General features: G+C 36.2%; 2 protein-coding genes across 2 annotated transcripts; both read left to right on the top strand.

The window, feature by feature from the left end:
• Window positions 1–22,010: 22,010 nt before the first annotated feature.
• On the top strand, window positions 22,011–22,808 carry LOC149216596 (uncharacterized). The gene has a single exon (XM_089390021.1). The coding sequence runs from the start codon at window positions 22,011–22,013 to the stop codon at window positions 22,806–22,808; it is 798 nt and encodes a 265-aa protein (XP_089246147.1).
• Window positions 22,809–23,772: 964 nt separating this feature from the next.
• Window positions 23,773–24,372, top strand: LOC149216595 (uncharacterized). The gene has a single exon (XM_089390020.1). It carries the CDS (start codon window positions 23,773–23,775, stop codon window positions 24,370–24,372), a length of 600 nt encoding a protein of 199 aa, XP_089246146.1.
• Window positions 24,373–72,089: the final 47,717 nt, after the last annotated feature.

The following is a 72,089-nucleotide window of genomic DNA, read 5'->3' as shown; positions in this document are numbered from 1 at the left end:
TCTTGGAGAAAAGGAAAATGACGGCGTAGGAAGAACAAAGATATTAAGAAACCTAAAGCAGGAAGGTTCCCGATATGTCAGATAGGTTGTAAGAAGGCAACATGACAAAGGCAACATTCAAATTTAGAAAGATCAAGAATTCAAAACCTGTATGTTAAAGCCAGATCGTCTAGTCGGAAAAGTACCCGGAAGCACAAAAAAGGCACCGGAATAACCAGAGGGATCATCTGATTTTGAATGCCTAGAGATCATGAGGATGTATCCAGGCATACTATGCAACAGCAACAGAATTCATATATGCACCACCATTGTCCAATTTTAATACGAAAATCCGCACAAGGTTTGGTAATAATAAAAAATCTTCTGAAATTTTTTATGGAAACACAGAACCATTCAAAGGAAACAACCCCAAACATTGGTGATCAAAAGGATACACCAGTATCAACTATAGCAAAAGCCAGATATCAATCTCACTAGGAATTAAACAGTTAAGTATCATGTGGATAATCCCTTTATCATATTAGGCCATTAAAACCAGTAGGAGATAGGGACACGTTCCAGATAATTGCAAAAACAAGTTCAAGTCAAAATACTAAAGCAGTATTTTGAAGTTCTTATGAAATTCAGGAGTGTTGTTAAAACATAGAGATAAATATAGAATTCAACGAAAAAGCAGAAACACTGACCTAAACCGTGTGCGTGCCGAGTGAAGAGTGTTGAAAGGTTCGCCAGCATACCATAACCAGACAGTTGAGGCTGGTACTAATGAAGGCGAAACAAAACTCCGGAATAAAATGAAACAGGGGTAGGGAACGCCTTTCCAAAACCAGAATGGTCGAGTGAAAAATGCAGTAGACCCACCCCTGCGCCTGAACGCGTAGGGAAAAGAAAGAGGAGCCAAAAACCTTCCCGCTTAAGACAGTGATGGTTATATAGATTAAGATGGAGGACCAGTAAAAGATTAGAAAGTGGAGTGAACGTGTCGCAGGATGAACTAGCAGTGCAAGCCAGATGTCAGTAGTGGTAGCGGGAAGAAAAACATGAAGAGAAAATCAGGCATGCATGGGAACCGCTCCAGACAAGTAATCAGTAGCCGGCATGAGGGAACGTGGTACAAATATAGCATGAGCGGCATGCATTGGTTCTATATCTTCTCATTTAAGAAATACGCACCTGTAGATTGATTATAGGATGGAGACCATCAAGTCGCAGGGAAAAGCACCTGGTTGGATGCTTTCGGTAGCACTCCTGGCTTCCATGGCTACTTTATACTTGTCATTGAAAACTCTTTTAATTCTTAGAATAGCAAATTGTAGCCTTGTCCACTTTGCCAATTACAAATTGCCATGTTAAATTTTAATAGGTGAGTTGTGTCAAAAATGACCACGTTAAATACATATTCATATCAATCCTATACATTCTCTCATATCCTTTTGATTTACGAGAGAACATATTATTCTTAATCATTATAACCACATGTGTGTATATGTGTTTAAGTATGGCTAAATTTTCTATTTACTCGTGAATTTAATTATTTTAAAAAATAATTGGATGCTAATAATAATTTGTAAATTTTAAAAATACAAATATTTAATAAAGAAAAACAAAAAAATATTTATGAAATTTAATTATTAATAAAATTATTTTTAATAGATTTAATTGGTATTAATTTGTAATATACATGTTATTTTGATGGTATAAAATATATATAATTTTAGTTCATAACATTGTATGATATTTATTATTAATATAAATTAAATGAGTAGGTATCAATCTATAATAAACATCAAAACACTTTTTTATACATCTCTAAAATGAAAAAAAGTCATAAAATCTAATTACATTATAAATTTATTTTAAATTATTATTATTAATTATAAAAATAAATAATATATAAGTTAAACATATATATTTTAAAAAAACATGGAACAATATTCTTAACCATGTAGATTTACCCCTACATTACTATGGAGATTCTTAATATATAAATTGACTTTCTTACAATAACATGGACCAATACTGTGGTTTACCAATACCACATGCTCAAAAAAACCTTAACTCACTTCAAATGACAGTTGTTCATATGTCATTTTTTTAATTAATCAATTTAGTTTAAAGGGAAAAAAGAGCATAACTACTTTGAAGATAAATATCAAACTTTTATTTGTGTATACTATTGTGAATATCTTAGAATATTCCATAGAGGTCAATTCACTGCTATCTACCTAAAATTATTGATAATTAAATTAAAATTTTAAACCCATATTCTAAAATAGACATGACTATAAACTTAAATTAAAGCTTGAATATATGATATATCTTCAACTAAATTATTTATCATCCACAAGCTTATATTAAAATCAATAAACATGCATTATGTGTTTTTCATCCAACATCATTTCACCTCCTCAATTATTAATAATAAGCAATATCTTTTGCTTTTTGGTCTTATGGATTTGTTTCCCTCTTTGGGTTTAATTGTTTCGGGGGACATGTTTTTCCTCTGGGCTAATTCCAAGCATCCCTCTCTTTTTTCCTTTATTTTTCCTTCACTTTCCTATCACTTTGTCTCTCTCGGTGTTCTTGTGGTTTTTATCTACATCTCTAGGCTCACCCTCTTTCACTCCTCTCTCCTCCTCATTTCTCTGTTTCTTCCCTCCCCTGCTCCTCCTTTTCTCTCCCACCTTCTAAGCCTATTTTCCCTCCTTGACCTATCTCTCTTTGTCCTCCATCCACTTTACGTACTTTTCTCTTTCCTTTTGGTTATGTCTGATTGAGAGGCTTTCATGTATACCCATGACCCCCTTTCTTATCCCCTTCATTATGGTTAGACATATATTTATTGGACTACATTGTAGTGGCAGGTGGGGACACCTTGGTCTCACCCCACTTCTGATCTCAATACACCCTCTACTCATGGCACTCGATTCCAAGTAGCTTTCAAAGTAGCAATAAAAAGATATAGGGACATAATATGTGCAATTGTTTAAAGGGTTATCTCTAACATGGAGGAACAAGTCAAGAAATCTTGAAGATTCATTCCTAACAAACATGTAGATAAGGAGACAAGAGACTAGATACCGAATATTAGGAATTATACCAGGGCCAGAACAACCTCCTACATGCAAGCTATTAACCTGTATTGTCATATAAAAACATTAATGGGAAGATTTCTCATAGACGGGAAAGACACATAACAAGAGTTAATCATATGCATGGAAGGGTTGTTTGATAAGGTGGATAAACTTTAAAAAAAAGTGTCACACTTCTAGCCAAGAACCTAACAAACATGGGCCTTTCCTCATTTGACTCCAACAAAGATCCAGAACCATCAGGCCCTAAGGACACCCCTACAAAATGAATGTCAAGAAGGCAATGTTGTGCAACAACACTTTAACTTCATGTTGTTTTTTATGTTATTAAGTTTAGTTCTAGTTTTCTATGCTATAAACTATTACAATTTTTTGTTATCAGACTCTCAAGTAGAGAATAATATGAAAAATAAAATAAAATAATTGTGTTTATGTTACTAGTATGGTTTCCTAAGTGGCAAAACAATCGAAACAAATATCAATGTATACCTATATTCTTAAAAGTGGTGGAGGCTCCAAAAGGACCTCTCCCCTCAAACCCGACAATGATTGCCAAAACTTTTTCCTTGAACAAATAAGCAATATCCCTCAAAGTCTAGAAATTCCCGTAATGGCTCAAGTCATTGCATCATGGAACCATCTTACTTTTCTCTGATCCACCTTTGATCTCTCTGACTGAACCAACTCCCACCTTTGTAGGGATTCCAACCAAAACAAAAGTTAAAGAAACTACAATGCCCCCATAAGCACTACAAAGAAAATCTAGAAGAAAATCCAATAAAGAGGTGTGAGATGAAGCAACACAAAAAGTTATAGCAATGGGAATCCAACAACCTATGGATTCATTCCCAGGGAGAGGGAAAGCACTGATAGAACCTCAGACCCAGGCAAGGGGAGTGTAACAGCCCCTCCTCCCAGGTCCACCCAAGCATCCAACCATCCAGGAAAACATGTGATGAGAGAGGTTACTATAAGGGATTCAATCTCCTTGGTGACCTTAAGGAAATGGAATCAATGGAACATCACACATAGTCATCCAACATCATCAACAAAACCCTCATGAGATAATTCATCCACTCAGATAGCCTGTCCCTGGGTACCATTATTGTTCTGGATCTCTTAGGCCATACTCGCTCTCATGCTATGGGAAAGGGAGCGACCAACAACCTAAAGTCGCTCTCATAGGCCTTTGTGCCAGCAACTGTGGACTTTTCTCAACAAACCTATGCTAGCGACCCCGAGATTTGAGCCACTTTTCTAGCCCAAAATCACGGCCTCTGCCCAAAAATTGCTACAACCTTCAGAATCCATCAAAGACATGATAACAATGATGATAAATCAAAAATCAACCTCAGGCCTAGGAGCATCCCCAATTGGGACTGACATTATATCAAACACTTGGCATCAATGCAACTTATAGGTCTAGGATACAAGACATAACATAAATGACTGAAAGAACTTATGAAACATAACCAGAAGGATCACCTCCTTCTCCATTGGAATATTATAGCATCAATTAGGTATTGAATCCATCCATTTAACAATTACAAGTAAATACATGAAATAACCATGACATGAACCAGTCACATAACCATGCTTATAACAAGCGTTAAATCATATAAATATCAGATATATGACAACCATTAAATCCAAATATAAACAAGTACAAAAGTAAGAGAAATTAGCTCTTATTAATCATAGGCAAATCCAACTAGGTTTGGAATTTCCACGTACCACTTGACCATAGACATGGCTGAACCAAATCTCTCTTTCAGCAAGTCACCCTCGTGCCATATTCCAAGCATGAATGTGGGATCTCATAGAACAAACAATCCAAGAACAACCAATGGAATCCAGATGTTAAACCACCTCCACCCTCACCAAACCGTTATCACACCAAAATCGGTGCTCTGATCACAACCGAATCGAACTTGGAATGCCATCCAGAATCCATCACTATCCTTGAGGAATTTTTTGTCTCCTTATCTCTCAGGCTTTACCACAATCCAATCCCGAATCACTGGGCCCTAAACCGAGACCAGTCTCTCAGGCTTTACCATAATCCAAACCCAGATAACTAGGCCCTAAACCGAGACTTCTCCCTTGGGCTTTACCATGTATCCTGCCAAATCTGGTCAAGGGATTCCTAGGCCTTTGGGAATGAACCTTGAGACCACCTTCACCCTGGATTCTGAAATCCATCCAGCAAACCAAAGCTCAAAACCGAAATAAACATCCCAACACCATGGCATCCAAAAAAAGGCAAGGCTAGACTGAAAACCACTGTCATGACCGGGAAAACCATACCACCAACAACAAGAGAACCATACACCAACATGCAAAGCCATGCATGTCCAAACCAGTTAGAAAATCACACATGCAAAAGCTTACCTGCAAGTATTCCTACTGAAGCTGCTTGATCCTGCTTTCCTTCCTTTCCCTTTGCTTGTTTTTCCTTCCTTGATCCAAAGCTAGAGTGCTCCAAGAAAACTCTAAGTGACCAAGAGTGAGAGAGACAGAGAATAATGAGAGAGCTCCAAACTTCAATTGACCAAGAGCTTACACTGACTAAGATTGAGCCAAGAACTTACACTGGCTAAGAGCTTCACTAACCAAGCCCGAGCCAAGAACTTACACTAACTAAGAGCTTCACTAACCAAGCTTGAGCCAAGAACTTCACTAACCAAGCCTGCCAACTGATCCTCATAAGCCTTTTTATTAATGAGGCTTCTATTTTCTTCATTTTCCATTATTTTCCTTCAATTTCCTCCTCACATGCAACATGTGACCTTTCACCTTCATTTTCTCCTATTTTCCTTTAATTTCATAAATAAATGTTCCAAAAATGTATTTTTTCCTTTTAATGCCTTTGCCAATTTCCTTAGCCAAAAATACACATCCACTGATGCCCACTAGGATATCTTCACCCAACATTCAACTTGGAATAAGTGTCCCTTACCAGTGGTCTTATTTTTGCATTTATTTACATTATTACATAGAATTTTCACCAGGGATGTTACTGAGAGTCAAGGGCTCTACCACCCCTTCTCAAGGTAAATAATGATCTTGGTCTCCTGGAACTGTAGAGGCCTTATGAACACTTCAAAAATAAGTGCAACGAAAGATCTAGTAAGATAAAAAAAAAACCCACATCTATATTAATAATCCAAGAGACCAAATCAAGTAAGGAAGAAATGACATCCATAATCAAGAAAATATGAAAAGGTTTTAAAGGGATAATAATCAACATGAGAGGAACTTCAGGAGGTATATGCACAGTATAGAACCATATGATTTTGGAAATTCAAGATACTTATCGGGAGAAACATTGGATAAAGATAGTTTTTCATAATAAATAAAATGGGAATACCTTCTCAGTTTGCAACATTTACACCCTAGGATACTACAGAGATAAAGAGAAATGTTGGAGCTCTTTAGCACCTAAGCTAGATTTAGATGGTGGTCAGTCAACTATTCTTTGAGTCAACCTTAATATAGTAATGAATAATGAAGAAAAAAAGAGGAGGTCTCTATCTCCCCGACCCAAGTAGAGACAAACTATAAAATATAATGGTTGATCACAGTCTTATGGACATCAAACTAAGGGATGGAAAGTTCAGATGGAGTAATAGATGCCTCAGACCTAGAAACATCAAAGAATGGTTGGATCGGTTCATAGTTCACACAGATCTCATATTTGAACTCATTACAACCTATTCTAAGATATTAGCAACAACAATATCAGACCAAAAACCTATAAGCATAACTTTTGAAGAAAGAGAAAACTTCAATCCTCTCCCCTTCTGCTATAACCCCCTCTAGTCCAAAAACAAGGAAGTGACAATGTTGGTTGAACATGCATGTCACACAAGAATTGATGGCTCACCAAGCTTTGTTTGGGAGTCGAAACTCAAGCTTGTCAAGATTGCTCTCAATATTTGGGCAAAAAATAACTACAGAGAGCCACTTCAGGAAAAGCGTGTTATTCAATGGGAGTTGGAAAAAGTGGAATGAAGACTAGAAAATGAAGCAGTGACAAAATAACTCTATGCGCAAAAAAGGAGCTCTATTATAAAATCTATCGAATAAATACAATAGAGGAGGAGGAGGATTAGATAATTAAATTAAGAACCCTATGGATTCAGGAAGGAGACAAAAGCACGACCTTTTTTGACAACCAAACAAAGGCTCAAAAAGACGAAAATAGTGTCAACACTATCCACAAAGAAGGGAACATATTAGTTGAAGGGGCAGAGGAGGTTAAACAAGAATCCTATCATAGCCTTATACCTTATAGTCATTTGAAAAGTACTCATATTAATGAGAGATTCTCTATTTAACTGGTATGTAGTCATAATCCAACTTTTGAAGATGATCAAATTTATCCATGCAGAAATTGATTAATTCAAGATACATTTTTCCATATCTACCTCCACATAAATTAAGGAACAAGTAAATAAGGGATACCTAGGCTCTTATTTATCTATGTATCTTCCCAAAGTGTCTCTTATGGATACCATAGATCCATCATTCCAACAATAGAATGATAGATGGGGGTTATTTCCAAGGTCCCATAAAATAAATTTCAATTTCATAATTGAGATATATATGTTCCTTTAGCCAAAAAAGGAATGTGTAATAGCCTTTCCACAAAAATAATAGGAGATCGTTCCTTTGATTAGGGCCATACAATTATTTTGCATCCAAATTCCCATGGTGTTTAGGGATTGTCAAATATTTATAATTAATTTTATTTTTATTTAAAAAATATATAATAACTAATTTTATTCCTCAAAATTGTGATTAATTTGATCTTTATACCTAAATAAAAATATATGATATGTTTTTTCCTAAACTAATACTTTTTTGAAAGAAGATTATTATAAAATAATTAAAATAGAGTTTAAATAGATATTTAAATAATTGTGATGGACAAATAAAAGACACACAAATTCACTATAGGAAATCTATGGGAAACCTACTCCTGCCACGTGTGAGGGAGTAGGCCCAGACCAACTCGAATACCAAAATAACTTTGTTGAGAACACTATGATTTAATCAAATAATGTTATAAATATTAACACAAGAAGGTTTGTCTCAAGTTATGAGAACTATCTTGGACCCAATTATTCTATTGAAACAATATCTCAAACACACTCCAAACTAGGAGGCTAACTAGTTGGAGAGAATATCTCAACCAGACCTCAACAACCTCCTAACTAATAGGAACATACTCCTAGAACTCTACCAATAATGACCAATATATTCAACAATATTGATCACACATTCAACCTAGCACTCACACTTTATAACTCAATCATGTAGACATCATCAAATTGTCAACGTCTATATAAAGGAACAATCATCTACCATAATGCATGGGTACCCAACCGTTGCAACCATTTGTCTAATAGGATGTATTTCATGTACATGGTTTATTCAACTTCTTGATGAACTCCCCTTGAATATAAAATATCACCTCATTGAGTCTATTAGCAATATGGTCCACCCAAGTGTATCCATCCAATGCATGAAACACTCTTTAGAGTGTTAAAGAACTGTCTAATATATAAACTAGACAAGAAACATAATGTCACTAGGGAAAACATGACAAAGGGGTATGCATATCTATCCAAGTCTTAGATTGATATGCCCTTTTCATGTTACATAGATCTGGGTACAATACATTCCAAATTCTGAGGTTTCTAGGTACATCAAACATTTCTAGGACCACTACAAAATATCATATCAACACATGACATGTAGTTGTTATGACTATCATGTGAGACTCATAGTCACCATTCTACTTTATTTCACACAACTTTACCTACATCTGTCCATCATCCAATACCAGTAAGAGATAAATGACAAACATGGTATTCCTTCGCATTCACTCACACACTAGGAATCTTTGGCATATTTATTAATTGTTTTCTTGGATCTCTTTACTCCACCTGTAATTTGTTAAAGATGTTAATTTTAACCAAATAAATATACTTATATTTAGTTAGCAGGCTCAATAAGGTTCAATACATTCAAGATTTCGAAGATATCAAAGAATTCTCACCATATTTTCTACATAATGCCACAACTCCAGTAGGCTGGCCATTACCTAGTGACAAGCTATCTCATCAACATGGACCAAATCACCTTAGTTCATACCTTTAAACTACCATCAATATGATTCTTATGTTTGTATTATGGGATTACCCACCTTCCTTCACCTTCTTGGTGAAGCCAAGAGACCTCTGTGGGAGTCCCCACCTCCCTTCACCTACTTGGTGTTGTACTTGCTAATGCAATAGACCTTTGTGGGAGTCCCAACCTTCCTTCACCTACACGGTGATGCCAACAGACCAATTTGGGAGTCCCCACCTTTCGTCACTTACACATTGATGCCAATAGACCTTTGTGGGATTCCCCACATTCATTCATCTACATAGTGATTCGAACAGAACTTTGTGGGAGTCCCTACCTTCCTTCACCTACTTGTTGATGCCAACAAACCTCCGTGGGATCCCCACCTTCCTTCACCTCCATGGTGATGCCAACAAACCTTCATAGGAGTACTCACCTTCACCTACTCACTGATGCCAATAGACCTTTGTGGGAGTCCCCACCTTCCTTCACCTACTCGGTGATGCCAAAATACTTTCATGGGAGTCCCCACCTTTGTTCACTTGATGATAAAAACAAGCCTTCATGGGGCTCCCCACCTTCCTTCACCTATTCAATTTTAATGGACTAATGTAGCAACAACTTAGTAGTATAGTCACAGCTCCTTCAACAACACACACACAACTCAACATGTCTTGGATACAATGTTTTCACTTTTTCATGCTAACTTACAACAACTCCATACGCACAAGTTATTCCATAGTCCACACAACTCCAAAATAGCTCACATGGCTCCATAACTTCACTAAATTCCATAGAAATGCTTGCCATAGATAGGGATTTCTCGAACCAACAGTTTCTATAAATTGCAGTTGTAGGCTTCCAAATTGATATAATTCAAACATACAAAAAATCACAACAATGATCATGAGTGAAAGAAGTTGAAACAACTTTATATGTGAGAAGAATCCAATAGCATAATCTTGGAATAGTCTCATGCCTCATACTGGACATTACTACTGTCAAATCCTGATTCCATACAACCACAAAATAATTTTATCAGCTGAGTCTAGGTCTTTGAGATCCTACCTAATCATTGATAACATTATTGGTCACTAAGAATACTACAAATAAAAATAAAAACATGGCTTCATGGCTAACTCTACTAAAATTTTAACAAAGACCACATATTTAATGAATCCCAAAAATTATAGTGGTGTTTCTCAAAGCGAGCTTGTTCTAGAAGTGCTTCCACATTCAGCTTCAAATTTTGGTTCAACATCGAAAAGCCATATGTTAGCACTCTATAATTTCCTTTAGGCTGAAAAAAGGATTAAAAAGGTAACCAAATACCACTTTTAGGCTAGAATGTATCCCTTTTAGCCTTGGAGAGGGCTCTCTCACTAAGGTTTTCTCAGTGAATTAGATGAGTGAATGATTTCTGATCTTAGGCTGGTGATGAGGATCAAAAGAGAAGGTTTATTTCAATGTTTTGCAGGTAGGTGGGAGAAGACACATTCATTGGGCATGGAGTCACACTATGCTAATGGTTTCAAGTGAATAAGGGATGATGAGGTGATTTAGGTAGGGGAAAGATAGGCAGTTTGCTGGTATTTTAACCTGATTTGTTGTAGATAGGGCGAATGAAGCGTTGTGATGATGACACTAGAGCATCAGATTACAAGATGAATTCTAAATTTCATAAGAAGAAAACATATAATGTTCAACTAACATACAACAGAGCACAACAAGTAGTGAATTCTGACATATTTTCTTGTTAAACCAAACATGAAGACATGTATTAAAGCATGAACTGACAATAAATGATTAACAATATATAAAAACAAATTACCAACAGGGTCTGACACATGAATCCTTGTTAAACCACTCCAACCTTATTCTATTCACTTGAAAAATTGATTGAGAGTACAAAATAGCAGTGTTCTTTCATGTTAAAGGCTGTAGCTTTCATGTGGCTACTTGGGATCAAGTGCCATGAGTAGAGGGTGTATTGAGATCAGAAGGGGGGTGAGACCAAGGTATCCCCACCTGCCACTGCAATGCAATCAAATATATCTACGTCTAACCATAATGAAGTGGATAAGATAGGGGGTCAAGGCTATACATGAAAGCCTCTCAATCAGATAGAACTGAAAGGAAAGAGAAAAGTAGGTAAAATGGATGAAGTACAAAGAGAGATAGGCCAAGGAGGGAAAATAGGCTTAGAAGGTATGAGAGAAGAGGAGGAGCAGGGGAGGGAAGAGACATAGAAATGGGGAGGAGAGAGGAGTGAAAGTGGGTGAGCCTAGAGAGGTAGATAAAAACCAGGGAAACACTGAGAGATCCAAAGTGATAGGAAAGTAAAGGAGAAATAAAGGAGAAAAGAGAGAGATGATTGGAATTATCCTAGAGGAAAAACATGTCCCCCAAAACAATTAAACCCAAAGAGGGAAAGAAATCCATAAGCCCACAAAGCCAAAGATACTACTTATTATTAATAATTGAGGAGGTGAAATGATTTTGGATGAAAAACACATAATGTATATTTATTGATTTTGATATAAGCTTGTGGACGATAAATAATTTAGTTGAAGATATATCCTCCATTCAAGCTTTAATTTAAGTTTATATTCATGTCTATTTTAGAATATGGTTTTTAAAATTTTAATTTAATTATCAATAATTTTAGGTAGATAGCAGTGAATTAACCTCCATGGAATATTCTAAGATATTCATAATAGTATACACAAATAAAAGTTTGATATTTATCTTCAAAGTAGTTACACTCTTTTTCCCTTTTAACTAAATTGATTAATTAAAAAAATATCATATGAACAAGTGTCATTTGAAGTGAGTTATTGATAAACCATAGTATTGGCCCATATTATGTAGGGGTAAATCTACATGGTTAACAATATTGCTCCATGTTTTTTTAAAGGTATATATGTTTAGCTTATATATTATTTATTTTTATAATTAATAATAATAATTTAAAATAAATTTATAATTTAATTAGTTTTTATGATTTTTTTCATTTTAGATATGTATAATGAAGTGCTTTGATGTTTAATATGGCTTGATTCTTGCCTCTTTAATTCATATGACAGCGCTAGTAATAGGGATCATACAATGTTATGAGCCAAAATTGTATATATTTTGTACAATCAAAGTAACATGGATATTACAAGTTGAAACTAGTTAAAAATAATTTTATTAGTAGTTAAATTTCATGAATATTTTTTTTTTCCTTATTAAATATTGGTAATTTTAAAATTTACAAGTTATTATTTGCATCCAATTATTTTTTAGAATAATTAAATTCATAAATAAATAGAAAATTTACATGTACCTATATATAAACACATACACATGTGGTTCTAATGATTAAGAATAATATGTTCTCTCGTCAATCAAGTCGATATGAGAGAAGGTATATGATTGATATGACTAGCATTTGCACCGAGAGGTGCAAAGGAAGGTCGATAGGAGGAGCTGGGAATGTAGAAGGAAATATTGAAGAAAAATATATGGGCAATGAAATACAATCAAAATTTTCATTTTTATATGTCTTCTAAGGAATGTAGCAAGAGGTTAAATTTAAGAAGAAAGTTACAGTTACGTAAATGTCCAAGAATAATAGAAACCCTTGCAAACAGAAGGTACATGAGATTACAAGAGGTTACAAAATTCAAAATACAAATGTAATTTTGGTCTAAGATACACTACCTAGAAGTATTTATATTATAAGATGATTATAACATCAACATGAGTTAACTATGCTAAGGGATTTGAATCCAAGACTACAATTTGTATGTGTTCTTTTGAGCCTTCCGGAGTTGTTCATGCCATAGGGGATATGCCAAGGTGTTGCTCTATTATGTCAAATATGAGGTCCAAGTCTATCAAATGGTGATGAAGGTCCTCTAAAGAAAGGACACCCTCTAGTTGTTGTTGTCGATTCACTATCTTGGGTCCCAATAAGAATTTCATTTGCCAATAAAGGTCAATAGTTTTCATTTATTGTTTGAAAAGACCCCTATTCTTCCTTGTGTTTGGGATTCAATCACCCATTCTACCATTACATTTGTATTTGAGAGAGTAGTTCTATGCATGGAAGCTTCTCCCTTAGCTCGCGCAATATCTTCTTCGACAGGGCCTAGCATTAGGTCCCAATATCATCCAACACCTTCAAACGATAATGCATTCATGTGTGCCCTCTTTGGGCTATTTCTTGATAACAAGTTGTCCCCCTCCAAACCTACACCCACTAATATTATTTTTACACGAAATTACATATCCTCTTTATCTTTAAAAAATATATATATATATCTATTTTTTACTTTTAATTATTTTATGTCTTTATGTAAATTTAATGTAAAATTAAAATGAAAAATTAAAATATAATTACAAAATATTTAATATATACAAATCATTAAAATAATAAAAAGAATTTAAATAATAGATCTAATAATGATACACAATAATAGATTTAATAAGGACAACGTCAAAGCATATGAAATAATGACGACTCTAAATAATAGATTTAATAAGGACAACCTCGAAGCATATATTCTCTATGGTTTATCTTTATATGATATTTATCAATTGCATGTGATACTAAACTAAAAGAGATTCTGAGACATCATGTTTAATCTAAAATTATTATTTATTTATACATAAAAATATTCATCTCTAAAATTATTGTTTATTTATTTTTACATTATAAAAAATTCGTCAATTGTTAAATTTAAATTAATAGTGTAGATAACCATTACTCATTACCAATTGTTTTTTTATTATTTATTAAAATTACACCATTATATACCCTCTAATAATCGATAATGAATAGCGTGCAAAGACACACCCAAGGAATAGAAGTTTCGAAAATTAATCTTAAAAACCTAAATCACTAAATATAAAAACTTTGATTTCTAATAGAATAAATATTATATATGTAGGTTTTAACCCTGTACAGAAATTATCTGCAAACAAATTCATAAAACAGAAAGATATACAATGGCTAGAACATAAAATAATGTTAGGATATTTCGACACATTGGAAATAGTTAAGTATAACTTGGTCTAGTGTATAGTTAGGTAAAGTCTGTTTCTTTAGGTGTACTTTTTGTAACTTACAATCCGACAGTCACGATATGTTCTAGACATGAAGTGATCCGACGGTTCATTCTCTCCTTGGTATTACCGACACTTGATCCGTGGCTTAACACTCGATTGGTCCATGATCTCTATTTGAAGAGCATGGAGTGTCATTTGTAAGGTGACCATTCATGAGAAAAGCTTATGTAAATTTTCTTTCTTTTACATTAATAAATTGCCTAAAGTGGCCGCGTTGGTTTACGTCATGGACAATTTCCCTCTTTGAGGGTTTTAACCACGTCAAGAATATTGGTGTACTGATTTGTGATATGTTTGTAAGCAGTGTCCTTTAGTGTTCTATCTAAGGAACTTACCCTGTAAATTCCTACATGGTATCAGATCTATTTGAGGGCCGCATCCGTTGGTGATCCAAATCTGAAGCCTGTACAACTACACTAGATTGTCATTTCCTAGATCTACTGTTTTTGACCACATTCGGGTTGATAGGAATGTTCTATTGTGTTAGGAGTATCTGTTCCAGTGAGGAACCCCTTTCATTTCACGCGAAAAGGTTTCTAGTAGCCCTAGCTACGTCATTTTTAAGATCTAGAGGTATACAGTCTTTATTTATAGTTTTATTTATTTATCTCTCTGTTTATTTCGGTTTATTTATCTCTTTGTTTTTTTATTACCAGATCTATATCTTTCATTTCTGCGTATGCTTTTTGCCTCGCTACTCTGTGCAATCTGGAAAAATCAGAAACATAAAGAAATGATTTTTCTCATGCGTATGCTCTTTTCTAGCACGCCTTAGTGTGATCTCGGAAAACCAGAAACACTGAGGAAAATGTATAGTTTCCGGCCAAATCTAACTTTAAGCCATAAGACTTAGATTACTTTTACATGTTGGTTTTGGTTTGTGTGGTTTTTTTTGTGTTGTAGGCAAAAAGTCATTTTTCAAGTAAGCGTGCACTCCAAAACTTCTGTAAAAAAAAATAAAAATAAAAATAAATAAATAAATAAATCCTTCCTCTTTTCAAAAAATTACAAACCTTTTAAACTAGCTCACTTGGTCCAAAGTTACTTTATTTGAATAAAGGTCTTGGGTTTCAAAAAGCACATGTAACTTATGTTTTAAAGTTACTTTATGTAAAAGTGTTCTCACCCATTATAAAAATGAGTCACTTATAATTCTAAAGTCACTTTATCTTTTATTTAGGTTACAATTTAGTGGATAGTTCATAAAAAACCATTGTAAAAGTGATTTTAACTTATTTATAAAAGTGGGTCACATAAAGTAATTTTTTTTTTAAAAGTGAGCTAATTAGATTAAGTTTGGAAAAGGAGGGGGGTTGAGATATAACATTATCTTCCCAACTTTCACATGGTTCGTCGGTATCTTCAACAAATTTTCTTCAAAAAGTCATAACTTCTTCATCTAGAAGCTATTTCAGAGTCGTTTTTTTTAATCAGCCTAATTTTTTGAGATCTTTCCATTGGATCACTTAGTTTCAGTATCTTTAGCTTCAGTTTCTTTTAAAATGGAAATTTCATGCCTAGTTATTCTTGACATCACCAACTACTTCCAATGATTATCCTACATTGTGGATTTACTTAGAAGTAAAGGTCTTTATAGAACATCCTCAGGCCAAGAATCTAAACCTAAAGATGAATATAAACTAGCCAAATGGGAAAATAAATAATATCAAACACGTGGGTTGATAGGGATGTTTATTTCTCCAAGCCTTAGATTCCATATTGCAGAACTTGATACCCCTGATGAAGCAATGAAACAACTCAACAAAGTTTTGGAATTAAAAATAAAATTAGAGCCCATCAACTCGAAAATGAGTTGCTTACGTTGGACCCCAATAATTTTTCTTCCATTGAAGATTTTTTGTCCAAGTTCAAGACCCTTAGACTTCTCTTGGAAGGTGTTAAGGTTAAGAAAGAAGATGGTAGCCTTATCTATTCCATTCTTACTAAGTTAGGACCAACCTACTCTGTGTTTGTTTCCACCTTCCATTCTACTAGAGAAGCCTTTATTTCTTAAGGACAAGCCTACAAGTCCCCCTCTTTTGATGCCTTTTGTGATTCTTTAATAAGAGAACAAGAAAGACTCTTACATCTTGGTCTTCTTAATATTGGAAACTATTCTAAGAAAGCCTTAGCAGCCTAGTAGCAACCAAATTCAAAGAATCCTAAGAAACAACATCCTAAAAAGAATGGTCCTAAATGAAACAAGGGTCCTAAGCAATTTCAGTCTCAAAATGAAAAATCAATTCAACAAAATGATAAGGAAAATAAAAACAAATGGAAGAAGACTGATAAACATTGAAACTTTTGTAATCATGATGGCCATTTAGAATCCAAATGCTTTAAGAAGATGGAAGCCTTAGAAGCAGCAATGAAGAAGCATAACATCCATTTGGAGCACTTTTCAACTTCAACTTCATCTTCATGAATATCACTTTTTGCATATGGTTGTCAAGCATCTCAGTCTGGTTATGCACTAAATGTATCTTCTTCTTCTCATTCTCATGAGTGACTCATTGATTCCGGAGCTTCTTATCACATGGCAAAAAACAAAGCCATGTTTTCTTCTTTAAATGATTGTAACATCAAAAATTTATATTTTTGTGATGATAGATCTCTTAGAGTTGTAGGGACTGGAACTATTCATCTAGACAATGGTCAATTTAATGATGTATTATGTTTTCCTACCTTATCCTACAACCTTCTATCTGTATATTAGATAACTCATTCAGGTGAAGGTAAAATCGTTGAATTTTCACCTCATGATTTTGTAATTAAGGACCTAAGAGATCCTAGACAGATTTTAGCTACTGACATTGCTGATGATTCTACAAGGTTGTATAAGTTTAACAAATTTTGGTCATCAACTCTTTCCTTGGTATTTTTTCTCATAATGATGAAGTGAGAAAACTTTGGCATGAGCGATTTGTTCACTTAAATTATCGCTCCCTTCAAAATATATGTAAAGAAAATATGGTGACAAGTCTTCCTATTGTATCTTGCAGAGATGGTGTTTGTTCGGGATGTGTACTCAGAAAACATCATCGGGATAGTTTTGAAAAACGTGCCTCTAGGCATGCCTCGGCCCCTTTACAAATTGTGCATAGTGATTTATGTGGTCAACTTCCAGTTGTTTCATTCTCTGGCTACAAGTATTTCTTAACTTTCATTGATGATTCCTCCAGATGCACTTGGGTATACTTCTTAAAACTCAAGAGTGAAGTATTTCTTGGCCTTTAAGGCCTTTGTTGAGAAACAATCTGGACATCAAATTCTTAATCTAAGATCTAAAAATGGAGGAGAATATGTTAACAACAAATTCATCAAATTTTTCCCTGAGCATGGAATTCAATTGCAACATACTGTTCCATATACTCCACAACAAAATGGTGTAGTCGAAAGGAAGAATCAGACCTTAAAGGAAATGGCTAATTGTATGCTTCAATCTAAAGGACTTAGTCTTAATTTTTGGGCAAAAGCAATTAGCTGTGAAAATTACATAGTAAATCACACTCCTACTAAGGTTTTAAATAATATCACTCCAAAAGAAGCATGGAGATCAATTAAACTAGATGTAAGTCACTTTCGTGTTTTTGGAAGTGAAGCGTAGGTCCATATTCCAGATGAGAAACATAAAGCCTTAGAACCTAAGAGTGAAAAATGTATTTTTGTTGGATATTCTGAAGATGTCAAAGGATAGAATTCTTCAACCTAAATCCAAAAATTTTATCATTAGAAGAGATGTAAAGTTTGTTGAAAATATATCAACCTACGAGCCTAGTTCGGCGAATGTGCCACCTCTCTCTATCCCTTCTACTTCTGAAAATATTTCTTCTTTAGATGATGACAATGAGGATGAAAATCCTCCCCCACCTTCTCGGGATCCTCTTTCATCTCCTCATATTCAAAAATGGGTCCACGCTACTCGGGATGCAGCAGGTTCTCTTGCAGGTGATACTACAGATCAGCATCATACACATTCTTAGTTTGATAGAGCCTCTTCTTTACTGGCTCAAGCTTCAACGAATTATGATTCTGATATCTTTGCATAAGCTTCTGTCCATCCAGATTGGGATATAGCTATGAATGAAGAATATAGTTCATTATTGGAAAATGATATATGGGACCTTGTTGCTCTTCCAAAGGGACGAAAACTTTCTAGATGCAAATGGGTTTACAGAACCAAGTTTCGAAAAAATGGAAAAGTTGATAAACATAAAGCTCGTCTTATTGCTAAGGGTTTTTCACAAGTTGAAGGCATTGACTATACTGAAACCTTCTCCCCTATTGCCAGAATGAACTCTATCTGCCTTGTTCTTTCCCTTGCTGCCTCTTTCAAATGGAAAGTCCATCAGATGGATGTTAAATCCACCTTCTTGCATGGGGACTTGCATGAAGAAATCTATAAGGAACAACCTCCTGGATTTATACAAACAGACTCTAGCCTTGTGTGTTAGCTTAAGAAATCACTTTATGGTCTCAAGCAAGCCCCTCGAGATTGGTATGCCAAAATGGATAACTTTCTTTTTGGATACTGGATTTTCTAGGCGTCATTGTGGCAATATTGTCTACACCAAGAAAGTGGGTAAGTCTCTTATAATTCTTGTTCTTTATGTTGATGATCTTATCCTTATTGGTAGTGATCCCAACCTTATAAACCATGTGAAGTCTAGCCTTAAAAAGCAGTTTGAAATGACAGACTTAGGACAATTGCATTATTTTTTTGGTCTACAAGTCTTGCAATCCAAAGTAGGTATTTCCCTTTCCTAGTCCAAGTATGCATGTGATATTCTATGCCACTTTCACATGGAAGACTGTAAGTCAGCCCGTTCTCCCTTTCAGTCTGGAGCCAAAATTTCAGTCACTTGTACTTCCCTTGAAGTTGATGCTACCTTATATCTTCATCTTGTTGGAAAACTTTTTTATCTAACCCATACCCGTCTTGACCTTTCCTTTGTTGTTGGAAATATTGCTCGGTTTATGAAAAACACACATGAAAGTCATTGGAAAGCAGCTAAAAGAATACTTCGTTATGTTTGAGGTACAGTTTAGTTTGGGATTCATTACAGTGCAGAAGCATCTCCTCTATTGGTTGGTTTCACTGATTTTGATTGGACCGGTGACCCTGATGATCAGAAGTCTACTGCAGGTTATGTCTTCACTATTGGTTCTGGACCTATTACATGGGCTTGCAAGAAAAAAAGTGCAATTTCTCTTTCTTCAGCAGAAGTAGAGTATCGTGGCACCATAGAAGCTAGTAAGGAAGCCCTATGGCTTCGTCAGATCCTGTTAGAGTTTGGTTTTCAGCAGCAACATCTGACTAAACTTTGGTGGGATAATCAAAGTTCCATTCAACTATGCAAAGATCTAGTCCAACATCAACGCAGCAAACACATTGAACTACAAATGTACTTCATTAGAAAGCTCATTCATGACCATGTTCTTGAAGTTCAATATTGTTCAACCGATGATCAAATTGTAGACATCTTTACAAAGGCTCTCACAGAGGTGAAATTTACTAAACTTCGATTTATGGTTGGAGTTCAAGAAGTTGTCACTAAGGGGGGATAGTCTCTAATGCTTCCTTCCTTCTCCTATTGTGTCATCTTTGTACATCCTTCAATCCTATCCCAAGTTGTTCTTAAGGGGGGATGTTAGGATATTCCGACGCATAGGAAATAGTTAAGTATAACTTGGTCTAGTGTATAGTTAGGTAAAGTGTGTTCCTTTAGTATGTATTTTTTGTAACTTACAATCTGACGGTCATGATATGTTCTAAACATGAAGTGATTCGACAGTTCATTCTCTCCTCGGTATTACCGACACTTGATCCGTGGCTTAACACCTAATTGGTCCATGATCTCTATTTAAAGAGCATGGAGGGTCATTTGTAAGGTGACCGTTCATGAGATAAGATTTTGTAAATTTTCTTTCTTTTACATTAATAAATTGCATGAAGTTGTCGTGTTGGCTCAGTCCGTGGATTGTTTCCCTCTTTGAGGGTTTTAACCATGTCAAGAATACTGGTGTACTGATTGATGATCTATTTGTGAGCGATGTCCTTTGGTGTTCTATCTAAGGAACTTAACATGTAAATTCCTACAAACAAATATACACAGAGATTTCCCCTAGATCCCAAAATTGGGAGTACCAAATTGATTTTCATTATATTTCTTTCAATATTACAATAAATATAAATATGTGTCGAATCTTTCACAAACCCCGATCCACTAACCCTGGATTAGAACCTAATCGTAGTTCCCTTGACCGGATCTACAAAATACCATGGGAAGAAAACCATTATGCCCAAAACCATATGCAAAGCCCATGCACAAAACCATGGGTAGGTCCACCCACCATCTTTGGGTTTGTGCAACTATTATGGGGTCTGCATAAAAAAAACTCCCAGGGCACTGCCTCGGACCCCGTGCAAGGGGGGCTATCGCACCTGATGCTAGTCGTGGAAAGAATATAATACATACCCAACAATATAAAGATTATTTGAAAAAAAAATGAGATATATAAAATGTATGACTCCAAACTTGGTGTAGCATGTATTGCATTGAGATCAAGTGGATTTAATGAATGACGCTTCAACAGATAATGCTATCCTTATTGCAAAGTGGAAACTAAAGAATCAACCAAGTGCCATGGATGTGTAGTGACAACAAATTTAGTGAGGCTGCCGACATTCATTTCCACCCATGCCATGGATTTTCTTCAGATGGTGTATATTTAAAAGTGGATCAACTTAATCATGGATTTAGTATGCTCGACTACTCCCACGAACTAGGCCAAAACCATTGGATGTTCCACAACTAGAAACTATAGTATCTCATTACATTGGCGAATACATAATCTTCAAATATGGCAGTGATTATTAGCTCTTCTATTTTTTTTACACCAACTAATGTCTAGTTGTTTCAAAATTCAGGTAACAAAACAAAAATGGTGGCATTTCCAACAAAGGAAGTGGAATTTAGACGACTTCCGAATTGCCAACAACATCACTGGAATTAACCTTATATTAATAAATAAATATTTAATTAACATGTAATCAATAACCATTATGTCATTGTGTCATTAATTAACATTAGGTTAAGTATGATTGATCAAAAGTATTAAAAATCCATGAATAATCAGTTAAATTAATTAATATAAGAATTAATCAATATATAAACATTTAAAATTACATTTAAGTTATTATTTTAAAAACAAAAACTATATTTTAATTAAATAAATAATTAATGAACAATAATTAAGTGAAAATAAAATAACAAAATATATATTAAGTTAAATTAATGTAACATAGAAGGTCGGCGGAGGCAGCTGGTTGGTAAAGTCGAACTCGTAAAGATGGTCAAGTCTTGTGCTCAAACCTGAGCGAGGGCGTTGACTAGTCGCGGGTGTTACTCGTTTCTTAGGCCAAGCCCGCTCACCTTTTAAGGTCGGCGGACGCGGCTGGTTGGTAAAGTCGGACTTGTAAAGACGGTCAGGACTTGTGCTCAAACCTGAGTGAGGGCGTTGACTAGTCGCGGGTGTTACTCGTTTCCTGGGCCAAGCCCTCTCACCTTTTGTTTTTCTGAGTGCGCACTCCTGGCTTGCATCCGTCGACTGCACCAGCACGCCCCTGGCCTCTGCACCCTTCCATTCGTCCAGCCTCAGTCAATGGAGGCCAGTGGGGACCCCGATCCCCCTCCTTCGCCGCCTCCGGAGGTGCTAGCTTTCAGATCAATGGTAGCTGCTGGACCAAAGCACCCTCCCTCAACTATTCAACAGAAGTTCGTTAAGAAACTGGACACAATTCCATCAGTAGCCCTACTAGAAGCAGAAACCTGCAAAGCAGCTTTGAACCTTGAGGAGAGAGGCCTCATAGGTCAGTTCACGGGCCTCTGGCCATCTCCCAAGTCAGTTGATGAATGGACCCAAAGGAACTGGAAGCCCCAGATCAAAGAGGGAGTCAAAAGTTATTTTGTAGGTAAGGGTTTATTTGTGTTTGTCTTCGAAAACCCAGATGACAGAGGCTTAATCTTTAGAAATGGACCATATTTCATGGGACCCCAGGGTCTTTATCTGAACAAATGGTATCCTGATTTCGATCCCTCCCAGGACATCCCCTCTGCTGTCTCGGTCTGGGTTAGGCTCCCCCATTTTCCACTTCACTGCTGGAACCAAAAATCCCTTCAGATCATAGGTAATGCATTGGGAAAATACATAGATCAAGCTGCGAGAAAAGACCAGTATTCATGCGCCCGTATCTGCGTAGAAGTGGACCTAGAAGAGGGGTTACCGGAAGCTATCAAACTCACTGTAGCTGGGTGGACGCATGTCCAGGAGTTGGACTATGAACAACTACCCTTTAAATGCAGACATTGCCATGGTCATGGACACTTTGCAAAGAACTGTAAAAAGAAAGCAGAGGAGCAAGTAGACAAACAGAACAGGGAACAATGGACTCTAATCTAGAAAAATGCAACCTCAAAAAAAGGCACAGGAAAAGGCAACAAGGACAGAGGCCCTAGCAGTGCCAAAGCCAACCAGGAAACGGAAGCAATTCCAAATGGGACAGAAAGTGCTCAGAACAATCAAGTAACCCTATCCCAGGAGAATGTAGAACAGGCAGACACTCCACCTTCAAACAAAGAGGAAGGAGAAGCAATTCAGATCGAGGCCAACCAAGGCAGTCCCTCTAATCCCTCATATGCAGAAATAGCAAGGAAAAAACCAGTTGAAATCTCTGGTTCCTCGGAGGATGAAACCTACGAGCGACAAACGAAAAAAGCAGGAAGGAAATCCCGCAAAGAAAAGAGGGAGGAGGAGGCAGAAAGACTCAAAATACAAGGAAGTCAAGCTACAATAGAAATGTCTATTGGGCGAAATATTAGACCAAGGCCTTCCAAAGGAGGCCTCAACACTCCCTTAAGTAAATAATGAAACTCGTCTCTTGGAACTGTAGAGGACTGGGGAACCCCTCCAAAACTGAAGCAGTTAAGGATCTTATGAAATCAAAACCATCAGATATCCTCATGCTCCAAGAGACCAAAATAGAAGGCCAAGCCCTTCTAGAGATCAACAGTTCAAAGTGGAATAAAAGAACAGGCAAAGCTGTCAGCTCAAGGGGAACTTCTGGAGGGCTGGCAACTCTTTGGAACGAAGACCTTTTTCATCTGAAAAATCATCAGGAAACACAACACTGGATCTTTACGGAATTGATGCACAAAGCAAGTAAGTTGTCTATTTCCCTTTTCAATCTTTATGTCCCAGTTTCTTACTATGAAAAACGAGAATGATGGAACTCCCTCTCCGCCTTTTTAGAGCAGTCATCTCCTAGCAATATCATCATAGCAGGGGATCTCAACATCATTATGAAAGCAAAAGAGAAGGCGGGGGGGGGGGGGGGCAGTCAAGCAATATAGACCCCATGCTAGACATGGTGGAGGAGCTCTTTCAGCGCTGGGACCTCTTGGACTTCAATCCTGTTCGCGGCATTTACACTTGGTCCAATAACAAAGTGGGAACATATCACATCTCAGCATGTTTAGACCGATTCATGGTACAAAGCTCCATAATGATGAACAAAAAGATAATCATCACTAAAATTCTGCCTAAACTCACTTCTGATCACAAGCCTATTCAGCTCCTCTTGGAAGATGAAGAAGACCTGGGACCTATTCCGTTTCGGTTCAGCCCTCTATGGATCGAGAGAGAAGGTTTTATAGAGACAGTGAAGGTAGCTTGGGCCAAAACTTTTATGGTATCCCCAAGGTATGTCTGGGAGAAAAAGTTGAAAGCCACAAAACAGGCTTTGAAAAACTGGATAAAGAGACCAGCCCCCTCTCCTACCGAGCAAAGAAAGGAGTCAGTCCATTCATTGCAGACTCTACAAATAGAGATGGAAAGCAAAGATATCACAGCGGAGTTGTTGGAAAAAGAAATAAAAGCCCCACGATCCACATACCAATCTTTCAGAAAGGAAGAAGAATACTGGAGACTCAAATCCAGAAGTCTGTGGCTGAAGGCTAGAGACTGAAACACCTCCTTCTTCCACCAACAATATAGAGCGAGATTTGTAAGGAACCACATAGCAGAAATCAAAACAACTGAGGGCAATGTTTGCAAAGGATTTAACCAAGTCAAAGCTGCCGCCGAAACCCACTTTAGGAATCTATACAGAGAAGGAAATCACAACAACAATGAGGAAGCCACTGAATTCATCGCTAACATCCCTTCTCTCATCAACCCTGAAGAAAACGCAACACTATGCAGGCCAATCACTGAGGAGGAAATCATAAACGTTATCTGGTCCATGGACGCAGACAAGGCTCCCGGGCCTGATGGATTTATAATCCATTTCTACAAAGCTTGTTGGCATCTTATCAAAGCTGATCTCCACAAAATGATAGGTTGGTTCATGAAAAAAGCCAAGATAGGTGGAGGAACCAACTCCACTTACCTTTCTTTAATCCCCAAAGACACCAATCCGGAGTCATTCGCAAGATTTAGGCCCATTTCGTTGTGTAACACTTCATATAAAATTCTGGCTAAACTGTTAGCAAATCGGATCAAGCCCCTGTTAAAAAGACTGATCTCCTCTCCTCAAGGTGGTTTCGTGGAAGGCAGGCATATTCTGGATAATTTAATCCAAGTTCAGGAGACTATACACTCAAGCAAGCAATGGAATGAAAAAGGTATGTTGATTAAATTAGACATGGCAAACGCCTTCGATAGAGTTGATCGCTCTTTCCTCAGCAATGTCCTTCTCGCCTTTGGCTTTTCGACCCAATTCGTTAATCTTATCAAAGCTTGCATCGACAAACCATGGATTGCCCCTTTAGTCAATGGCTGCCCCACAAATTTCTTCCAAGCCTAGAGAGGTATCAGGTAGGGATGCCCTCTCTCCCCATTCCTGTACATCATAATGGCAGATTCCCTCAGTCGTAAACTCACTGCTGAAAGACTAAACGACAACATTCTGGGTCTCAAACCTTCCCATGGAGCTGATGCCCTGAACCACGCTCTATTTGCTGACGATTCCCTTCTCCTTGGCGGAGCCTCCATCAGAATTGCCAAAGCCATTGACACAGTTCTCAGAAGTTATTGCAGAGCCTCTGGGGCTTTAATCAATGAGAGCAAAAGCGAAGTTTTCAGCTAGAATATAGATCAGAGGGAACTCACTGGCATAACCACTCTCCTCGGATTCAAAGGTCAAGCAACATGGGATAGATTCAAGTACCTGGGCCTTCCCATCATATCAGGAGCCAATAAAAGATCGCTTTGGAGCGAAATAATCTCGAAAATTAAAACAAAAATTGCAGCGTGGGGAGGCTATTGGCTGACGAAGGGAGGCAAAGTAATTTTAATAAAATCCATGCTGTCGACACTACCAATCTTCCAGGCAGCGTTTCTCTTAGCACCAAGAAATGTGACGTAGCAAATATCCAAACTACTCAGAGACTTCCTGTGGCAGGGAGGTAAGGGTAACGAAAATAAAATACATCTGGTGAATTGGGACGTGGTGAAAAAAACAATGGCAGAAGGTGGGCTGAAAATTAGAGACCCAGCTCTCGTCAATCTAGCACTGGGAGGAAATATTTTGTGGAAGCTGATCCATGAGCCCTCTCATCCGGTTAGTGTCTTGCTGCGTACAAACTACGGACCCAACAAATCCCTCAGCAACCTCCAGAACGCAAATACAGTAAACAACACGCAGATGTGGAAATTATGCTACAGAAGCAGCAAGTTCTTCAACAAACAGGTCGACAGGATCCTTGGCAACGGAAAACGCACCCACCTGTGGCTCGACAGTATTATGGGGAAAGAACCTTTGAATAATAATGAGGACATAACTGATCTTAGGGATTGGCTGAAGCAAGCAGGAGTCAACACCATATACGACCTCTCAAATTGGGATCAGCATGGAGATTGGGCAGGATGGGATTTTCATGGAGTCCCAGGCTGGTTATCCCATCAACAAACCCTGCTTGAAGATCTGCTGGAGGAAGCAACCCTTGTCAACAGATCCATGAAATATAGCTGGGGTTGGGGCCAGTTTGGAGTCTACACCACAGCTGTAGGTTATAGAGCATTGCAGGCCTCAAGAAACAGCAGACAAACACCGGCCTTTTGGAAGAATGTGTGGGACTCCCTAGCCTTACCAAAAGTGAATTTCTTCTTATGGACTCTGGTCCATAATAAACTCCTAATTGGTGATAACCTGGAAAAAAGGAATATAGCAGGGCCGCACAGATGTGGGTTATGCAGCAGCAATTTCGAAACAGCCCAGCACCTTTTCTTGGAGTGCAATTTTGCAAAAGAGGTATGGGGAATTATTTTACATGAATTTCAGATTATATTGCCTTCACAAATCTCTATTGCAGATCTCTATGCCACATGGAGCCTACTCTATTCCCAGCGCATCCCTTCCAAATCATTTTGGAGAAAAATTTGGACAACACTCCCCAAATACGTTTGTTGGCAGCTTTGGCTGGCCTGAAATCAGCTGATCTTCAGAGAGATGAGGCACACTCTTTTGCAAGTTGTTGCAAAAGCTAAATCCTTTCTCCTGGAAGCGGCCCAACAACAGTATTTCAAAGAAGACCCTTTGTTACTGCCTGAAGAAAAAAGATGGCTAGGCCAGCCAGAGCCTTACCTGCGTAAGCATCTCCTCTCTCCTCAAAAGGCCAATCAGGAATGGCGCATAAGAGACGAAGATGATAATTTTCAATCTTGGTGGTGGTCTCAAAACTTATCCACAATTTTCTTCGACGGAGCGTCCAAAGGTAATCCCAGCGTCACTGGTGCTGGGGGGGTCATCTACTCTCCGGATGGGGTTTCAAAAGACTGTTTTAGCTGGGGATTAGGCCAGAAATCCAATAATCAAGCAAAGATTCTTGGGCTTCTCAAAGCTTGCCATATTGCAAGAGACAAAGGTGCCAAAGAACTTCAAGTTTTCGGAGATTCAGAGATAATAATAAAAAATGTAAAGTTGGGAATATTGTTTAGCAATGCCACCCTCAACAAAATACTGGACAGATTGAAGAGAGTTCTCCTAGACTTTGACACGTGCAAGTTTTATCATATTCTTAGAAAGTCAAATAGTGAAGCTGATCAGATGGCAAACAAAGGCAGCTCTCTTATGAAAGGACTGCTAATTGTAAACAATGAAAGCTTTGTACAAATGCCATGAAATCCTAGTAGATCATAATCAACAACAGTTAGAACTCTGCAATGTAATAGGGGTCGCTCCGGCAAAGACCCAAGATCTTTTCAAATAAATAAAATCCATAACCGTTTTAGTTAAAAATAAAATAAAAATTAATGTAACATTTAATTTAAATTACTCAAGGTGTATATGTTGTAAAAGGAAAGTAGAGTGCCTTTTTTGGATAGTGAGTTATGGCCTATTATGTTCTAATAACAAGTGGTTTCTATAATAGATTATCAACAAAACTAGATTAATAATAGGTGATTTTTTGTAATAGACTAAGTTGTCTCTCAGTTTTTTGGTGGCCATGATGTTATCTTCCGAAAGATTTGTAAACAAGATGTTCATATACAATATTTTTGATTAATAGAAATCTTCAACATTAGTTCACAAAAAAAACATTTAGTTGTGTGAAAGAAGATTTTAATCACCTCTTTTAAAAAATCATAAAAACTAATAAAATTATAACTTTATTTTAAATTACTATTATTATTAATACTTTAAAAAATAATTAATATATAAGTTAATTGTATATACATTTTAAAAATACATGGAAGATATTCATGAGTTTCTCTCACTTTACTATGGTGATTGTAGATAGGTTTTTTTATAATATCATGGAGCAATACACTACTTATCAATACCACATGCCCAAAATTTTCATCAACATGTTAACCAAAAAAAAATAAAAAAATTGTAATGTTATTTTTAAGAAATTATGTTGTGTTTTTTAAGGTTCCTTTTTTAAAAATAAATATATGTATTTGTAAATAAAATTCATATGATTTATTATTATAATTGAAAATGTAATGAGTTTTTGAAAATTATTTTAACATTTTAATTTTAATTATATATTTGCAGAGTATAAAAGCATTTTAAGATTATTATAATTTTGCTAATTTAAAAAGTTAAAATGGATAATGTAAAATGTTTTTTAAAATTATATTAATAATTTTCTCTAAGCAATGCACTTATTTATTCTATAATATTTTGAGAATTAATCAAAAACCAATTTTATCATAAAATTATAGATAAAATCTAAAAATTTATTATTATTTTTAATTAAAACTTATATAATGAATATTTATATAATGAAACACTGTCTATTTAATATAACAATCATAATAATAATAAAACAAACAAACAAACAAAAATCAAAATATTGGTTTTTTTTTCATTGTTAAATATTATCTAAATGGTGAGGATTCAATAGATTGTTAATTTCATAACAAAATTTTGAAAGGAAAATGGAATACAAACCATACTTTTATGTTTTTTCTAATTTTAACTATATATATTTCTAATTTCAATAAATGGGTGTTGATTTTAATGAATAAGTGTTCACCATTCTTTTTTCATTACATTCATTCTACTCACCAAAATAAGAGACCCCTCAAATTGGTGTCTATTAATTTCAAAGTCAAATTATGCATTTCTTTATTGCTTTTCAATTTAAGTGGGTTTCAAATTCGCCTTTATTTATTGTGCCTCTGTTTTGACTTTGATTTTAACTATCTTGATCGTAGAAATATGCCAGATAAGACTTTGATTAAAATGTTACCTTCATCCTTATTCATCATAATTTAGAATAATTTTGAAATATGTAATACAATGAAGTTTATTTGTTTATTGCATGATTTTATGGTGCATTTATTTTAGACTTTATTTTAAATCTGCTTTATTTCATAGTTATCCTTATTTTGATTATTTACTTAATAAATTTCCATCCTTATTTTGATTATTTACTTAGTAAATTTTTCTCGATTAGATAAATAAGAGGTAAAAAAGTGACTTTATTTCTCTCTATCCAATACTATAATATTTCCAAAAGCAACCATCAAATTTAACATTATTTCACATACAAATTAAAAAAATCAATTAAAACTCACAATAAATAAACCAACCTCCCTAATTCTCTTATAAATGTTGGGCGGTCATTGACATCAACCCAATTGATTCAAATTGTCCTTGATTACTTTGTGCACCATTAGAAAATTCCCAACACATACTTTGACGCATCTCTTGTTGTTTTCAGTCAATTGGTTAGAACATCCCTACATCCCTTTGGTAGCGGGGATTTCATGAGTCCAAATTTAGTAAGAACTTTGTTTTTTCACGTTTCCTATGGTTTTGGAAATGGTTTTCAGCAATTGATGTATGTTGCTAGGATTATATCAGTGTGTTTTGAGAGCAAATTTTCTTGATATAAAAAAGATAATAGAAGGAACGAAGAATGTTTTTGTTTTATATATAAAAAAAAATAAAGTGTCATAGTCTCATTCAATGAAAGTAAAGAAATGATTGTGGTTGTTTGTCATCTACAACAAAAATCAAATTATTAACTCAACTATATAAATCTGTAAAGGTAAATCATTGCTAGAATTTGGTTTTAAACTTGAAATATTCAATCCACTACTTTCATGGTGAATTGTAACTATAATATTTGGTGGAAAGAAGCAATCAAAAGGAAAAAAACCATATATGTATGTGCATTCAAATGTCTCACATATATTATTTTAATAACTAAAATAAATCTTTATACTTTAATGACCATATAAAATCACAAAATACCCTCTAAATATTTTTCTTTAATAACTATGTAAAATTAAAAATTAAATTATATAAGATAAAAACTTTAATGACATCTATTACTTTAATATTAAATAAATCTTCATTCTTTAATGAACATATAAAATCACAAAATACCCTCTAAATATATTTCTTTAATAACTATATAAAATTAAAAATCAAATTATATAAGATAAAAACCTTATACATTAAAGTAAAACTTACCTTTTACGAAGCTTTACGAAATTTAAAGGGCTAATCCCCATCCTATACTCCACTATAAATTGGTCAATGGAATGATCCTGGGACTCACCAAGTAAAAAACGCAAATGCAACTAACTTGACACATTAACAAAGAATTCCAACAACCGTTGATTGAGGGGCAGTTTCTTATGCAAGTTAACAACCCAACCAACCAACCAAGGTACGGTACTTACTTTCAAAAGTAGGATCGACACCACCAGGTTAGGTGGGTGAATCTTACGGTTAAAGCATTGTGATTTTTCCTACTCATATTCCTTTACGCTTGCTAATAGTCATTTACGCAGACTTCTCTTATTTTCCGGACACCTGCAAAGAGAACCCATGAGCGCCCAGAAATGCGGTGGTCATTTTTGTGGCCTAAGGTCTAGATTCGGGGTCTGTAAAGCTAGTATGAAATCCTTTCATAGTTGTATGAATCGGAGATTACTCGGGTGGGTGTTCACCCTAAAGTGTTCCTGAACCAATCATAGGGTATTGGTTCCCTCTCATTCGGCTCTCTGCAATTTCCACTTGCCACGAAAGCTAACAAGTGAGTGGGATTTCCTACTTATCTATCAACATATACATATTTATGCCACATACACGGGTTCAATAAAGCCTATTTAGCTCTCTTTCTCCACTTGCCACGAAAGCTAACAAGTGAGTGGGATTTCCTACTTATCTATCAACATATACATATTTATGCCACATACACGGGTTCAATAAAGCCTATTTAGCTCTCTTTCTCCCCTGCTCATAGCCAAATACAAGAGACATTTATAACTGATTGTGAACTAAGTAGTTGGTTGATTACTCCTCCCCCGCTCATTTCAGAATGAACTTGCATACCACTGAACGAATATTATCACTGCCATCATAAAGTATAGGTCCATTTGTCAGTGCCCACACCAGCCTCCTTTGGTAGTGTGAATGCGATTTAGAGATGAAGTCCTAAACATCCCCATTATAAGAAGTCAACACATTGTGCAAGGATTTTAACTTAACTACCCCTCTGCAGTCCCTCTGCAGTAATTTGAGTCGCTTTCAAAGCGATGGAGGGGGAGACGAAGAGTATGAAAATAGTTGTTAGAAATATGAAGAGAGATCAGAGAGAATGTGAGATTTCATACATATATCTCACACTTTTTTATTGATCACAATAGTTACATATATATAGGATATAAATGACTTATTCCGACAAATATAAATCTTAAGAAAGTGGATTTAGATAGTTATTACAACTCACACATATGAAACATTAACTTCTAGATTCATATCTCGGAACTCACAATGACACATGTAAGCATTACTTCCAATACCCTTCATTAAAGCTTACATGTAACAAATATAGAAAACACACATTATAATAATAAGGATAATCTATGTATGTTTGATTGGTCTTCATCAACACTCACATCCAACTCGCAAACATCGCTCTTTCATCACCACATCTTCGAGCTGTCATTTGACCTCCATTTAAAACATAACCGCCTTTGACCATCGTTGATAAAATTTGCAAGATCAAAAATATTGACACCTCTGCTCGTCGAGGCTTCCGCGATAAGAGTCATCAAGTAATGAACCATCCTATAGACCAACTAGCATCTGTGGGATATTTCGTTTCGTCAAGTAATGAACCATCCTATGGACCAACCACCATATAAGTAATGAACCATCCTATGGCTCAACCACCATATGTGGGATATTTCGCTTTCAGCTATCCGTCAGTTACCAGGATGGAGGTCTGGATACTGAATGTGTTCAAAAGCTGATCAAACAACTTGACCTTACTAGGACAATAATTGATGTTTCAGACGTAGAGGCTTCCAGTTTAAGAATCACCAATCCTTTTTATAACCAGAATAAAAAACTACCACAAACATACAAATAAACTCACACAATAGAAGAAAAAGAAAAAGGAAAACACAAAATAATAGACTTTTTAATTTAATGCTTTGGAGCCCTGCATAAATCTGTGCATGGAACGTTTTGCCATCAACTCTGGCAAAACTGAATTTTTAGCCTACTAGCCGAAGGCACTGGAAACAATTGTTGTAGATGCCCACAAGCTTGAAATCAGGAAACTACAATTGTACCCCGTTCATTCGCTGCTAACTTCCGAGCCTTGTCATACCAACACGCGCATAGAGGTTCCTTGAATGCTCAAATGGCACATGACGAATCTTGTCATTGACATCTACTCAAGCAAAGATCTGGATTTTCTCTAGCATAGATCCTTGCAAATGTATCTTTCAGGTAGTGCTTCTTTCCGTTACACAAGTCCTCTAGCCCATATTTTCCAAGCTCTGTTGAAATATAATTTCAACTGCAGGTCTATTTGATTTGCGATGCGATGAGATCGCATATCGCATGAGTGCTTGGTTCCTTCGCTTTGTTCACTTGATTTCCCCGATTGCGATGGTGCGATGCGATCCAATCGCATATTGCAGATCGCACCATATGTGTGTGCTCCACTTTTGTGTTCCGCCAAAAGAGATTCTGCGATGCGATCCAATTGAAGTCAACGGTTGAGTACAAGCCTGCACCAAATGAATTTTACGTGAAGTAAAAGTTTCACTTACCGCCAGTAAATGTCAGTAAAATAGTAAATGCAATTTACTGTGGGTTGGTAAGTTTTGGTAAGGATTTTAATTTTATTTCAGCGGGAGTATGGGCACAAGAAAAATTTGGTAAAACCATTTAATTTTACTGTTACGGAAGCATGGCAAGTGAAAACGTGAAGTAAGTTTTTCTTGTTGTTATATATATATATATATATATATATATATATATATATATATATATATATGTAATGTTTTTTTTTTGTGTTGATGAAAAATGAGAGAAGAAGGAAGAACGCAACAGTGCGTATGAAAATATACACAGCAGTGTAAATTGTATTGTAATGCACAACAATGCAAATAAGTAAAAATATAGAACGCAACAACGCGTGAATGAAAAAGAAAGGCAACAGCAGCAAAATAGAATATACAGCAGACATAGCAGTCTGAGTCTTTTGTTTTTGTAAATCCCTCTGTGAGAGAGGAAGGTGCTTTTCAGCACAGTGTCATGGTGAATCCCTCTGTCAAGAGGAAGGTGCTTTTCAGCATAGTGTGGTGAATCCCTCTGTCAAGAGGAAGATGCTTTTCAGCATAATCTCTGGTGAATCCCTCTGTGTGAGGAAGACTCTTTTGTTGTTTGTGGAACTGCATCTGAAGCAGTGTTGGTGAATCCCTCCATGTGAGGAAGACCTTTGTGTAACAGCAGTTTTGTAATCCCTCTGTTAAGAGGAAGACCTTTTTTTTGTAACAGGCAGTCATATTGATGAATGCAAAGTTTTTTTTGGGTGTGAAAAATTTTTGTTCTCAGAAAACAAGTTAGCTTCCCTGTGCAAAAGATCCTGTGGCAGAAAAACAGAGCATTGTCTCTGTGTTCAGTTTGTTTGTTTGTTTTTGGGATTTTACCAGAAAAATCCCCAACAGTGGTATCAGAGCATTGTTCTGCTCTGTTAAATTTTGTTTGAAATCACCTGAAATTTCCAACAACTGGTATCAGAGCTGGTACAGGCTCTTTGAAGGGTTCAAAGAAGCTGAAGGAAGGATTCTTACTGCAGCAACTTCTCCAGGAGTGTGAAGACTCGGGCAAAAGAATCCAAGGTATTTCTCAAGTTTTTTTGTGTTGCTGTTGAAGACAGTCTGTTATTTTAAATACATAGTGAGGTATTTGAAGCATAGTTAAGAGTGCAAGAATGGCTGGCACCAGCACCAGCAATAGCATGGGTATGCAGCTCCCACTATTTGATGGCAAAAACTATGACTATTAGGCAATAACAATGAAAACCTTGTTTGCTTCCCAAGACCTATGGGAAATAGTTGAGGATGGTTTTGAACAACCAGCAGATGAAAATGAGTTTAATGGATTAACTCAAGGAGAGAAGGATCAGTTAAAGAGCTACAAGAAGAAGGACTCAAAAGATCTCTTCTTCCTGTATCAAGCAGTGCATGGAAGCGTGTTTCCAAGGTTAGCAGCAGCTAAGACATCCAAAGAAGCATGGCAAACTCTCAAGACAGCCTATCAAGGAATGGAGAAAGTGAAGACAGCAAAACTACAGTTGCTGAGGAAAGATTTTGAGAATCTGTGCATGAAGGAGTCAGACAATATTGACTCATTCTTCACTCAAGTAATTGGCCTGGTCACACAAATAAGATCTCATGGAGAGATACTTGAAGAAAGGAGGATTGTGGAGAAACTATTGAGGTGCCTACCCTCAAGGTTCCATGTGATTGTCACCACCATAGAAGAGACAAAGGATCTCTCAAACTTTTCAGTTGATGAACTTCATGCATCACTGATAACACATGAACAGAGGTTGAGTAGAAATGAAAACTCATCTCTAGAGCAAGCCTTCAAGACCCAAATGTCCTTTGGAAGAGGAAGAGGTCAAGGCAGAGGAAACAAGAGAGGAAGAGGCAGAAGCCAGAACAGAGGAGGAAGGAACAGTCCAGCAAATGCTCAAGGAAGAGGCAGCAATCCAAATCAGAACCAAGGTCAAGGCAGCAACCAACAAAGAGGACAACATCATGCTCAAGGACAAAGGTACGAAAAATCCAATGTCCAATGTTATTATTGTAAAACATATGGGCATTATGCCAGTGAATGTAGGAAGAAGCAGCATGATGTGAATAATAGATCTAATGTAAATATTACTAGAGAAAATGTCAGCCAAGATAATGTTTTGTTAGCTTGTAACATGGCTGAAACAAACAGTGAGGATATATGGTTTCTAGACTCCGGTTGCAGTAACCATATGACAGGAAACATAGCTTTGTTTTCTGCTTTAGATCAAAGTGTGAAGTCACAAGTCACACTTGGGACTGATAGCAAAATTTCTGTTATGGGTAAAGGAGAAGTTAAAATATTTACAAAGCAAGGTGAAAAGAAAACCATAGCAGATGTCTATTATGTTCCTGGAATGAGATGTAACCTCTTGAGTATTGGACAGCTTGTCCAAAAAGGTTACAATGTTTTCTTTGAGAATGATGTATGCACCATCATGGATATTGCACCCAGCAAAAGATGCATTGCTGAAGTGAAGATGACAAGGAACAGAATGTTCCCTCTCAGAATAAGAGCAGAATTGAAAAACAAAGAAGTAATTGCAGCAGTTTCCCAAGAGGCTCTCCAAAGTGTGCCAAAAGATGAAAATTGGTTGTGGCACTTGAGATTTGGACATCTCAACTTTGGAGGTCTTAACTTGTTGAGCAGAAAAGGAATGGTAAGGGGATTACCATTGATAGAGAAACCGGACAGCCTTTGTGAAGGTTGCATCTTGGGGAAACAACACAGAGAAAGTTTTCCAAGCGGGAAAAGCATAAGGGCAAAAGCACCCTTAGAAATTGTCCACTCAGATTTATGTGGACCAATGCAAACCCCATCTTTAGCAGGCAGCCAATATTTTCTAACATTCATTGATGATTTTACAAGAAAGACTTGGGTTTATTTCTTGAAAAACAAAAGTGAAGTGTTTGAAAAATTCCGAAATTTCAAAGCACTTGTGGAAAATCAAAGTGGGCTGCGCATTAAAGTTTTGAGAACAGACAGAGGAGGTGAGTATATCTCCAAGGAATTCCTATGGTTTTGCAGAGAAAATGGAATTCACAAGCAATTTACAGCCAGGTACACCTCACAGCAAAATGGAGTTGCTGAAAGGAAGAACAGGACCATCATGGATATGGCGAGGAGCTTGCTAAAGGCAAAGCATTTGCCAAATGATTATTGGGTTGAAGCTGTAAATTGTGCAGTTTACATTTTGAACAGGTGTCCTACAAAAGCTGTGATGAACAAAGTGTCAGAAGAAGCATGGAGTGGGAGAAAGCAAGGAGTCACCCACATGAAATTTTTTGGATGTGTGGCCTATGCACACATTCCCGATCAGCTAAGGAGGAAGTTGGACAACAAAGGGGAGAAATGTATCTTCATTGGATACAGTGAGGAATCCAAAGCTTACAGGTTGTATATCCCATCCACCAAGAAGTTTTTTGTGAGCAGAGATGTTTAGTTTATTGAGGAGGAAGCTTGGGATGGAAGCATAGAGAAAACAGTTAATGTTAACAACTGTTTGTTTCATGATGAAGATGATGAGGAGATGGTAGAAATACATCCCCAAACAGCAGCGCCAACACAAGGACAGCAAGGAACACCCTTGAGGAGAAATGAGAGTGCTTCTCCAAGCACACCACAAGGAGGAGATTCAAGTGCATCTTCAAGCACTTGCACACCAAGTGAAAGAGGTAAGAAGTTTAGAAACTTAAGTGACATTTATAATGAAGGAATGAATTCCTTGTTTGCCTTGTATTGTCATGTTGATGATCATATTCATTTCGAAGAGGCAATTAAAGATAAGAAATGGATAGAAGCTATGGATGAGGAGATGAAAGCCATAGAAAGAAACAAGACATGGGATTTGGTTGAGCTACCAAAAGGTAAAGAAGTTATTGGAGTTAAATGGGTCTATAAGACCAAGTGCAATGCTGAAGGCAAAATTGAAAGGCACAAGGCAAGACTGGTTGTCAAGGGATACAAGTAGCAATATGGGAGAGATTATGAGGAGACTTTCGCACCGGTTGCAAGAATGGAAACCGTGAGAGCAGTGCTGTCCATAGCAGCACAAAACAAATGGAAAGTCTACCAAATGGATGTGAAGTCGGCATTCCTAAATGGAGTGTTAAAGGAGGAGGTTTATATTGAGCAACCTCTAGGCTATGAGAAGAAAGGCCAAGAGCACAAAGTGTGCAGATTGAAGAAAGCTCTTTATGGGCTGAAGCAAGCACCAAGAGCATGGTACAGTAGGATAGATTCCTATCTACTAGAAAATAAATTTGAGAAATGTGAGGGAGAACCCATCGTCTACATCAAAGAAAAGGATGGTAAAATTTTAATTGTTGTGTTATATGTTGATGATGTGATTTTTACAGGTAATGATGACTACCTCATTGAAAACTTCAAATCAATCATGAAGGAAGAATTTGAGATGACTGACATGGGTTTGCTGAGATACTTCTTAGGAATAGAAGTAGATCAAAATGAAAATGGAATTTTTATCTCTCAAGCAAAATATGTAAATGATGTGTTGGGCAGATTTAATATGCAAGAGTGCAAAGTAGCAATCACTCCCACAGTAATGGGATTAAAACTCAGCAAAGAGAACAACAGCAAGGATTTTGATCCTAGCTTGTATAAGAGCATAGTTGGCAGCCTTATGTATTTAACTGCAACTAGGCCTGACATAATGTTTGTTGTTAGCTTGATTTCCAGATTCATGGAGGGGCCAAAAGAGGCACATTAGCAGGTAGCAAAAAGAATTCTGAGGTATGTCAAAGGTACAAAAAGATTTGGCATTTTGTATACTTTTTCAGAAAATTCAGATTTGGTTGGCTACACCGATAACGATTGGGCTGGAAGTAGAGATGATCGAAAAAGCACATCCGGTTATGTCTTTCACATGGGTTCAGGAGCAATTTCATGGGCTTCCAAGAAACAACCCATTGTGGCGTTGTCTACAGCAGAAGCAGAGTACGTGGTAGCTACAGCAGCAGCGTGTCAAGCGGTTTGGATGAGGAGACTGTTAAGAAGTCTATGCCAAGAGCAGGCAACAACAACGGTGATTTTTTGTGACAATAGCTCAGCTATTGCGTTGTCCAAGAATTCTGTGTTTCACAAGCGAACGAAACACATTGATACAAGGTTTCACTACATCAGAGAATTGGTGAACAACGGAGAAATTGTTTTACAACATTGCAGCACTCAGGAACAGGTTGCAGATATTCTGACCAAGCCATTAGACCAGAAAAGTTTTGAGTTTTTAAGGAAGCGTCTGGGTATGATTGATAACCCAGCAGTTGAAATTAAAGGGGAGTGTTGAAATATAATTTCAACTGCAGGTTTATTTGATTTGCGATGCGATGAGATCGCAGATCGCATATCGCATGTGTGCTTGGTTCCTCCGCTTTGTTCACTTGATTTCCCCGATTGCGATGGTGCGATGCGATCCGATCGCATATCGCAGATCGCACCATATGTGTGTGCTCCACTTTTGTGTTCCGCCAAAAGAGATTCTGCGATGCGATCCAATTGAAGTCAACGGTTGAGTACAAGCCTGCACCAAATGAATTTTACGTGAAGTAAAAGTTTCACTTACCGCCAGTAAATGTTAGTAAAATAGTAAATGCAATTTACTGTGGGTTGGTAAGTTTTGGTAAGGATTTTAATTTTATTTCAGCAGGAGTATGGGCACAAGAAAAAGTTGGTAAAACCATTTAATTTTACTGTTATGGAAGCATGGCAAGTGAAAACGTGAAGTAAGTTTTTCTTGTTGTTATATATATATATATATATATATAAAATGTTTTTTTTTGTGTTATGAAAAATGAGAGAAGAAGGAAGAACACAGCAGTGCGTATGAAAATATACACAGCAATGTAAATTGTATTGTAATGCACAACAGTGCGAATAAGTAAAAATATAGAACGCAGCAGCGCGTGAATGAAAAAGAAAGGCAACAACAGCAAAATAGAATATACAACAGACACAGCAGTTTGAGTCTTTTGTTTTTGTAAATCCCTCTGTGAGAGAGGAAGGTGCTTTTCAGCACAGTGTCATGGTGAATCCCTTTGTCAAGAGGAAGGTGCTTTTCAGCATAGTGTGGTGAATCCCTCTATCAAGAGGAAGATGCTTTTCAGCATAATCTCTGGTGAATCCCTCTGTGTGAGGAAGACCCTTTTGTTGTTTGTGGAACTGCATCTGAAGCAGTGTTGGTGAATCCCTCCATGTGAGGAAGACCTTTGTGTAACAGCAGTTTTGTAATCCCTCTGTTAAGAGGAAGACCCTTTTTTGTAATAGGCAGTCATATTGATGAATGCAAAGTTTTTTTTGGGTGTGAAAAATTTTTGTTCTTAGAAAACAAGTGCAAAGTTTTTTTTGGGTGTGAAAAATTTTTGTTCTCAGAAAACAAGTTAGCTTCCCTGTGCAAAAGATCCTGTGGCAGAAAAACAGACCATTGTCTCTGTGTTCAGTTTGTTTGTTTGTTTTTGGGATTTTACCAGAAAAATCCCCAACAGTGGTATCAAAACATTGTTCTGCTCTGTTAAATTTTGTTTGAAATCACCTGAAATTTCCAACAAGCTCTGCCACGTTGATTTTAGCGAGCCTGTAACAAGTAAAACGAGATCTGATGCGGGGACAAGATCCCCACAGAAGCAAAAAATGACTTCTTGCTGCCACGTCTTGAACCTTCAATTAGGCTTCTTTATGTGATTGACTAGTCAATAGAATAAGCGCATTGAAAGGTTGTTAGAACATCGAAGGCTGAAATCATAGTGTACTTTATGGTTCGTGCTTCGTAGCACGTGGGCACGTCGCTCCTCAACTTACAAGCAGGGTTGGAATTTGGATTTCTCTTTACCCGTCATACAATTTTTTTTTGACGTTTTGGGTCCTTATGCTCCCCGTCAAGAAACGTTATATTAAAAATTTTGCCCTTCAAGAGTGATGTTCTCATAATAAATTAACCCTTCACTAATAAAGTTTTGATTAAAAAATTACCATTCAATAAATAATTATGTTGAAAATTTTTATATATTTATCGTAAGAAAAAAAACCAAAATTTGAAAAAACTCAATTGTGGAGGTTTCAATAAAAAGTGTTGAACATTTGAAATTTGCTCATTTAAATTATATAATCAGTCCAAGGTGACCTATTGAAAAGGTACAAATCAATGTTGAATTAAATATTAAATCCTCCAAAACGTTCTCTAAAGATATTTTGAAATAAAATTGACTAGAACCATCAAAATTGCAATGCATTCTCTCCATTAACAATAAAGACAAAGAATGACTCAGAGTCCTTGAGTTATAACCAAAACTCCTAAAACCTTCAAGGATTCTGGACCAGGTCCAAATTTAATTCTGAAGAATAGGTTTTAGGGTTAAGATTTTGAAGTTGGCTGTGATACTGTGTAAGGATCCAATGCTGAGTTCTTGGACTAACCATAATTCTACATAATAGTTTTACCCCATAGTAAATTTTTTGAACTGAACAGAAATTCGCTTGTGACTTCATTGATTTAATTGTTCATGTTCTTTGATTATATTACTATGAACATAATTGGTAATATTGTTTTTGCATAGGTTGGGTGTGTCACTAGATCAGACCAGGGGTCCATTTGTTTGAGTTTTATTACCATGTGGAATTGTCAAGAGTCCTGTCTCAGGCTCATGGTGGACAAAGGGAAATTCTGTCACTGAATAGTTTTTAGAGAGGTTCATGAGGGAGTGGTTATTAGTCAGGGAGGCAAAAGCATGGGACTTTGATTTCCTAGTGATAACTAAGGATGAGTCAAAACACCCACAAAGATGCTTCCTTCTCCCAAAGTAGAGAAGCAACGCTCAGATGCCAAGTCATCGTCCATAAATTCATGACAAATTCACATGTGGTTTCCAATAGGTGGAAATCTCATTCCAAGGTCATGTGTAGGGTCTCGAAAGTGAAATGTTTTTCCCAAAGGCTGCAATTTTTCATCCAAAAGGTGCTAGATCATATCCATATCTATGTACATTCACATGGCTCTTAGTGTGTTCTGTAAATCCAAATACTTTGAATAGACCATCATATATGGCATGATTATTTCAGTGGCCTAAGAAGTCCTCTATAATGTCAAAGACTACCCTGATTATTTCAGTGGCCTAAGAAGTCCTCTCTAATGTCAAAGACTACCCTAGTTTCAGAGTTTATAGCAAACAACCAATCAACATTTTGGAATGAGTGTACAACTTTTTATCTTTTCCCAAACCATTTACAAACAAGTGCCTTAGTATCCGCCGATACAATATTATAAGAAAACGTTAGTGCATTTCGGTAAATTATACAGTTCATTTTCTTTTCTTTTTGAAAGCACTCAAGAAGACAGGGAGAACAGGACAATATTTTTTTGTCGTTATTCAATAAGTTTGCACAAATTCTAGCTGGAAATTCAAAAGGATTAGCTTATATTTTTATTTTCAATTCTGACTTTTATAACTAAAACGAATATCCTTTGAAATACATGATTTTTGAACTTACACGTCTAAACGTAAAGAGATAATTATGCCATGACACGCACAACCAACAGAACACTCCAACAGATTGAGATTGAGTTCGTTCCCCCGTTGCAGATCGATATTTAGACCCCTTTGATTCTTGTGTTAATTCTCATACGATATAATTTTTATAACTCTGTAAGTCCTAAACAACTCTATTGATAAAAAACAGAGAGACAGGTTAACTTAGAAAAAAATTTATATCAACCTTTCCTTGACCATCACAAATGCACGCAAATGCAATTTATTAACAGAGAGAAATTTTATTTAATAACAGGGGATAAACAAAATCATATCAATTTATTTACAATGTGTAAAATAGTTGGGTGCACGGTTTGTTCAAAATCATATAATTTTTATAACTCTGTCGGTCCTAAACAACTCTATTGATAAAAAACAGAGAGACAGGTCCTAAACAACTCTATTGATAAAAAACAGAGAGACAGGTTAACTTAGAAAAAAATTTATATCAACCTTTCCTTGACCATCACAAATGCACGCAAATGCAATTTATTAACAGAGAGAAATTTTATTTAATAACAGGGGATAAACAAAATCATATCAATTTATTTACAATGTGTAAAATAGTTGGGTGCACGGTTTGTTCAAAATCATATAATTTTTATAACTCTGTCGGTCCTAAACAACTCTATTGATAAAAAACAGAGAGACAGGTTAACTTAGGAAAAAATTTATATCAAAATTTCCTTGACCATCACAAATGCACGCAAATGCAATTTATTAACAGAGAGAAATTTTATTTAATAACAGGGGAATCGGGATAAACAAAATCATATCAATTTATTTACAATGTGTAAAATAGTTGGGTGCACGGTTTGTTCAAAATCACATCATATCAGACGGTAGACCCACAGTGTTTGAAATCACTAACCTGAACTTTGAAGAACAATTTGTAATTTCCTCGCAGTTTCCTTGGAGGCTGGAGCAAATCTTGAGCTGGGCGCCACTGCCAGGCGTAAGTTTGAATCGGCGTTGTGAGAGAGTGTGAAACAAGCCCACCGCCACGGACCACATTCGGGTAAAAGACAGGGAGACCGGAGACCATGCAGACTTGCAGTGCATGCACAGATCTCCGAAATCATCCAGGGAAAGATTTCAAAGTTTCCCAGAGAAAAATCTTCAGCTAAAAGAGAATTGCCCATTTTTAAAAAAAAAACTAAATCTCTGACTGAGAAAAAATGGCTATTGCCATTGACTGCTCACACATGCTAATTTCGTTCCTCCCACATACTAATTTGACAGCCTCCGCCCTCTTGAAATTTCCACAATTGCCAAGAGTTTCACGCAAAAGGAAGGAAACCTGCAGGCTGTGAAATAAGGGAAATTGGAATGACGTTTTTAAAAAAAATTCCAACCCGTTACCCTAGGTATAAGAACGTTTTGGAAAAAATTCAAAACGTCAAAAAAACGTTTTTAACTCTCCTGAGCACGTCAGTCAAAACGGGCATGGATAAATTCCAGCCGTCAAATACGTTTAAAAAGGCTTATGACGGGCAAAATGCCCGTCAAATTCCATCCCTGCTTACAAGCTTGAGATTTCTGCAAACATTGCGTGACTGCTGGTGAAGAATCATCCTCAGAATTATAAGTTCTCGACTAACATGATCTTGGATATCTTCAATAATCGGTCATAGAAGGGCTTATCCGAAATTCCTCTGGAGCCACCATCAAATCCTCTTCATGCATCCTTGCAAATATGAGAGAGCATGGTTTCGTTGTCTTTGGTGCATTAGAATCCACACCTGGACTCAAAGCGGACAAAGCTGCAGTTTTAGAATTCAAAACAAGTCGAGTCAACAATCATCTTTGTTTAATTCTCTAAATGAGTTCTTGCTACCCCTCATATCAGTATCTGATGCGAAATTATAGTTAGACCCAAAGCCTATGAACTTCTGATTTCGCCCAAACTGTCTGCTCGACCTGCTATTTATAGTTCCAGAGAGGGAAATTTGTGGATGATTGGATCTGTGGAACTCCTTATGCAGATGTTTTCATGCCAAGAAACCAACTTGTCGGCATGCCAAGAAACCAACTTGTCGGCATTTGTATCCGTTTGACAGAAACCCGCGAATAATACTCTTGAACAACAATTTTACACTCTGGTTCCTTCTCACAATCTTTCTTGGACCCCAGATCTACACACAAATAATTCTACATACAAAACCACTAAAATCAAACACTCAACTAATCTATTTAGATAGGATGAATAAACTTAAGGCTTTCTCACCTTTTTTATTGATCACGGTAGTTACATATATAGGATATATATGTTTTACTTTGAGAAATATAGATAAGAAAATTTAGATAGTTATTACAACTCACACATAACATTAGAAATTAATTTCTAGATTCACACCTCGGAACTCATATGGCACATGAAAACATTACTTCCGATAATAATCAGTGCAGCTTTCTTGTTTCGTGTGGGGATCATAATCTGTGGTGGCCTATGGCTTCGCTGGATTGAAGTTGAAGATTTATCCACTATTGAATTGCAAGAACCAGTGGATAGTGTGAAAATCGTTTGTCACAAAACTTTCTATCCAAAGCTCTGTTATTACAGGCTCTTTCCCCAGTCAGGATCGTCCCCTTCACAACCCATAAAGATTCTTTACCTTGCTATAATGGTGGCCTTGGATGAAGCAAAACTAGGCTTTCACCCATGTTTTGAGAGTCATTAAGCAAAGCTCTCATAACACTATCTCTCTTTTGAAGCACCGCCGTCTTAAAAGTTAAAACATTGACTCACAACAGTTGATGGAGCGGCGACGGGGTACAAAGGCGTGAGGCAGAGTCCATGTTGTAAGCATAGTTACCAAATTCGGCCGAATCGGCTTGAAAAATTCGAATATTCGGCAGTTGGATTCGGTTAGGTGATTAATACGGTTAAATTCGGTTCGGTGATTGGTTTCTTCTCCCAAATATTCGAATATTCGGCAGTTCGATTCGGTTAGGTGATTAATACGGTTAAATTCGGTTCGGTGATTGGTTTCTTCTCCCAAATAATAGAACTGACGGAAAACTTACTTTCATAGCTGAGCATAAGCGAATTCCCCTGAGCGTGGTATCCATTGATATTGCATCTCTACGACCGGAGGGGCTCATACGAGGTTACGAGTGTGAGGTTGAAACTTTGCCATTGTAATTGGTAATCTGAATATGAAATCTGATTATAATCAAAGAGCTAAACTACTACACCTAGCCCTCTGAAGCGCAAGACCTCGAGTAGGGCAGGAAACTAGTCTTTACTTCGCTGAAAGGAGACTGATAAGCCCGCCCTCTGAAGCGCAAGACCTCGAGTAGGGCAGGAAACTAGTCTTTACTTCGCTGAAAGGAGACTGATAAGCCCGCCATTTGCTCTTTTTACGAGACTATTACAAATCGCCTTCATTCATAAGCAAATGCATGCAAACATCTATATACGTTGAGATTATTGGCTATTGGTTCATAGAACTGACGTGGACTTGGTATTATTAAGGAGGGTGAGATTGGTAGTATTTCCATCGATTAGAGAACATTTCTAATTTTCCTTGTTCGAATAGAGAAAATAAAAATTGAAAATATCAGTGAAATTAGGAAAAATCTGTTTTTTCAATCTTCGATTTAGAAAAGAAACAGAAAATAAGTGAAAGTAGCTTATTCTTTCTTTGTTATAAGATTTTATGAATAGAAATAAATAGAGTTTAGATGGCATATATAAAGAAGAAAAATAAAAAGTTAAAAAGGCAGAACAAAATAGAAAGTAAAATTGATATTAGAATGTTCTGGAGAGAAAAGATAAATAGTAAATTTTTTAGATAATTATATTATTTAAAATCTTATAAATAGAAATAAATAGAGTTTAGATGGCATATATAAAGAAGAAAAATAAAAAGTTAAAAAGGCAGAACAAAATAGAAAGTAAAATTGATATTAGAATGTTCTGGAGAGAAAAGATAAATAGTAAATTTTTTAGATAATTATATTATTTAAAATTAATAAAAAATATTCATAATTCAAAATAAATTGAGAAAAATTTAATAAAAAAAACAATTTTTATGATGTCTATTATCGAATTTTTTGCGAATTGAATTTTTTTCATTCGAATTTTTATCGTATCGAATCGAATTCGAATTCGAATTCGAACTTGGTAACTATGGTTGTAAGTGGTACAACTCGGTAGTCGCATGAACTTTTCTGGTAAACAAAGCAAAACCTCCATAAAAATGGAAGTATTAGATTGGTTGAGGTGAACAATGTCTTCTCACCCCAAACCCGCAAAGAAAACGCTTATTAGCGTAATATATATTTTACGTGGTCATTTTTAACACAACTCATCTATTAAAAATTTAACATGGCAATTTGTAATTGGCCAAGTGTACCGAGTTCAAGCCACAATTTGATATTCTAGGAATTAAAAAAGTTTTCAATGACAAGTATAAAGCAGCCATGTAATAGTCTTGAGGTGTTACAAATCTATATTCCCACCTCATAGATTGTGCCTAGAGTGGATATTTAGGCATGCTCGAGAAATCAACGGGCCATCTCCATTGCATCTACAATCCCACAAGCTGAAAGCTGAAAAGTATGTGCCATAAGGAAATATTAGAATTCAAGAACATTATTCAACACGTAGACGCAAATATTAGAATTTAAGAACATTATTCAACACAGCAAATGCCCAATTTCATTTTGAAACTAAAATATGTAATGTAGTATAAAATTGCATTTGCAATTGATGTTTTAAAATAAGGTCCAACACTATCCCACACTTGCATGCAAATGTCCAAATTCATTTGCAAATGCTTATGTTCATTTTTATCGTAAAATAGTAAAGTAAATGGGCATTCATTTGTAAATGTTTACGTTCATTTTTATACTCAAATAGCGCAGGTGAATGCCTATTGGGTATAAACTATGTTTGTTTTGGAGTGAGAATTTTCATGATTATGTTATTTTAATAGAATTTTTATTATTTGAATTGGAATATTTGTTATTTAAATGGAAATTATGATAGGTATAATTTTTTTGGAAATTGTGATTATATAAAAAAAATATTATATTAGTGACCTTAATTTGATTTGTTGTAGTTTTTATTCATTTAGTGAGGAAATTTTCATATATATTTTATAGATAATATTTATTAATTCTGAATTAGTACAAATATATAAATGGATTTTTTTTTTTTAAATAACAAGAAAGCCTGTTTAAAAAAGCAATACATAGTACCTTTTTTCAAGATATTACAACAAGTCCTATCACACGAATGGAACCTGAGTAGGGCATTAAACCCTCCCAACCACCCAAACTTAAATAACATTTTATTATAACCATATATTCCATCATTTACACAAACTTTTACAAATTAATAATTTTATATTAAATACAATACAATTTTACCATAATTCTTATAATTCTTCTATCTATGTTCAAATTAACAAAATATTTATCATTCTATTTTATGAACATTGCACTTCTAACCAAACTTCCGCAAATTAATGATATTATATTAACCCTATTAATAGAGAAATGTTGCTAGGTCAAGTCACTAAATGACCTCGACCTACCTATCGATAAGCAAACGACCATATTTATGTAATGTAAATCTTAAGTTTATATTTAGAAAATGGCTTTTTATTTAATATATATATGATTGAAGAAAGTTTGAAACAAGTTGTAACTTTTATACCGTGGTATGAATCTATTCTTATTGGGCGAATATGAAGTATACTGATGGTTTCCATATAAACAGAAAAGCCGGACACTAGAATTTTTTCGATCCAATATTTATACAGCGTATACGCAAAAGTCTAATCTGTATAAGGTAGCATCGTAATTTCAAGGTATAGATTATTTGTACAAATGAAGTAATTACAATGGAGATGTCTAAGAAAGGAAAGTATCATGTATTAAGTTTATTATTTAATGATTGACTTATTGGTTGTCAAAAATTACTATCTGTGTTCATGCCGATAGCATTGATATATTAAAATTTGACTTTTAAATATTTTTAATTATAACTTCTTGAAAATTGAATGTTTTGATTTTGATTTTGAATTGGTACAGCGGGCTCTTCGTCATGCCAACACTCCACTTCCACAAATAACTAGAGATCGCGCCTAAATAAAATGCAGAAAGCGTGGTTCTACAAAGAATATGGATCCGTAGATATCTTGCAATTTGCGAATTCCCTGAGCCATAGCCCCGGCCAGCTCAGATTTTAGTTAAAATCCGAGCCGACACTCACAATCCTGTCGACTTTAAAAGATGCAGAGGCTCGAGTCTCTTCAGTTTGATTTATATTGGCTCCTGGATTTTGATGAATTTATTCCAGTTGGGTTTTTGAGGTATTGATTGGTTTATAAATGCAGTGAGCCAGAGATGGGAGTACAGACAGGTCTCGTTGTGAACTTGGATTTGGTTATTAAGACCGAGAGTGAGCGGGCTTTGTCCAGTGCCAGCCAGGGGAGAAAAGGTGTGAGATTGCTATTTCCTGTAATCTTTTGGGTACATGATGGCACTAATTAATTAATTGATCGATCGTTGTGATATTTTTTATTGTTGTATTCTAAAAATTTGAATGAATATATTGTTATTGTTTTAAACAATAATAATTATTTTTATTAAAAATAATAATAATAAAATATTATTATAAGATTTTCAAGAGTGAATAAAAATATAAAAATTATATTTAAAAAAATATTAATATGGAAAAAAAGATAAAGTAAAAATAATAATAATAAAATTAAGTAATAGGGTAGTTTAAATGGGTTGGATTTAAAGGTGAAAGGTTAGGAGTTTTTGATGATTGAGTAAGGTTTAATTCCAATCAGGGTCTAACCTCAAACTATGGGCCACTTTGAGGTAAAGATGGAATGAGGGCCTAACTTCATGTCGTGGGGACGCCTTGAGGTAGAGGCCAAACACAAAGACCCATGCAAATATAAGTAGATCAAAGCACGCCTCCATGGGGACACCCATGCAAATATAAGTAGATTAAAGCTCGACTCCATGTCTTCCTAAAATTCATAAGTAAATCAAAGCCTACCCCCATGTCCACTTTTTCAAGAATGCTCAAATGGGTTGTGTCACGCCCCTACCCAGGCGGTAGTCTTTCAACCGCATGAAAGGGGGTGCGACACCACCACACGTTTTCTTTTTAACAATACATACAAGACTAGTATGGACTACGCTTAACATTCCATACTTAGTTTTTTTCACTTTCTAAGTATTAACTTTCATAACACAGCGAAAACATTCAATTAGTCATCTTTCATCATTATTACCATTTACACATATGCACAACGGATAATTAACAGGAGGGGAAACTCCCTGAATATGAGTCTTCCCACAATGATAACAATAATCTTTCATAAAATACAATTACAGTATTTGTGAGAGAACCCAACTTCTCTTCAACAGTTTCTGTCAAAATGTGCAACTCGACTTGCACCGTATAACCTTGCCCTGAACCACCATTTAGGAGCACCCACCGGTTCTACCATCCGTCGCACCATTTAGCAAAACTCGTTCACGAACCCATTTAGAAACCCGTTCAAGAACCCGTCGTTCAGAACCTCGTTCAGAACTTCATTCAGGAATCTGTTCAGAACTTCGTTCAGGATTTACATTCAGAACTTTGTTCAGGATTATGTTCAACACTTCATTCATAACCTCCATTTAGAAACTCGTTCAGTGCACTTCGTTTAGAACCTACGTTCAGAAACTCGTTCAGTGCACTTCGTTCAGAACCTTTATTCAGAAACTCGTTTAGCTGGTTGTTCACCCGACCATTTAGAAATGTCATTCAGCAGCCCATTTAGAAACCTGTTCAGCGCATCATTCAAGAACTCGTTCAGCTTGTTCAAGAACTCGTTTAGCCCACCATTTCTGCAACTTCGGATGCTCGATTCAGTGCTGCAGTCAAGAGCCACCTACTCCTTCTCCACGTCCACCCTTTGGCTCGCCCTCACCTTGAGCTCACACTTATGAACTTCCAAACTTATTGCCTTCTCCTCTCCATGTGTTTGCCTATGTATATGCCTTTGCACGAATATGTCATGGATCGGCCTGCCTAAGCCGACCTGCCAGTTCAGCCAACCGTGCCCCCAACTCACGTCGGCTCGCCCATGTCACCGCCCCGTTGGGTCCACATGTGCGATATAAGTTCGCCTTCGCCAAGTTCACACACTTAGCCGAATTTCGGTTTTTTGACCTTTGTTGGCTCGTTGTGCTCATGCCACGGAAACCTTTAACCGATCACCCCAACTCGTTGCACTTCTCCAACTTGTTCCATCGTCGCAACCTTCCATCGCAACCGACTCACCTGCTCACCGACTTGTCACTCACCCGGCTTGTCGCACATAACCGAGAGCGTGCCCACCCAATTCGTCGCATGCCAACCACCGACTCGTGGGCTTGACATACTCCCCCACTCTAAATGGTTGTTATCCTCGACAACTCTCCATCTTAGCAACCATATGTCATCAAGACCATCAAACCACACAAACCATAAAGGATCATGTCTCCATGAATAAGAAAGTCTCCTCAATCCATAATCATCAACCACCTTCGTCGCAATCTTCACATGCTGCCCCACCGTGGAAGGTTGGTCCCTCAAACTCGAGCTACATTCTCACTGCAACATATCGTGTCGACCCCATCATGTATCATCATTGTGTGAACTTCTGCCATGATACTCCAATCCAACTCTAACACATCTCAGTATATTGCTAGCCTCCATGACTCAGACTAGTCGGGTGATTAGTACAATTGCTTAAATCACGAAAATGCACCTCCTTATGCCATTATCAATTGTTTCTCTCAGCATCCTGCCACAACATCAACTCGATCAAGAATCCATCTCCATCTCCATCAAAATGTAAGTAAGCCATGCCCAGTTCCTTGAAGTAGTCCCCATCTCATCTTCAACATGTTGTCCATGATGTTGGTGTCATGAGCTACATGTCAATCAGTCTCATCTATCCCAACATCATCATCTATATATGTGTAAAATCCATCTCAAAATGAAGAGATCCTCTCATAAAATGGACTTCCAATATGCCACATCTAGGTCCATGAAGCAACCTCCATCATATTTGTAATGTGCCATCCCTCAAGTCTACCAAAGAAACAAGTATACACCTGTCTCATCTCCCATGTGCTTCCCATGGTCAGAAACCAATTAGCTCCCATGTATCAAAAGTGGTTAAGTCTCGGCTCAACCCATGCCCAAGTGTTGCCACCAAGGCATCACCATCGCTGCAACTCCGTTGCTCCAAATTGTCTTATATCGATCCTCCACATCAAGTCACTCTCTCAAGCACACCCCATAATTGTACTCAAGAGTATGCACCCCACTGCATCAAAGTCACTGACCTCAACTCCTCAATGCATCAGATCCTCCAAGTCCACTATCATATGAAGCCTCCAAAAGTTACAACCTCATGTCATCATGAGCTCTATGATTCATCTCCAACCAAAATTCTAGCAAGCATACATGTCTCGGCCTCCAAAGGTCTCTGCAAGATTCCTGAACTCCCCATGTAGTAGGAATACTCCATATTCTTCTCATAACTCCACCAAGTCCATGGCCTTGTTGTACATAAGTGCACAACATCCCCATCGACTCATAAGTAAAATATCTCCATGTCACATCAGCAAATCCACCTGCATAGCATCCCTGCGTTGGCACTCCTCATTGGACGCCCATAAGTGACACCTCTACAAGTGCTCCTGCATAATGTCCCTGCATAAGACTGCCATGCTCCATCTCTCCAACTCGATGTGCATGACTCAAGTTGCCCATGTTGTCCAACTAAGTAGACCAATCACAACATCGGTCATCTTCATCCAAGTCTCCACCAGGTCTAGTGCCCATAGTCACCCAAACCATATATATCATCAAGTCATATAGGTCCCTTCCACCATAGCTCCCCCACTAGAGGTTCCACCAAGACTGCCTCTTGGTCTCGACCATGAGAAGTCCACCCAAGTATCATCATACCCAAGTGTGTGTCCTTTTTCAATCTATCCATGAGTCATGTCGAGCACTTAGCCAATTTCTCCATATGGATAAAGCATGACCCATTCCTCCGCAATGATCATCACGATCCTCCCTTGTCACGGGCATTTTCACCTTCTGCCATAAGGTCACAAAAACCCCAACAAGCTTTAAAACTGTGAATGGTCCTTGCTTCTCCATACAAGGTCTCGTCGTAGACATCCATGGTAAGATCTTCCACCACATCGGCAAACTAAATTTTCCCTTTCCTGCATGTGGTTCATCCTCCAAAAGATCCAATGAAACACAAGTAATAATAGGAATACTTACTTCATCATGAGGCTCCTCCATGTGAGTATCCTCATCCACTAATCTCTGCAGACTACACAATCCTGGTCCAACTTGATCAATTTCAAGTTCCTCCTCCAACGTTGTCATATCTGCAACATCCTCATACATCACGACTTCATCTTCTTCATCATTGTAATCTGCAGCTACATCCTGCTCCACTGCCCAACCAAGTCGAAGAAGTTCATCTTCAACATTCCTTTCCAAGACTTCCAGTTCATTTCGAATCTGTGGGTTCTCTTCTTTCATCAACTTCATCCTATATAAGGTCAGCAAGAGCCTCCCTGACATTCTTCCAAACCTGCCATGTCTTGTCATTCAGCTTGGCCCAAGCACAATGCTTCACCCCTGCTAAACCTGTCACAAAGTGTAATACTTCACTTCTTGTCCGGTATTCAACAAGCTATGATACCAACTGTCACGAAGTGATAGTGGGATCAACTTCTTTTCAAATCTTCAACGAAGCCCTGCAGAAAATTAAGGCCTCTGATACCAACTGTCACGCCCCTACCCTGGCGGTAGTCTTTCAACCGCACAAAGGGGGGTGCGACACCACCACCCGTTTTGTTTTTAACAATACTTACAAGTGTGGACTACACCTAATATTTCATAGTTTTTTTTTTCACTTTCTAAGTATTAACTTTTATAGCAGAACGAAAACATTCAATTAGTCATGTTTCATCGTTATTACCATTTACACATATGCAAAATGGATAATTAACGGGAGGGGAAACTCCCTGAATATGAGTCTGCCCACAATGATAACAATAATCTTTCATAAAATACAATTACAGTCTTTGTGAGAGAACCCCAAATTCTCTTCAACAACTTATGTCAAAATGTGCAACTTGGCATGCACCGTACAACCTTGCCCTAAACCACCGTTAAAGAGCGCCTACCGGTTCTACCACCCGTCGCACCGTTCAGCAAAACTCGTTCACGAACCCGTTCAAAAACCCGTTCAAGAACCCGCCATTCAGAACTTCATTTAGGATTTGAATCAACACTTCATGTTGGCTTAGTGGGGCCTGACCCAGGTTCAGAGGTGATTTAGCCAAACAAATCCTGGTACTACTAGCCCTTTTGGCAACAGTCTGCACTCCCGATACTACTAGCCCTTTCAGCAACAGTCCGCGGAGCGTGGACTGAGGTATCACCCGAAGTAGTATGGGAGGGTGCTAGAACCAGGTTTCCACACCCTGGAGATGTCTGATGAGTTCAAGTGGTCCGCGGTTCGATCCTGCGCGCACGTCGCTATGCCCACTTACCTGTACCTCGCAGCCTAAGATGCTGCCTTCGCACAGCCCTACTCAGGGGCCGGACGTTGTTATTACCCAAGTCCTTACTAGTATTCCACTATTAGTTGATTAACTTTGATTACTTGCATGTGTATAGTATACTTAGCAATATAAATCATTCATACGAGTGCATGCAGTAAATAAACAATATATTTGCAATTGATATCAAACATGTAATAACTCAAGAACAGATACACAAAATTTGGATAAAAATTCTCTTTATTATTCTCTTCTTCGGTTACAGACTCGACTCTGCCCTGCGCACTTAGCTGCAGGGGTCCGCGCACTCAGCTGTAGACTACTAGGCCTCTGTGCACTCAGCTGCAGAGCTTTCTCCTACCCTACGACTCAAGACACACTTAGACACTTGCTCTGTACTTTCTACTTCGCTATCTATTACTTATTTCTCTCTTACACTTAGGGCCTCGGTCTATTTATAAAATTCCAGGGTACGCGGACCATGGGTAGGTCGACATTACATTACAAACTAGGGCAGACAACCCTAAGACTCTAACATACTTCCGCACCCGCAATTTGCGGGGCTTTACAACATCATTCGGTCAAAACATGGGCTTTGAGCCCAAAAACATGCCTTGGGGGGGATTCCATTCCCAACAGGCCCCCAACACAAACATCGTGACTCGCCCTCGAGTCACTCTGTCAGCGTGGAGATCTTGGCATGGAGTTCCTGCAATTGTCCTCGAACTGTGTTGATGTTGACAATGCACTGAGCGACTACTCACTGAATCTGGTGCATCCGTTGTTCTGAGACCCCTGTATCTGAATTGTTTCCCTACATCTGTACTGGTATCTACTGTGTATGTTTATAGTCATGCGCATTTGTCCGGCTGCTCAGAGCGTGAAGACTGTGCTTCGACCAGCTAGCCAGATAGCCGACCCACTCGTGTAGGGCTTCAAGCAGCTTCCATTTACTTTTTCTGGGAAGGGTTCTCCATTTAGTTTGACTAGTTGGATCGCACCTCTGTTTATGACCTCCTTAATCACATATGGTCCTAGCCAATGTGAATTTGCCTGGAAATTTTTCAAACTTACTGTCATACAACAACACTAAGTCGTTTATCTTGAAGGTGCGCAACTTAATATGGCGATCATGTTAGGCCTTTTCACTCTGCTTTTGTACCTTCTGATGAAAACTAGCCAAGAAACGTTCCTCCTCAAGTTCTTCCAATTGCGCGAGCCGTTCCTCTAGAACTTTGCGGTCTGTCATTCCTATGAGCATTGATATGCGCATACTAGGTATGATATATTCCATCGGCATGACGGATTCCATGCCATAAACTAACCAGAAAGGTGTTTGTCTCGTCGATTTCTTGCATGTTGTCCTGTAAGCCCATAGCACTACAGGTATGCACAGGTCCCAATCCCGTCGCTGTGCATTTCACACTTTGGTCAACGCAATCTCCAGTATTTTGTTGAATGCTTCTACAGTCCCATTGGATTGTGGGTGATATGGTGTACTTTTCTGATGATAAACCTGGAACTCTTCTATGAGTGCGCTGATGGTTTCGTTCAGGAAATGTGTTCTGTGATCACTCAATACGATTTTCGGACAACCAAATCGGGTCAACACATTTTCAAACAAAAACTTCGCAATTGTACCGGCCGTGTAGTCTTTGACCAGCTGTGCTTCCGCCCATCGTGTCAGGTACTCTGTCACAGTGATGATGTAGCGCGTGCCCATTTTTCCCTGAGGTTTGATAGGTCCCACAAAGTCAATTCCCATTTCTCGAATGGTTGCAGTGTCATTTGTGGATTCAACGGCATCTCGTCCCTTCATGGTTGCAGTGTCATTTGTGGATTCAACGGCATCTCGTCCCTTCACGATGGTTTTCTGGTCCTTTGACATATATCACAGGCTTTACAGTATGCTTTTGAATCCTGGTGAAGGCTTGACCACCATAACCTTGCGTAAAGAATATTTTGTGTGGTCAGGCGTCCTGCATAGTATCCTCCTACAATGACCCCATGTGCTTCTGAGAGGATCTAACTTCGTTCAAATTCAGGTATGTATCTTTACAATATCTCATAATTTCCCATTTTTTATAGGTGCCCCGTGATGACAGAAAAATCTGCCGCATGCACCACCAATTCTTTCTTCTGTTGGACAGATTATTCCTTTGGTGCAGTCCCTATTGTCAAAAAGTGGATTATATATTCAAAGTGCTCGTCTGCGATGCACACTGCAAAGAGATATACATCAGGTAATCCTTCCTATAAACTATTAGGTTCTTCACACGTCTCAATACGCGACAAGTGATCCGGTCCTGCGTTCAGGCGTCCAGGTTTGACCACGACCTCAAAGACATATTCTTGAAATAATAAGAGCCACCTGCATATGCGCCCCCCCAACAGAGGCTTATTGACCAAGTATTTCAGTGCGGAATGGTCTGTACACATCTCGAAATGTCCTCCTAGCAAATAGTGTCAGTATTTTTAGAACGAGTACACATCGCCAACCCCTCGCGCTCAGTTGTGGAGTAGTTCTTCTCAGCTTTGGACAATCTATGACTTGCAAATGCGATAGGATGATCCAAGCCCTCTCCACCCTCTTGTGTGAGCACTGCTCCCAACGTGATACATGATGCATCAACATGTACATGAAACTCCACATCCCATTTTAGGAAGACCAAGATTGGAGCGGAGGCCAATTTCCCTTTAGGACATCCAAGCTCTTCATGCAATCATCATTCCAACAGAATGTGACATATTTTTCAATAGTTTCTCCGTCAGCACGGTGATTTGGGCATAGCTTTTGATGAACTTCCTGTAGTATCATAAGAAGAAAACATATAATGTTCAACTAACATACAACAGAGCACAAAAAGTAGTGAATTCTGACATATTTTCTTGTTAAACCAAACATGAAGACATGTATTAAAGCATGAACTGACAATAAATGATTAACAATATAGAAAAACAAATTACCAACAGGGTCTGACACATGAATCCCTGTTAAACCACTCCAACCTTATTCTATTCACTTGAAAAATTGATTGAGAGTACAAAATAGCAGTGTTCTTTCATGTTAAAGGTTGTGGCTTTCATGTGGCTACTTGGGATCAAGTGCCATGAGTAGAGGGTGTATTGAGATCAGAAGGGGGGTGAGACCAAGGTATCCCCACCTGCCACTGCAATGCAATCCAATATATCTACGTCTAAGCATAATGAAGTGGATAAGATAGGGGGTCAGGGCTATACATGAAAGCCTCTCAGTCAGATAGAACTGAAAGGAAAGAGAAAAGTTGGTAAAATGGATGAAGTACAAAGAGAGATAGGCCAAGGAGGGAAAATAGGCTTAGAAGGTATGAGAGAAGAGGAGGAGCAGGGGAGGGAAGAGACATAGAAATGGGGAGGAGAGAGGAGTGAAAGTGGGTGAGCCTAGAGTGGTAGATAAAAACCAGGGAAAGACTGAGAGAGTCAAAGTGATATGAAAGTAAAGGAGAAATAAAGGAGAAATAAAGGAGAAAAGAGAGAGATGATTGGAATTATCCTAGAGGAAAAACATGTCCCCCAAAACAATTAAACCCAAAGAGGGAAAGAAATCCATAAGCCCACAAAGCCAAAGATACTACTTATTATTAATAATTGAGGAGGTGAAATGATTTTGGATGAAAAACACATAATGTATATTTATTGATTTTGATATAAGCTTATGGACGATAAATAATTTAGTTGAAGATATATCCTCCATTCAAACTTTAATTTAAGCTTATATTCATGTCTATTTTAGAATATGGTTTTTAAAATTTTAATTTAATTATCAATAATTTTAGGTAGATAGCAGTGAATTAACCTCCATGAAATATTCTAAGATATTCATAATAGTATACACAAATAAAAGTTTGATATTTATCTTCAAAGTAGTTACACTCTTTTTTCCCTTTTAACTAAAATGATTAATTAAAAAAATATCATATGAACAAGTGTCATTTGAAGTGAGTTATTGATAAACCATAGTATTGGCCCATATTATGTAGGGGTAAATCTACATGGTTATCAATATTGCTCCATGTTTTTTTAAAGGTATATATGTTTAGCTTATATATTATTTATTTTTATAATTAATAATAATAATTTAAAATAAATTTATAATTTAATTAGTTTTTATGATTTTTTTCATTTTAGATATGTATAATGAAGTGCTTTGATGTTTAATATGGCTTGATTCTTGCCTCTTTAATTCATATGACAGCCCTAGTAATAGGGATCATACAATGTTATGAGCCAAAATTGTATATATTTTGTACAATCAAAGTAACATGGATATTACAAGTTGAAACTAGTTAAATATGTTAAAAATAATTTTATTAGTAGTTAAATTTCATGAATATATTTTTTTTCCTTATTAAATATTGGTAATTTTAAAATTTACAAGTTATTATTTGCATCCAATTATTTTTTAGAATAATTAAATTCATAAATAAATAGAAAATTTACATATACCTATATATAAACACATACACATGTGGTTCTAATGATTAAGAATAATATGTTCTCTCGTCAATCAAGTCGATATGAGAGAAGGTATATGATTGATATGACTAGCATTTGCACCGAGAGGTGCAAAGGAAGGTCGATAGGAGGAGCTGGGAATGTAGAAGGAAATATTGAAGAAAAATATATGGGCAATGAAATACAATCAAAATTTTCATTTTTATATGTCTTCTAAGGAATGTAGCAAGAGGTTAAATTTAAGAAGAAATTTACAGTTACGTAAATGTCCAAGAATAATAGAAACGGTACATGAGATTACAAGAGGTTACAAAATTCAAAATACAAATGTAATTTTGGTCTAAGATACACTACCTAGAAGTATTTATATTATAAGATGATTATAACATCAACATGAGTTAACTACGCTAAGGGATTTGAATCCAAGACTACAATTTGTATGTGTTCTTTTGAGCCTTCCGGAGTTGTTCATGCCATAGGGGATATGCCAAGGTGTTGCTCTATTATGTCAAATATGAGGTCCAAGTCTATCAAATGGCGATGAAGGTCCTCTAAAGAAAGGACACCCTCTAGGTGTTGTTGTCGATTCACTATCATGGGTCCCAATAAGAATTTCATTTGCCAATAAAGGTCAATAGTTTTCATTTATTGTTTGAAAAGACCCCTATTTTTCCTTGTGTTTGGGATTCAATCACCCATTCTACCATTACATTTGTATTTGAGAGAGGAGTTCTATGCATGGAAGCTTCTCCCTTAGCTCGCGAAATATCTTCTTCGACAGGGCCTAGCATTAGGTCCCAATATCATCCTACACCTTCAAATGATAATGCATTCATGTGTGCCCTTCATGTGTGCCCTCTTTGGGCTATTTCTTGATAACAAGTTGTCCCCCTCCAAACCTACACCCGCTATTTCTTGATAACAAGTTGTCCCCCTCCAAACCTACACCCAATAATATTATTTTTACACGAAATTACATATCCTCTTTATCTTAAAAAAAATATATATATATCTATTTTTTACTTTTAATTATTTTATGTCTCTATGTAAATTTAATGTAAAATTAAAATGAAAAATTAAAATATAATTACAAAATATTTAATATATACAAATCATTAAAATAATAAAAAGAATTTAAATAATAGATCTAATAATGATACACAATAATAGATTTAATAAGGACAATGTCAAAGCATATGAACTAATAACGACTCTAAATAATAGATTTAATAAGGACAACCTCGAAGCATATATTCTCTATGGTTTATCTTTATATGATATTTATCAATTGCATGTGATACTAAACTAAAAGAGATTCCGAGACATCATGTTTAATCTAAAATTATTATTTATTTATACATAAAAATATTCATCTCTAAAATTATTGTTTATTTATTTTTACATTATAAAAAATTCGTCAATTGTTAAATTTAAATTAATAGTGTAGATAACCATTACTCATTACCAATTGTTTTTTTATTATTTATTAAAATTACACCATTATATACCCTCTAATAATAGATGATGAATAGCATGCAAAGACACACCCAAGGAATAGAAGTTTCGAAAATTAATCTTAAAAGCCTAAATCACTAAATATAAAAACTTTGATTTCTAATAGAATAAATATTATATATGTAGGTTTTAACCCTGTACAGAAATTATCTGCAAACAAATTCATAAAACAGAAAGATATACAATGGCTAGAACATAAAATAATGTTAGGATATTTCGACACATTGGAAATAGTTAAGTATAACTTGGTCTAGTGTATAGTTAGGTAAAGTCTGTTTCTTTAGGTTGTACTTTTTGTAACTTACAATCCGACAGTCACGATATGTTCTAGACATGAAGTGATCCGACGGTTCATTCTCTCCTTGGTATTACCGAAACTTGATCCGTGGCTTAACACTCGATTGGTCCATGATCTCTATTTAAAGAGCATGGAGTGTCATTTGTAAGGTGACCATTCATGAGAAAAGATTATGTAAATTTTCTTTCTTTTACATTAATAAATTGCCTAAAGTGGCCGCGTTGGTTTTAACCACGTCAAGAATATTGGTGTACTGATTTGTGATATGTTTGTAAGCAATCTCCTTTAGTGTTCTATTTAAGGAACTTACCCTGTAAATTCCTACATGGTATCAGATCTATTTGAGGGCCGCATCCGTTGGTGATCCAAATCTGAAGCCTGTACAACTACACTAGATTGTCATTTCCTAGATCTATTGTTTTTGAGCACATTCAGGTTGATAGGAATGTTCTATTGTGTTAGGAGTATCTGTTCCAGTGAGGAACCCCTTTCATTTCACGCGAAAAGGTTTCTAGTAGCCCTAGCTACGTCATTTTTAAGATCTAGAGGTATACAGTCTTTATTTATAGTTTTATTTATTTATCTCTCTATTTATTTCGGTTTATTTATCTCTCTTTTTTTTATTACCAGATCTATATCTTTAATTTCTGTGTATGCTTTTTGCCTCGCTACTCTGTGCAATCTGGGAAAATCAGAAACATAAAGAAATGATTTTTCTCATGCGTATGTTCTTTTCTAGCACGCCTTAGTGTGATCTCGGAAAACCAGAAACACTGAGGAAAATGTATAGTTTCCGGCCAAATCTAACTTTAAGCCATAAGACTTAGATTACTTTTACATGTTGGTTTTGGTTTGTGTGGTTTTTTTTTTTTTTGTAGGCAAAAAGTCGTTTTTCAAGTAAGCGTGCACTCCAAAGCTTCTGTAAAAAAAATAAAAATAAAAATAAATAAAAAAATAAATCCTTCCTCTTTTCAAAAAATTACAAACCTTTTAAACTAGCTCACTTGGTCCAAAGTTACTTTAATTGAATAAAGGTCTTGGGTTTCAAAAAGCACATGTAACTTATGTTTTAAAGTTACTTTATGTAAAAGTGTTCTCACCCATTATAAAAATGAGTCACTTATAATTCTAAAGTCACTTTATCTTTTATTTAGGTTACAATTTAGTGGATAGTTCATAGAAAACCATTGTAAAAGTGATTTTAACTTATTTATAAAAGTGGGTCACATAAAGTAATTTTTTTTTTTAAAGTGAGCTAATTAGATTAAGTTTGGATAAGGAGGGGGGTTGAGATATAACATTATCTTCCCAACTTTCACATGGTTCGTCGGTATCTTCAACAAATTTTCTTCAAAAAGTCATAACTTCTTCATCTAAAAGTTATTTTAGAGTCGTTTTTTTTTAATCAGTCTAATTTTTTGAGATCTTTCCATTGGATCACTTAGTTTCAGTATCTTTAGCTTCAGTTTCTTTTAAAATGGAAATTCCATGCCTAGTTATTCTTGAGATCACCAACTAATCCAATGATTATCCTACATTGTGGATTTACTTAGAAGTAAAGGTCTTTATAGAACATCCTCAGGCCAAGAATCTAAACCTAAAGATGAACATAAACTAGCCAAATGGGAAAATAAATAATATCAAACACGTGGGTTGATAGGGATGTTTATTTCTCCAAGCCTTAGATTCCATATTGCAGAACTTGATACCCCTGATGAAGCAATGAAACAACTCAACAAAGCTTTGGAATTAAAAATAAAATTAGAGCCCATCAACTCGAAAATGAGTTGCTTACGTTGGACCCCAATAATTTTTTTTCCATTGAACATTTTTTGTCCAAGTTCAAGACCCTTAGACTTCTCTTGGAAGGTGTTAAGGTTAAGAAAGAAGATGGTAGCCTTATCTATTCCATTTTTACTAAGTTAAGACCAACCTACTCTGTGTTTGTTTCCACCTTCCATTCTACTAGAGAAGCCTTTATTTCTTAAGGACAAGCCTACAAGTCCCCCTCTTTTGATGCCTTTTGTGATTCTTTATTAAGAGAACAAGAAATACTCTTACATCTTGGTCTTCTTAATATTGGAAACTATTCTAAGAAAGCCTTAGCAGCCTAGTAGCAACCAAATTCAAAGAATCCTAAGAAACAACATCCTAAAAAGAATGGTCCTAAATGAAACAAGGGTCCTAAGCAATTTCAGTCTCAAAATGAAAAATCAATTCAACAAAATGATAGGGAAAATAAAAACAAATGGAAGAAGATTGATAAACATTGAAACTTTTGTAATCATGATGGCCATTTAGAATCCAAATGCTTTAAGAAGATGGAAGCCTTAGAAGCAGCAATGAAGAAGCATAACATCCATTTGGAGCACTTTTCAACTTCAACTTCATCTTCATGAATATCACTTTTTGCATATGGTTGTCAAGCATCTCAGTCTGGTTATGCACTAAATGTATCTTCTTCTTCTCATTCTCATGAGTGACTCATTGATTCCGGAGCTTCTTATCACATGGCCTAAAACAAAGCCATGTTTTCTTCTTTAAATGATTGTAACATCAAAAATTTATATTTTTGTGATGATAGATCTCTTAGAGTTGTAGGGACTGGAACTATTCATCTAGACAATGGTCAATTTAATGATGTATTATGTTTTCCTACCTTACCCTACAACCTTCTATCTGTATATTAGATAACTCATTCAGGTGAAGGTAAAATCATTGAATTTTCACCTCATGATTTTGTAATTAAGGACCTAAGAGATCCTAGACAGATTTTAGCTACTGGCATTGCTGATGATTCTACAAGGTTGTATAAGTTTAACAAATTTTGGTCATCAACTCTTTCCTTGGTATTTTTTTCTCATAATGATGAAGTGAGAAAACTTTGGCATGAGCGATTTGGTCACTTAAATTATCGCTCCCTTCAAAATATATGTAAAGAAAATATGGTGACAAGTCTTCCTATTGTATCTTGCAGAGATGGTGTTTGTTCCGGATGTGTACTCAGAAAACATCATCGGGATAGTTTTGAAAAACGTGCCTCTAGGCATGCCTTGGCCCCTTTACAAATTGTGCATAGTGATTTATGTGGTCAACTTCCAGTTGTTTCATTCTCTGGCTACAAGTATTTCTTAACTTTCATTGATGATTCCTCCATATGCACTTGGGTATACTTCTTAAAACTCAAGAGTGAAGTATTTCTTGGCCTTTAAGGCCTTTGTTGAGAAACAATCTGGACATCAAATTCTTAATCTAAGATCTAAAAATGGAGGAGAATATGCTAACAACAAATTCATCAAATTTTTCCCTGAGCATGGAATTCAATTGCAACATACTGTTCCATATACTCCACAACAAAATGGTGTAGTCGAAAGGAAGAATCAGACCTTAAAGGAAATGGCTAATTGTATGCTTCAATCTAAAGGACTTAGTGTTAATTTTTGGGCAAAAGATATTAGCTGTGAAAATTACATAGTAAATCACACTCCTACTAAGGTTTTAAATAATATCACTCCAAAAGAAGCATGGAGATCAATTAAACTAGATGTAAGTCACTTTCGTGTTTTTGGAAGTGAAGCGTAGGTCCATATTCCAGATGAGAAACATAAAGCCTTAGAACCTAAGAGTGAAAAATGTATTTTTGTTGGATATTCTAAAGATGTCAAAGGATAGAATTCTTCAACCTAAATCCAAAATTTTTATCATTAGAAGAGATGTAATGTTTGTTGAAAATATATCGGCCTACGAGCCTAGTTCGGTGAATGTGCCACCTCTCTTTATCCCTTCTACTTCTGAAAATATTTCTTCTTTAGATGATGACAATGAGGATGAAAATCCTCCCCCACCTTCTCAGGATCCTCTTTCATCTCCTCATATTCAAAAATGGGTCCACGCTACTCAGGATGCAGCAGGTTCTCTTGCAGGTGATCCTACAGATCAGCATCATACACATTCTTAGTTTGATAGAGCCTCTTCTTTACTGGCTCAAGCTTCAACGAATTATGATTCTGATATCTTTGCATAAGCTTCTGTCCATCCAGATTGGGATACAACTATGAATGAAGAATATAGTTCATTATTGGAAAATGATATATGGGACCTTGTTGCTCTTCCAAAGGGACGAAAACTTTCTAGATGCAAATGGGTTTACAGAACCAAGTTTCAACAAAATGGAAAAGTTGATAAACATAAAGCTCGTCTTATTGCTAAGGGTTTTTCACAAGTTGAAGGCATTGACTATACTGAAACCTTCTCCCCTATTGCCAGAATGAACTCTATCTGCCTTGTTCTTTCCCTTGCTGCCTCTTTCAAATGGAAATTCCATCAGATGGATGCTAAACCACCTTCTTGCATGGGGACTTGCATGAAGAAATCTGTAAGGAACAACCTCCTAGATTTATACAAACAGACTCTAGCCTTGTATGTTAGCTTAAGAAATCACATTATGGTCTCAAGCAAGCCCTCGAGATTGGTATGCCAAAATGGATAACTTTCTTTTTGGATACTGGATTTTCTATGCGTCATTGTGACAATATTGTCTACACCAAGAAAGTGGGTAAGTCTCTTATAATTCTTGTTCTTTATGTTGATGATCTTATCCTTATTGGTAGTGATCCCAACCTTATAAACCATGTGAAGTCTAGCCTTAAAAAGCAGTTTGAAATGACAGACTTAGGACAATTGCATTATTTTTTTGGTCTACAAGTCTTGCAATCCAAAGTAGGTATTTCCCTTTCCTAGTCCAAGTATGCATGTGATATTCTATGCCACTTTCACATCGAAGACTGTAAGTCAGCCTGTTCTCCCTTTCAATCTGGAGCCAAAATTTCAGTCACTTGTACTTCCCTTGAAGTTGATGCTACCTTATATCTTCATCTTCTTGGAAAACGTTTTTATCTAACCCATATCCGTCTTGACCTTTCCTTTGTTGTTGGAAATATTGCTCGGTTTATGAAAAACACACATGAAAGTCATTGGAAAGCAGCTAAAAGAATACTTCGTTATGTTTGAGGTACAATTTAGTTTGGGATTCATTACAGTGCAGAATCATCTCCTCTATTGGTTGGTTTCACTGATTTTGATTGGATCGGTGACCCTAATGATCAGAAGTCTACTGCAGGTTATGTCTTCACTATTGGTTTTGGACCTATTACATGGGCTTGCAAGAAAAAAAGTGCAATTTCTCTTTCTTCAATAGAAGTAGAGTATCGTGGCACCATATAAGCTAGTAAGGAAGCCCTATGGCTTCGTCAGATCCTGTTAGAGTTTCGTTTTCAGCAGCAACATCTGACTAAACTTTGGTGGGATAATCAAAGTGCCATTCAACTATGCAAAGATCTAGTCCAACATCAACGCAGCAAACACATTGAACTACAAATGTAATTTATTAGAAAGCTCATTCATGACCATGTTCTTGAAGTGCAATATTGTTCAACCGATGATTAAATTGCAGACATCTTTACAAAGGCTCTCACAGAGGTGAAATTTACTAAACTTCGATTTATGGTTGGAGTTCAAGAAGTTGTCACTAAGGGGGGATAGTCTTTAATGCTTCCTTCCTTCTCCTATTATGTCATCTTTGTACATCCTTCAATCCTATCCCAAGTTGTTCTTAAGGGGGGATGTTAGGATATTCCGACGCATAGGAAATAGTTAAGTATAATTTGGTCTAGTGTATAGTTAGGTAAAGTGTGTTCCTTTAGTATGTACTTTTTGTAACTTACAATCTGACGGTCATGATATGTTCTAAACATGAAGTGATTCGACAATTCATTCTATCCTCGGTATTACCGACACTTGATTCGTGGCTTAACACCTAATTGGTCCATGATCTCTATTTAAAGAGCATGGAGGGTCATTTGTAAGGTGACCGTTCATGAGATAAGATTTTGTAAATTTTCTTTCTTTTACATTAATAAATTGCTTGAAGTTGTCGTGTTGGCTCAGTCCGTGGATTGTTTCCCTCTTTGAGGGTTTTAACCATGTCAAGAATACTGGTGTACTGATTGATGATCTGTTTGTGAGCGGTGTCCTTTGGTGTTCTATCTAAGGAACTTAACATGTAAATTCCTACAAACAAATATACACAGAGATTTCCCTTAGATCCCAAAATTGGGACTACCAAATTGATTTTCATTATATTTCTTTCAATATTACAATAAATATAAATATGTGTCGAATCTTTCACTAACCCTGGATTAGAACCTAATCGTAGTTCCCTTGACCGGATCTACAAAATACCATGGGAAGAAAACCATTATGCCCAAAACCATATGCAAAACCCATGCACAAAACCATGGTAGGTCTGCCCACCATCTTTGGGTTTGTGCAACTATTATGGGGTCTGCATAAAAAAAAACTCCCAGGGCACTGCCTCGGACCCCGTGCAAGGGGGGCTATCGTACCTGATGCTAGTCGTGGAAAGAATATAATACATACCCAACAATATAAAGATTATTTGAAAAAAAAATGAGATTTATAAAATGTATGACTCCAAACTTGGTGTAGCATGTATTGCATTGAGATAAAGTGGATTTAATGAATGACTCTTCAGCAGATAATGCTAGCCTTATTGCAAAGTGGAAACTAAAGAATCAACCAAGTGCCATAGATGTGTAGTGACAACAAATTTAGTGAGGATGACGACTTTCATTTCCACCCATGCCATGGATTTTCTTCAGATGGTGTATATTTAAAAGTGGATCAACTTAATCATGGATTTAGTATGCTCCACTACTCCCACAAACCAGGGCAAAACCATTGGATGTTCCACACCTAGCAACTATAGTATCTCATTGCATTGGCGAATACATAGTCTTCGAAGATGGCAGTGATTATTAGCTCTTCTTTTTTTTACACCAGCTAATGTCTAATTGTTTCAAAATTCAAGTAACAAAACAAAAATGGTGGCATTTCCAACAAAGGAAGTCGAATTTAGACAACTTTCAAATTGCCAACAACATCTCTGGAATTAACCGTATATTAATAAATAAATATTTAATTAACATGTAATCAATAACCATTATGTCATTGTGTCATTAATTAACATTAGGTTAAGTATGATTGATCAAAAGTATTAAAAATCCATGAATAATCAGTTAAATTAATTAATATAAGAATTAATCAATATATAAACATTTAAAATTACATTTAAGTTATTATTTTAAAAACAGAAACTATATTTTAATTAAATAAATACTTAATGAACAATAATTAAGACAAAAATAAAATAACAAAATATATATTAAGTTAAATTAATGTAACATAGAAGGTCGGCTAAGTTGTTGGTAAATTCGAACCCGTAAAGATGGTCTCTTGTGCTCAAACCTGAGTGAAGGCGTTGCATATTCTGGGTGTTAATCGTTTCTTAAGCCAAGCCCGCTCACCTTTTAAGGTCGGTTGATGCGGCTAGGTTGGTAAAGTCGACTTCGTAAAGATGGTCAGGTCTTGTGCTCAAACCTAAGTTTGGCGTTCGACTAGTCGCTAATGTTACTCGTTTCATCGCCAAGCCCTCTCACCTTTTGTTTTTCTAAGCCGCACTCCTGGCTTGCAATCCTCGACTGCATCAGCACGCCCCTGGCCTCTGCACCCTTCCGTTAATCCAGCCTCAGTCAATCGGAGGCCAGTGGGGACCCTGATCCCCCTCCTTCACCCCTCCGAAGGAGCTAGCTTTCAGATCAATGGTAGCTGCTGACCAAATTCCCTTCCCTCAACCTTCAACAGAAGTTCGTTAAGAAACTTGACACGTTCCATTAGTAGAGCCTCTACCAGAATCATGAAACCACAAAGCGAAGTTTTTAGCTAGAATAGAGATCAGAGGGAACTCACTGGCTTAACCACTCTCCTCGGATTCAAAGGTCAAGCAACATGGGATAGATTCAAGTACCTGGGCCTTCCCATCATATCAGGAGCCAATAAAAGATCTCTTTGGAGCGAAATAATCTCGAAAATTAAAACAAAAATTGCAGCGTGGAGAGGCTATTGGCTAACGAAGGGAGGCAAAGTAATTTTAATAAAATCCATGCTGTCGACACTACCAATCTTCCAGGAAGCGTTTCTATTAGCACCAAGAAATGTGACGTAGAAAATATCCAAACTACTCAGAGACTTCCTGTGGCAGGGAGGTAAGGGTAACGAAAATAAAATACATCTGGTGAACTGGGACGTGGTGAAAAAAACAATGGCAGAAGGTGGGCTGAAAATTAGAGACCCAGCTCTCGTCAATCTAGCGCTGGGAGGAAATATTTTGTGGAAGCTGATCCATGAGCCCTCTCATCCGGTTAGTGTCTTGCTGCGTACAAACTACGGACCCAACAAATCCCTCAGCAACCTCCAAAACGCAAATACAGTAAACAACACGCAGGTGTGGAAATTATGCTGCAGAAGCAGCAAGTTCTTCAACAAACAGGTCCACAGGATCCTTGGCAACGGCAAACGCACCCACCTGTGGCTCGACAGTATTATGGGGAAAGAACCTTTGAATAATAATGAGGACATAACTGATCTCAGGGACTGGCTGAAGCAAGCAGGAGTCAACACCATATATGACCTCTCAAATTGGGATCAGCATGGAGATTGGGCAGGATGGGATTTTCATGGAGTCCCAGGCCGGTTATCCCATCAACAAACCCTGCTTGAAGATCTGCTGGAGGAAGCAACCCCTGTCAACATATCCATGAAAGATAGCTGGGGTTGGGGCTAGTTTGGAGTCTACACCACAGCTGCAGGTTATAGAGCATTGCAGGCCTCAAGAAACAATAGACAAACACCGACCTTTTGGAAGAATGTGTGGGACTCCCTAGCCTTACCAAAAGTGAATTTCTTCTTAGGGACTCTGGTCCACAATAAACTCCTAATTGGTGATAACCTGGAAAAAAATGAATATAGCAGGGCCACACAGATGTGGGTTATGCAGCAACAATTTCGAAATAGCCCAGCACATTTTCTTGGAGTGCAATTTTGCAAAAGAGGTATGGGGAATTATTTTACATGAATTTCAGATTATATTGCCTTCACAAATCTCTGTTGCAGATCTCTATGCCACATGGAGCCTACTCTATTCCCAGCGCATCCCTTCCAAATCATTTTGGAGAAAAATTTGGACAACACTCCCCAAATACGTTTGTTGGCAGCTTTGGCTGGCCTGAAATCAGCTGATCTTCAGAGAGATGAGGCACACTCTGTTGCAAGTTGCTGCAAAAGCTAAATCCTTTCTCCTGGAAGCGGCCCAACAACAGTATTTCAAAGAAGACCCTTTGTTACTGCCTGAAGAAAAAAGATGGCTAGGCCAGCTAGAGCCTTACCCGCGTAAGCATCTCCTCTCTCCTCAAAAGGCCAATCAGGAATGGCGCATAAGAGACGAAGATGATAATTTTCAATCTTGGTGGTGGTCTCAAAACTTATCCACAATTTTCTTCGACGGAGCGTCCAAAGGTAATCCCAGCGTCGCTGGTGATGGGGGGGTCATCTACTCTCTGGATGGGGTTTCAAAAGACTGTTTTAGCTGGGGATTAGGCCAGAAATCCAATAATCAAGCAGAGATTCTTGGGCTTCTCAAAGCTTGCCATATTGCAAGAGACAAAGGTGCCAAAGAACTTCAAGTTTTCGGAGATTCAGAGATAATAATAAAAAACCTAAAGTTGGGAATATTTTTTAGCAATGCCACCCTCAACAAAATACTGGACAGATTGAAGAGAGTTCTCCTAGACTTTGACACGTGCAAGTTTTATCATATTCTTAGAAAGTCAAATAGTGAAGCTGATCAGATGGCAAACAAAGGCAGCTCTCTTATGAAAAGACTGCTAATTGTAAACAATGAAAGCTTTGTACAAATGCCATGAAATCCTAGTAGATCATAATCAACAATAGTTAGAACTCTGCAATGTAATAGGGGTCGCTTCGGCAAAGACCCAAGATCTTTTCAAATAAATAAAATCCATAATTGTTTCAGTTAAAAATAAAATAAAAATTAATGTAACATAGAATTTAAATTACTCAAGGTGTATATGTTGTAAAAGGAAAGTAGAGTGCCTTTTTTGGATAGTGAGTTATGGCCTATTATGTTCTAATAACAAGTGGTTTCTATAATAGATTATCAACAAAACTAGATTAATAATAGGTGATTTTTTGTAATAGACTAAGTTGTCTCTCAGTTTTTTGGTGGCCATGATGTTATCTTCCGAAAGATTTGTAAACAAGATGTTCATATACAATATTTTTGATTAATAGAAATCTTCAACATTAGTTCACAAAAAAAACATTTAGTTGTGTGAAAGAAGATCTTAATCACCTCTTTTAAAAAATCATAAAAACTAATAAAATTATAACTTTATTTTAAATTACTATTATTATTAATACTTTAAAAAATAATTAATATATAAGTTAATTGTATATACATTTTAAAAATACATGGAAGATATTCATGAGTTTCTCTCACTTTACTATGCTGATTGTAGATAGGTTTTTTTATAATATCATGGAGCAATACACTACTTATCAATACCACATGCCCAAAATTTTCATCATGTTAACCAAAAAAATAAAAAAGTTGTAATGTTATTTTTAAGAAATTATTTTGTGTTTTTTAAGGTTCTTTTTTAAAAATAAATATATGTATTTGTAAATAAAATTCATATGATTTATTATTATAATTGAAAATGTAATGAGTTTTTGAAAATTATTTTAACATTTTAATTTTAATTATATATTTGCAAAGTATAAAAGCATTTTAAGATTATTATAATTTTGCTAATTTAAAAAGTTAAAATGGATAATGTAAAATGTTTTTTAAAATTATATTAATAATTTTCTCTAAGCAATGCACTTATTTATTCTATAATATTTTGAGAATTAATCAAAAACCAATTTTATTATAAAATTATAGATAAAATCTAAAAATTTATTATTATTTTTAATTAAAACTTATATAATGAATATTTATATAATGAACCACTGTCTATTTAATATAACAATCATAATAATAATAAAATAAACAAACAAACAAAAATCAAAATATTGGTTTTTTTTCATTGTTAAATATTATCTAAATGGTGAGGATTCAATAGATTGTTAATTTCATAACAAAATTTTGAAAGTAAAATGGAATACAAACCATACTTTTATGTTTTTTCTAATTTTAACTATATATATTTCTAATTTCAATAAATGGTTGTTGATTTTAATGAATAAGTGTTCACCATTCTTTTTTCATTACATTCATTCTACTCACCAAAATAAGAGATCCCTCAAATTGGTGTCTATTAATTTCAAAGTCAAATTATGCATTTCTTTATTGCTTTTCAATTTAAGTGGGTTTCAAATTCGCCTTTATTTATTGTGCCTCTGTTTTGACTTTGATTTTAACTATCTTGATCGTAGAAATATGCCAGATAAGACTTTGATTAAAATGTTACCCTTCATCCTTATTCATCATAATTTAGAATAATTTTGAAATATGTAATACAATGAAGTTTATTTGTTTATTGCATGATTTTATGGTGCATTTATTTTAGACTTTATTTTAAATCTGCTTTATTTCATAGTTATCCTTATTTTGATTATTTACTTAATAAATTTCCATCCTTATTTTGATTATTTACTTAGTAAATTTTTCTCAATTAGATAAATAAGAGGTAAAAAAGTGACTTTATTTCTCTCTATCCAATACTATAATATTTCCAAAAGCAACCATCAAATTTAGCATTATTTCACATACAAATTAAAAAATCAGTTAAAACTCACAATAAATAAACCAACCTCCCTAATTCTCTTATAAATGTTGGGCGGTCATTGACATCAACCCAATTGATTCAAATTGTCCTTGATTACTTTGTGCACCATTAGAAAATTCCCAACACATACTTTGACGCATCTCTTGTTGTTTTCAGTCAATTGGTTAGAACATCCCTACATCCCTTTGGTAGCGGGGATTTAATGAGTCCAAATTTAGTAAGAACTTTGTTTTTTCACGTTTCCTATGGTTTTGGAAATGGTTTTGAGTAATTGATGTATGTTGCTAGGATTATATCAGTGTGTTTTGAGAGCAAATTTTCTTGATATAAAAAAGATAATAGAAGGAACGAAGAATGTTTTTGTTTTATATATATATATATATAAAATAAAGTGTCATAGTCTCATTCAATGAAAGTAAAGAAATGATTATGGTTGTTTGTCATCTGCAATAAAAATCAAATTATTAACCCAACTATATAAATCTGTAAAGGTAAATCATTGCTAGAATTAAATATGTAAAGGTAAATCATTGCTAGAATTTGGTTTTAAACCTGAAATATTCAATCCACTACTTTCATGGTGAATTGTAACTATAATATTTGGTGGAAAGAAGCAATGAAAAGGCAAAAAACCATATATGTATGTGCATTCAAATGTCTCACATATATTACTTTAATAATTAAAATAAATCTTTATACTTTAATGACCATATAAAATCACAAAATACCCTCTAAATATTTTTCTTTAATAACTATGTAAAATTAAAAATCAAATTATGTAAGATAAAAACTTTAATGACATCTATTACTTTAATAATTAAATAAATCTTCATTCTTTAATGAACATATAAAATCACAAAATACCCTCTAAATATATTTCTTTAATAACTATGTAAAATTAAAAATCAAATTATATAATATAAAAACTTTATACAT

The sequence above is a fragment of the Pinus tabuliformis genome, chromosome 1_1 (genome assembly GCF_031772625.1).
Source record: "Pinus tabuliformis cultivar Carrire ecotype Pingquan chromosome 1_1, CPIR1, whole genome shotgun sequence".
Classification (NCBI taxonomy): domain Eukaryota; kingdom Viridiplantae; phylum Streptophyta; class Pinopsida; order Pinales; family Pinaceae; genus Pinus; species Pinus tabuliformis.
Note: the sequence above shows the minus strand (reverse complement) of the source record. Positions and strands in the feature narration are given on the sequence as shown.

Coding starts and splice junctions, on each gene's coding strand:
- LOC149216596 (XM_089390021.1), top strand. CDS start 22,011: ATGGAGGCCAGTGGGGACCCCGATCCCCCTCCTTCGCCGCCTCCGGAG.
- LOC149216595 (XM_089390020.1), top strand. CDS start 23,773: ATGGTGGAGGAGCTCTTTCAGCGCTGGGACCTCTTGGACTTCAATCCT.